The 72,089-nt window shown below is 41.7% G+C and overlaps 1 protein-coding gene across 1 annotated transcript; it reads right to left on the bottom strand.

Annotated features, from left to right (window-relative positions):
* Positions 1–1,903: 1,903 nt before the first annotated feature.
* On the bottom strand, positions 1,904–51,546 carry LOC126473614 (protein yellow-like). Its single transcript, XM_050100784.1, has 6 exons — positions 51,505–51,546; positions 34,599–34,912; positions 22,755–22,954; positions 9,595–9,774; positions 5,098–5,418; positions 1,904–2,346 (listed from the first exon to the last, which is right to left on the bottom strand). The coding sequence occupies exons 2-6, from the start codon at positions 34,894–34,896 to the stop codon at positions 2,026–2,028; spliced, it is 1,320 nt and encodes a 439-aa protein (XP_049956741.1). The 5' UTR covers positions 34,897–34,912; positions 51,505–51,546; the 3' UTR covers positions 1,904–2,025.
* Positions 51,547–72,089: the final 20,543 nt, after the last annotated feature.

Consider the following 72,089-nt stretch of genomic DNA (forward strand, 5'->3'; position numbering starts at 1 on the left):
GGCGCCTTGTATCATTTGGAAAGAGGCACGAAAACCATGACTTTTGGGAGCACACTACATGCCTCCAAACAGCTGGTGTCCAGTTTCTGTGTAGTCTTTGGTCCTTTGGCCCACTGAAGACGAGCAACATTATGTGCCGATCTGACCAATGGCCTTCTGCGAGAGATCATAACGTCCACTGCAAGCACTTCCCTTCAGTGTTCCCTCGAAAATTGGTTTAGGCAGGCCTGCAATGAGCCACAGCAGCAATTTCTGACGGGTTTCAAACCAGCTGTCACTGACATAACGTGACGACCTTCTCGGGACCTCTGTCAATTGCGATCTTGTAACGACCACCGTTCTCAGGTCGTATACTCATCCACGAGTTGTTCACCATTTCTTACACTCACATGGACAGTCTACGTTGGTAGATCAATGAAGTATATAATAAAGATGTCGTAAGGTGCCCGAATACTGTGGTTCCTTTCTGGCATACGCAACAAACTGGCGTCTACATGCCACATCACTGCCACGACTCATGTCGGTAACTGAGGACCGTAGGACCTTCTCGCTGTTGCTCCACACCGTCTACAACTTTCCAAAACGAGCCCTGAGTTTTTGTAAAGGAGTTACTAATACTGTGTACTGCTAGCTTATATTTCAATGACCTAACACTAAACGTACTTCAAACGAAGTTCGCATTATTTGTAAATGTCATGGTGTTATGAATATTCTTGTTCAAGAAACAGTAACAGAAGAAATTTTGGGTAATGATCTTGTAAGAATTGGTATTTCGGAAAAATGAGTTATCTCTTAGTTAAAAATCAAAACACTGTATTTATTTTCATACAACAACTAGCTGATCTCGCCCTCGCCTTGTTGTGGCTCGGTCTGTTTAAATGAAAAAATAAAGAAAAGAGAAAACACGCAGCTCTATAAGTATGGGAATTGGATGAACTTCCTAATCTCCTCCCCCCCCCCCTCCCATCTCTGCCCATTTCCTCTTCTCCCCTCTTTGACCACATCTCCTCCTCCTCTTCCTCTCTTCCCCATCACCTGGTCCTCCCTTTCTATTTTTTTCTTGTACGTCTCTCTCCATCTCCTCCTGCCCACCGTCTCTGTCTATCTTGTCCTTTCTGCTCCCACGCCTCAGTCCACGTCCTATTCACCGTCTTATTGACATTGAGCCTTGCTTATTCTAATTGCAAATTCAGATTTTGTAGAAGTATTTTAATCAGAAGCGCATAAGCCATAAACAAAACTTCACTGTTTGCTAACTGTATGTATATGGTGCTCCAGTAGAGACCTATGAAGACGCTCCGTATTCGCATGCAGTGTTGTGTCAAAATTTCAAAGAAATCGTTGAAGAACTTTCGGAGGTATGTGAATTTCAATAAACGTACTTTTCATTTATATAGATTATAATAACACACATCATTTGTTCAGAAGGACTAATTCAATAAATAATAGTATTCTTTATTGTGGGTACCCCCACTCAAGAAAATTTCATATGGAGGTAAAATACCATTGAGCACAATAAATAGATGAGTTCATCATTTCTCATGTCACACAGTTGCATATTTTGGTAGTAAATAAATCAGTATCTCGATATAGTTAGCGTATTTCCATATAGTGCGCAAGACAACCATCGGAAACGGTGAGCTTGTGTTCTGTCACTAACAATCTCATCGTCGACGGCACACTGAACTGCGACTTTACAGTTTTCCGTTGTACTGAATCAGAATTAAAAAAAGAGACACATGTATTATCGCTTTCATGTTGTATGTTTTTACATGTGTGATTGTAGCAGTTAATATTTAAATTGATAATTATGAAGAATTGTATTTTCATATTGTTTGTTGCAAAATATTTAAGTTTAATACCCATTACTGTGAGTTTCAAAAAGCTATAAATTAAGTGGAACTTCAGTTTCTGCAGATTATATATTTCATTTAGTTCAGTATTTCATACAGTGGAAATGACATTCGTTGGATCTTACCAAGACACAAAGGTCCTTCGAAGTCACAAAATCTGTAATTCGCCAAATTAACATTGTATATCCTTTATGTCAATGTACAAAATTCGATAGTTCTCTTCGGAATAGTTGGTAGTATTTGATAGATAGTAAGTGAATCGGTCGCTCACGACGTACAATCTTTGTGTTTCGGTCTCTATATTGAGGCTGCTGACGTACTCCAAGCGTTCACTGTCTTGAGCTATCATGCGGAAGTTCTTTGGGTCGTGAGGCTTGGTCGTGTTCCAGCAGTAGATGGCCACATCATCTAGCACGGGGAAGAATAGTAGTTGTCCATTGGGATGCACCACCATTTCTCCGCTCGTCCCAGATAACTCTCCAGGCAGGTTAAGCTGAAACAGATACAAGAGCCCCTATCAGAGAGACAAGAAGTTTTGAAAACATACTGGAACTTGACAGATCTTTGGTTTATACAAGAATAAATAGGCACAGCTTAAGTTAATTTCCATTAGTCTTACTAGTTGCGGCCAGTTTCATAAGCAACTGGAGGCAGATGATGGTCTTACCCAGTCAAAAAATTACGAAGGGGTTGTGGCTAGGTAATAGGTAAGTATTATAACAGCATCGCTCTAACTTTTGCACATAATTCCGAATTTCTTTAATGTTACCAAGGAATCTCTAGCGCAAGTAATGTGATATTTCTGGACACACCAATTATGTTTCTTTATATTTATTTCCTTACTGACATTTAAGTTTCTTTAAAGACAGTGAATATAATCGTGTTTTCTCTTAGGCCGTAACAGTGTCCACAAGTGCACAGTCGTAGCATGCGTAGCAATCTGGCCGTAAGACAGATCTACTCTCGGCTACATGATGGAGGGCCCTGTGGATGGAAAAAGTCTGCAAACTGTGAGGATACGTACATCTAACAAGGTAGAAAGTGTACTTCCTATTATACTGATGTTTCCTCGTATTCAGAAATCTACTAATGAGAACTTGCTCACAATTATCTGAATTCCTACCTTTATGGGTAGGCATAACAATTTGATTATCACATCGATAAAATAAAGCTTGGTACCGTTCTCGTCGAAGCAAAATCCCACTCCATCGTTCAGCCACTTTCTCATAGCCCTTCTCAGTAGCAGGAGTCCGACTCTGGAGTAACCTCCCGGATTATAAGCGGTCCAGTCACAGTTATGTTGCCACCGCGTATGGTCGACGTCAACGTGGAGAACGAGTGGAACACTTGTCCAATGTAACAGAGCGCCTGACAGCCCTAATTGGATCTTCTAAAATAAAATGAAATGGCCCAGCTCGTAAATAAAGTGGTATGCCGTCCTGTAATTAGTTTTCTACATTTCAAGGGGCACAATGCCGTAACAGTCTTCACTGCGACGGTGGAAGAGTGCAACACCAATGCACCATCATTGACTTTGTGTTATGTGTTACAGAAACTTTTAGTGTGCTCAGATATGTCTGAATGATGGAAAAGGAAAAGCCAAACTGACGTCTCTGCGAAGTACTAGAAATCGTCACAGGAGTGGGCCTCCTGGTGTTCAAACACCACCGTCTGGTAAAAGGGAAAATTAATCACGCGTAAGTTTTCAACACCTTGCATGACATTCTGAACACTACACTACTGGAGTGCGTGACTTTCCACACCCCTCTAATAAGCCAGCAGAATGTAAGTAACAGCAGTATTAGGTCAACCCAGATGACTACTATAGCTGCGTAGTCAGCATGAAGGAGACCGATGAAGAAAGCAAACAGTGGAAGCATATGGAGCCACCACTGCCAAAACAAGGCCAAGAACCAACCTCCGGGAAAGATGGTGCAGTCATGGTGTACTGTGCTGATTATGCTCCTAAGGGGCAAACCTACAGAGGAACAAGCAGCGAAAGCCGAGCATCGTGAGGACCTGCGCAAGGGAGCTCTCCCCAGGACCACATCCAAACCTGGTCTGCATTGGACACATCACAAATGGTCCTTCTTGGGCTATCAGACTTCGCCTCATCGACATACTCTCCTGTTACGTCGCGCACTGATTTATTCCTCTTTCTTGGATGAAGAAACCAATGTGTGGGAGCCATGTCCCTGAGTTGCCAAAATTCAAATGTATACACTCAAAACTTCCGACGAGCCTTCCGTAGTTGGGGAAGATGTTTGCATTTATAGATGACGACATGGAGAACAACTAGCAGAATCCTCATGTTTCATGGTAGTCGCTTGACATTATAGATTATATAATGAGAACTTCTAGCCTGGAGATAGACGAGTGGCACTGGTAATTGCACAACAGAGTAATTGCGAGGCTTTTCTCACTCAAGAATTTCAGTATCTGCTGAGGCTCAACGAAGTAACTTCCCTCTCGTTGTGTAACGCTTATAAGACAGTTATTTGTAATTCTGCCACTGATAACTTAGGACAGAATTAATTCTGCTTGGACGGTGTGGATTATAAGTAACTAGTAAACTTTCAAACCGTAAACTTCCATAAAACGTCCAGTTTTTCTTTTCCATCCTCGATGGTTTGATCTGTTCCGCAACGAATTACTCAATAGTAGTTGCAGCCTCCATCCTCAATTATTTGTCGGATGTATTCAATCTCTGTCTTCCTCAACCGTTTTTAGTCTCTGCTGTTCCCACCGTTACTACAGAAGCTATTCCCTGGAGTCTTGACACGTTTATCGTCCTCTTCTTCCAATTTGCTACTTTTTCAACATGTCATTCTTTCGTCGATTCGGCAGAGAACCTCCGTCTTCCTTACCAATCCCCCTTCAATGACAAACAGGAGTAAAATTATGTTTATTTCGGTTAATTAGATTTTTATGAATGGTACGGCAGTATGAAGGCCATTATCTGCAATATTCAATATCAAAAGCGCTAGTCTCTTTTGGGACAAATGGAAAGCAATGGGCTAGGAATGTTGTTCTGTGCAAGCTTAGTCTAGTACTGCAATGGGAGACAATGTAGGATTGCCACTCTGTTATACACAGCTGCGTAGTAATCCTTCAGGGTAAACAGAGGTTCACCGAAATTGACCAAAATAATATTCAAGATACCTGCCATTACAACAACAGAAAGTTTTCATCAGTATGAAACTCTTTCATATGTTGTGCGACAGCCCAACACATATACCATTACCTGCGTCTTGATGTCCAATACCTCACCGTCGGTTGCATCGTGAACCACATGCTTGTCCACAACGCCCTGGATGTTGCTGGCGAACGCTTGGAAGTAGAGTTTCCCGTCGCAACTCTCGCCCGCCGTTACACCACACATGCCGTACGGCATGTAGTAGGCTGGTCCTCCTGCCTTGGTGAAGAAGAAGCCTGGCTTGGGGTGGAAGTACTGGCTCTGCAGGTGTCTCGAAGCTCCAGTGGTGAGGTCGGTCACCGTCAATACAAAGGCTCTGGTGTCGGAGATGTAGGCCGTCAGATTACCAGTGTCGCACGAAGCGTCCACCTGAATACAAATACATGTCGCTGTGTGTCCTTTAACATGCCATCCCTGTTCTAACAGAAATACTGTTGAAGATTATGGAATAATAGCTTTTAACCTCTCTGAAGAAAAGAGAGGTTGTGACAAACAATATGATTGCAATAACTAAGCAATAAGTATTAAAATAGTTTTTTAAATAAAAATAAATTGATAATAAAACCCGTTTTTGTATCGGGCAAAAGTATAATTTCACCAAGTTCCTTACGGGTTCCTACCCCCACAGATCTGGTTCTCAAAATTTGTAAGATTTGTAACGGAACGCTTGGAATTGAAAATAGGAGTAACTGAGAGTTGAAGTTTTCATGCATCAATTACATATTTAGGCACCCCACGATTTTCTTCATAAATCTTATAAGTACTTTTGTAGGTATTAAAATGTCATGATGACAAATTTTCAGAACTATCTGAATTGGTTTACGAAGCTGTATGGGGCTAGGTGAAAGTACTTTACATTTTTAGTCCGATTTAAAAACATGTTACATTATAAATTTCTTTTTATGTAAATAATTAGTTTCTGCTATTTAGTCTTGAGTGTGAATTTTCTCAATGGATTGTACACATTTTGCTCAAGCTATAAGAGAAACATGTGCTAAATTGGAGGTGTATTTCAGTGTCATTTCGCCTGATTGTATCTGAAAGAGACTCGTACTATACCTACTTATTAACATGTGCATCATGTTAATAGGAAATCTATGGATGAATGATAGAGGACGGAACAGGTGACTGCCCCACCTAATCCTTGGAAGGATATGGTGATGATAACGATGATGATTTATGTAGAAAATGAAATAAATAAGCAAGCAAGATTAATTTTTGTGACTCTTTATATTTCACTACTGGAATTATACCCGTAGGTTTGCCCTGTATGCATATGTCATGTATGTTGCACATATCTTCTCTTTAACCCTCTCTCTGTCCATCTCATTCTCCTCCTCCTCACTATGCATCTCCTCCTCTTCCTACACTCGGCTCTGCCATGCCCGTCTACAGGTACACACCCAGAAACGCACTCCTATACCACCGGCAAATTATGCCGGTTCTGCAGGGCAGCCTAGGCGTCAAATATTACCAAGCTCCTTTACCCCACTTCCACTATACCGAAAAAGCCGACAGTGAAAATGAGTTTATACTGCACTGTCATCCAGTTCTGAGCTGTGTTTAAAATTTCATGTCTCTAACTCATCGGGAAATTGGTTTAAAATCAACTGTAAAATTTGTTTCTAACAGACAGACACGAAAGTAAGTGGCCTAATAAGAAATGAAATAACGAACTTGTGGATAAACCGTGAATCCTAATGGGAGGCAAAAACCAGGAAAATCAAATAAGGTGCTGAATATCACGTAGAAGACTTTATCGTTTTATATTGTAACTTGGAATTTCAGAGTTACGTCTTTGAATGAAAATATCAAGTAGTAAATTTTGTTCATAAGATGTCCTTCATCGATAAGGATCTGCAGCGTTCAGGGAACACGAATCCCAGATTGTGTAAAAAAAGTAATACAGAGCATCATGATCTCTTCCTCCCGCCCTTTCCCTCCGCCCTCCATCCGCCGCAACCCAATACACCCAGACAAATTTTTGGAGAATAAGAATGCTTACTGGACCTAAAATTTCATGCTTGTATGAACTCATTATTGTTCTCAGTACATATATTCCAGCCTTGAAACTTTTCCAGCTTGCTAGCAAACGGACGACAATATGCCTTCAGGAATTACTGTAACCTGTAATATGTCTATTAAAGTACTTTTACTCAAGGAAGTCAGAAACCACCAACATGAGAAAGCCCAATTGACGGAGGATAAAAGAAGAGAACAGCTTGCTTGCGAAAGCGATCTAAACACCAATACTCAGAATGCTTCTAGAATTGTTACGAATAAAGTTCATCTTTCAGCCTTTAGAGCTGCCAACAGCATCTGAGCTGATAAGTAACAGCAAAAACTTAAGGAACATCACAGAGAAGTAAAACGGAATTAAGGAGTCCAACGGCTCAACGGTCTGCAAGACATCCTGTACAACGCCAATCAGATGACGTTATGACTAAGGCATACAGATGGATCCCCAATTAGAACATTATTTTGATCTGAATTTCATTCAGAACAATATGATCAAAATTGCCCTCGTTGTTGTCACCCCCCCACCGAGCGAGGTGGCGCAGTGGTTAGCACACTGGACTCGCATTCGAGCATTCGAGAGGACGACGGTTCAATCCCGCGTCCGGCCATCCTGATTTAGGTTTTCCATGATTTCCCTAAATCGCTCCAGGCAAATGCCGGGATGGTTCCTCTCAAAGGGCACGGCCGACTTCCTTCCCTGTCCTTCCCTAATCCGATGAGACCGATGACCTCGCTGTTTGGTCTCTTTCCCCAAAACCAACCAAGCAAGCAACCAACCCCCCCCCCCTCCCCCCCCCCCCCCACCCGCCGTAGGGGTCAGTTACGAAAGAGAAAGAGTCGTACTTAGCTCTTACTATCGAGAAAAATACAGCAGTGTACCACATACTACGTGCTAAGCCGACAGGGCGAACAAATTAACTTTGCTAACATCATAGAGACCGAAAAGTCGGCTCGGCGTTAAGGTGCGCACGCAATGTTTTGTGGGGTTAAGGGCTAAATTTCACAGAATATGCCCCGATTCTAGGAAAAAACTAAAAAACATCTCGGATAATGTCGAAGAACGAACAGATACATCAAAAACAAAACACGGGAAGTGACACTATATAAAAATCTTTAACACAATTTCTGTCCTTACTGAATGGATGGTGGTCATGGATCAAATCTAAACAACAAGTGAGTAGAATTAAGATAGCAGAAATGAGCTGACTCAGAGCCGTAAAATGTAGACTAGTTTTATTTAAGGATAAAGACATTTAGAATAAATTAACATACGCAAAATACGTAATGGACTGAACACATTGATGGGATGAGCAGTTAAAGATTACCTGCGAAAATCGTAAGATACAATTACATAGTTTATGAAGTGAATGAAGATCATGGATATCACTTAAGAATATGCAGAACGCTTGAAGTATAGAATAAGAATGCTAGACAGATGACCTCAGTAGTTTCGTCCCTTAGGAATTCACACACACCCAATAATACAAATCAGCAAACTCTGTGGACCTTTCTCATATTTCTAATAATGTCTGAAGAAGTAGACAGTGGTGACGATCTTGCACCTCTACCAGCTTCATGAAATCTGTGGCTGCGGAATATTTCTGACATTAGCTGCATTAAGTATGAAGATATCTGTTGGCGACACATGAAAATTTGTGCAGGCCGGTTCTCAATCCGAATTTCCCGATTTTCGCAAGTTGTCGCCATAACCACTTTGGTTATTCATGTGCTCTTCCTGGACGAACTCAAACATTCATTTATATCATACTGTCTACGACTGCATCGCTCACAACTTTTTACATGCATTCTCGTAACAAGATTTCCAGAAGCTTAGAGTATTCGACGTTAGTATTATGACTGTCATTTTGCCCATCGAGGTGTTTTAATAGTCGTAAGTACTTCTAGCCTCGACAGGAAAAATTTCGATTGTAATACTAACGTTAAATACGTTCGTCTCTTTGAAAACCTGTGGCGGGAATCCAAGTAAGAAAGTTGCGAGCGATGGGATCGTAGACAGTACGACATAAGAAAGTTTGGGTTAGTCCTGGAAGTGCGTTCGGACTGCCGAAGCGGTTAAGGGGCCCCGTCGTGACAAGCGAGAAATCCGGGTTCGAGTCTTGCTCCGGTAAAAATGTTCATATCTCAACAACTGGTAATACCTTCATACATAACGCATCTAATATTAGAAAGATTTCGCTGTTGGGAAAAGATTTCATGAACTTTCTCATATTAGCATGTCACAAGAATATCAAAATTTGCAGGACGGGGTAGCCGCGAGGTCGGGGCGCCTTGCATGGTCCGTGCGGCTCGCCCCGTCGGAGGTTCGAGTCCTCCCTCGGGCATAGCGTAAGTTAGTTTAAGTTAGATTAAGTAGTGTATAAGCTTAGGGACCGATGACCTCAGCAGTTTGGTCCCATAAGACCTCACCGCAAATTTCCAGATTTCCAATCAGAATTTGGTAAGAAGTCAGTCGATAGAAAATGTAGTTGCTTTATTAATACATTGTCGTTTCATACAAATACTTACCCATAAAGAAGTGTACATAGAGTTGCAGGCTGCGTTCTGGATGACTATGGAGTTGATGACCTCATCGGTCCGCAGGTCGAAGGAGACAATTTTGGGTGGACACACATTTTTGGGGCTCGTCGTCATATCCAGAACACCATTGTCAATGGCATACAAAGTATCATCATCCGACCATGTTTTCTGAAACAAACGGTCAAAGATTGTATTCACATTAGACATTTATGATAACAGATGTCTGTCGAGAATCGCGGATTGCCCTGATCATTGCTGCACTCAGAAAATATTACTCGCCCCGTCTCTTAGAGCTCCTTGCCCTTAAAGGTATGTTCAAATGGTTGAAATGGCTCTGAGCACTATGGGACTTAACATCTGTGGTCATCAGTCCCCTAGAACGTAGAACTACTCAAACCTAACTAACCTAAGGACATCACACACATCCATGCCCGAGGCAGGATTCGAACCTGCGACCGTAGCAGTCGCGCGGTTCCCGACTGAGTGCCTAGAACCGACTTGGTATGTATCTACTGCTTTTGTACTTAACTGTCTGCCGTTTAAAGAATCGTAACAAAAGTGAGGGGACAAGCGGTGGTGGATAAAGAGTTGTCGTATGTTATAAGCTAGCTTTTAAATAATGAAATTCAGAATTCTAAAAGGAATACGACCCTTTAATTGCAGCGAGAAAGATTTCTATAGTCAAATATTCTTGTTAAGTTTAAAGAAAAGCAATAGGAATAGCGAATGTAAGTGGCAGGTGACAATGAATGTATTTCGGGAAGTAATAGTTTTCTATGGTGTGTCTGAGATTACGCACGATTGCCGAATGTTTTCAGTTTCTTTAATACTGTGACAAACACATTTTTCCTAATACAGCATTCCCCCTTAAATAAAGACATACTAACAAACTGAACGAGGTGGCGCTCTGGTTAGCACACTGGTCTCGCTTCCGGGAGGACGACGGTTCAATCCCGCGTACGGCCATCCTGATTTAGGTTTTCCGAGATTTCCCTAAATCGCTTCAGGCAAATGCCGGGATGATTCCTTTGAAAGTGCACGGCCGACGTCCTTCCCCGTCCTACTCTAATTCAATGAGACCGATGACCTCGCTGTTTGGTCTCTTCCACAAAATCAACCCAACCAACGTACAAACAAAAAGATATGGCAGTAGGACTGGAAACACTTCTTGAACGATAGCGTCTTTTACTCCATGAAAAACGAAGATAATAAAGAAAAGACTTAACGGATTAGTTTATGCAGAAAAAATCCTAGGATATGGAAGAGATGTGTTGTTAGATCGAGATGAAGTGAAAACATCTGGAAGAGTGTTGCCGATTGGATAAAGATGCTAGTTTCCTGCTGGAATGGAAGAAGAAGACAAATTAGTATACCAAGAGCATATGACATAATGAAAGTTTGTCTGCCTCCAAATTTCGAGTCGTTTTATGCATTAAATTACCATGAAGAAAGAAGTTTTTGGAATTTTACGTTGGGAACAGGGCACCATATGTGAATGAATGAGGATGGCATCGTATCAAATAAAGGAAATAACAAACGGAACAACAACTCGGAAGGTGCGCTACCGATGGACACTAGATCATCATAGAAAACTTAAAGGAAAATTTATTGTCAGGAATAATTTAATGTAGAAGTAGACGATAATCCTTACTAACAGTAGGAATATGTAGTTGCCACATTGCATAGGAAGTTCTCAGGTACCCAAGTGAACAACAGAAAGTGCAGCGGTAGCAAAAAATGAAAGTGAACAGCAACCAAGAATACTGGACTTGTTGAATGTATTTAACTCAAAACTCATTGGATATAGCTGATAGTTTGAAACTACTAAAGAAGTGTCTACCGATCTCTTTTGTCCTTGAAATATATGTGCCGTGTTGCTTATTACTTTCACTGTCTGCCCTTTCCGCATTACAGTGCCGGCCGCGGTGGTCTAGCGGTTCTAGGCGCTCAGTCCGGAACCGCGCGACTGCTACGGTCGCAGGTTCGAATCCTGCCTCGGGCACGGATGTGTGTGATGTCCTTAGGTTAGTTAGGTTTAAGTAGTTCTAAGTTCTAGGGGACTGATGACCACAGATGTTAAGTCCCATAGTGCTCAGAGCCAGCCCATTACAGTATTCATATATTTCTGTGTTATATTGTCTCACACTAACGTTAACTCTATTTTATCTTCCTCCATAGACAAGTCCTCCTCCAGTTAAATGGAAATCTTTGCAGAATGAATATATTTGTAACGATGGAAAATAACTCAGGTAGCCTCGAAGCATCGGAATAAGTCTCCTCTTTCTGTGGTGTTCTTATTGAATTCCATGGCAATGCCACTGTGTTACTGGCGCACAAAGCTGCTCGTTCTGCAGCTGTATCAGATTAGCTATAACAAGCGCACAGTCGATAATCAGATTGTACGGTGACCTCTACAAGACAACCCGATAGATGCATAAAACGATAAGCAAGGGACGATTAGTCCATTCGCTGGCAGCAGGTATCACTCTTTTCTGTTCGCATTCTCATCCCCATTCTATTGCCACTCCTCAGTTTATATCCTCCCCATCTTACTCATTCATATCATAGACATTTTGTAAGCAGCCGTGAAGCAAGTGCTGATACGTGGTTGCCCGGAAGTACAATGTGAAAACTCGGCTTATTCGCTAACGCAAAGACTGTGCATTCAAGGGATAACTTCAAGTATTCCAAGCGCAATGAGAGAGGTAAAATGTTAATAAAAAACTTAAACAGGTGAAGTAAGTGATGTTAGGTATCTCGTTGACGAACCTCTGCTGTAGACGGACTGTAGATGCAAGCGGAGGATGTGACATTCTTAAGACTGGGTCATATGGATGGAAGATGCCTTCAGTGAACGTTCCGAATGACAGTTTATAACTAAACGTTTTCTTCTTTTTCTTTCGTTTCTTCCGACTTTCGAGTACGTTAGAAGAATAACTTTTTAGAATTCTGTGCCTTACTACAGTCCAGTATCGTTTCATTCTTTGTGATCTTGCTTTGTTTTCTTCTTAAGAGATTTGGATCGTACATATAGTTTTGATATTGTCTTGGAACTTCTTTACTTTCTTACTTTTATCTGTGGGAAAGTTTTCAGTAATTTTCAGTTCTTTTAAATCCTTCTTAAACAGATTTGGCTTGGTTTTTTTTGTTGCTAGAGTAGCCAATTTTTTTCGTTAATATATTTTGATTCATTCTGAAAATGTGCGTATAAAAGTTAATTCTTTCCTTCATTTTGTCGGAGTGTCTTGCGGATGGTTGGTAAATGATTTCATTTCTGATGGGCATCAGGTACTTGTTACGGAAATTGGGGCCTCCTGTTTCTCTTAATACCTTCTTTACCTTGATATGCAGCATTTTACTTGGGCTGTGATTGTTGAGGGACAGTGTTTTGCGACGTGTAGAGCTTTTCGTTTGGTTACCTTTTACGGTGTATTATTTTTTGCAACCAACCAGAGAGACTTACTGTTATACGTAATTTTGGTGAGTTGGGTGCCCATTTCAGTTCTATTTCTTCTAGATTTCGTGGCCTTCCTGTCGAGGGCGCTCCATCTGATCCACCTGACCCATCCACTGACGATTCCTGATTTTTATTCTCCTACTCTAAAACGTTTATCATTGTTTTTGTCCTTTGAAAAGACGAAAAGAGATTTTTATTTTTCTTCTTGTTTTATAGGTTGAGCATTTGTTCTTTAGTTTCTTTTCAGTTCTCGACTAGTACGACCATATCACCTTCATATATATATATATATATATATATATATATATATATATATTTTTACTAGTCGGGTTCCACTGTAGGTCATCATGTCCCACTGACTACGTTTCCATTCTAGGTCAAACATTTAAAATTTGTTTTCAGATTCGCTTGTTTTCTTCGTTATGCATAGTTTCTCTTTAAAAGTCAGTGAAACTATTAGTTTAATAAAATTTAATCTTCCTCGTTTAGTAGTCTAACATCACAGTTTCATAATGAATCGAAAAATATTTAGTCATTGTTATTGTGTTGCTTCGAAATGAAGTTATCCATCGTACTCAGTTTGCGGAAAACACATGTTTTCGCCAGGTACTTCATATTCTGCTCGTTTAAAATCGTATGTTCAAGCGCATAAATTTTACATTCCATTCTGAAACTGGTTTCTACAGCTGGAATGAGTTTCCTATCTCCTTCTAGACGTCATCCTCGTGCATTACCTTGGCGTTACTAATGTGTTACGTTCATTTTCATACCGTGTACTATATTTCCGCTACCACTCGCTGACAGAGTGTAATTTATTATGCTAAGTGCAATACTTCTCGGGATTTTTTCGCTTAGTCAGTTGCCTAATGTTCACACACTTTTACCAGGTCTGCGACGTGGCAAGAGATACGAAATGATCGTATCCTATTATTAGCTGGGAGATCCCAGGCGCGGTTGTTCGCCCGCACAGTCAGAACTTCTTTATTCGACGTCACTTCGGTGACTTGAGCGTCGATGATGATGAAATGATGAAAACACACTACCCAGCTCCGAGCGGATAAAATCTCCGACCCGCCCCAGAATCTCACCCCCAGCCCCTGCCGATTGACATTCAATCTTGCTAGCTACTGAGAAATCTATGGTTACATTCGTTAGAAGCTGATTGCCCTTTGTTACTACTTCAATATTATTAAAATTTTCTGTATGGATTCTGAATGTTTTTATATTTCATATTTTATAAATGACTGGCCGTTACAGAATAAGAGATTGTGCTAACACAGTTTTACTCAGGTTTTGCTGTGAGGCTTTTAAATGATTAGCATTTGATATCTTTCGTTGTATATTATTTTCATTTGAGCCTACAGACACGAGGCTAAAAGTTCGTTTTATCGACGTGACCAAATTAAGTGCTACTGTTTATGACTTACTCATTCCTACAGTTCCGTTTTGATTTATTTTGCTCTTGTTAACTATTTGTTTGAAGGAGGTATGAAAAAGTTTGGCTAGAAGTTTATTAATAAGTAGAAGTATATTTTCAAACGGCATATCGAAGTTATATGGCTGACAAGAATCACTTACATGCTCGGGGAACCGCGCCCGGTATCCGGGCGGTCTCACGTGCCTTGCCACGCTTCGCACGGCTCACCCCGTCCGAGGTTCGAGTCCTACCTCGGGCAAGGTTGTGTGTGTTGTCCTTAGCGTAAGTTAGTTTAAGTAGTGTGTATGCTTAGGGATCCATGACTTCAGTAGAGTGGTCCCTTAGGAACTTATCACCACCATGCTAAGTGTGATGGAAATAGATACACAGCGTTCTAAAGGTAACTTCAGTGTTATCTGTTACTACTTGCACGTTATGCACTATGTAATACATGCGATGAGGTAGTTTGCATGAGATAGTTTACATGAGATGATTTGCTTCGGCAGGTACGACATACGTCGGTATGTTTGCATGCTTTACCTATACTTTATCTGAGATTATATCTGCAGCTTACGCTTCATTACAACAAATCATTAGCGTCAGGTAAAAAATAAAAGCAGTAGTTATTAGGGCCTAAAATAACCATTCAGTAAACGTGACTGTCATTAATTGTTGGCCGAAATTTTAATATATTGTGGTTAATGTACTGATTCTTTTATCACATCCGTCTTGAGAGCCAGGGAAATGCACCTCCTCTTTCATTTCACTTTACTTACTTGAAAATTAGGCTATTAATAAATGGTAGAATACAAATAAAAAGAAAAGAAAAACAAGTATACTCCAAGCAAGGAATTTCAACACGCGAGAATACTAGTGATTTAAAAAGAGTATTTTATATGCTTGTCGATGTTAGTACTGGCCGAAACTTAAATATCGCGTCTTAGAAACATGCGTCGGACAATAAAGACTTTTTGGTATAATGACATTTGTCCCTTATTACAGCCTTCTACCTATTTGCCCTGCACGCTTACCTTAAGGTTACAACCATTTATAAGTCGTCTATTAAAGAATCACCACCAACAAAAAATAGACTTGTCTGACCTCAGATTTGACCAAATTCCAGTAACCCCTATATTGCGTTTAACTCTGCATTGAGTACAGTCAACGAAAACTGAGAAGACGATCACGGGAAACCACAGAGAAACCAAGAGAGTCTAGCAGCTTATGTCTATCTGCGAATGCAGCGATACCGTGTGAACTCGAAATCCACCGACAAAATTCCCAAGTTAGTTCGGCATATTATTTTGAGTGTTTTGATGGATGGTTCTTATAGCAACCGCAGTCTAATACGACCCGGGGACGCTGGCGGTCCGGCCGGGGGCATATGCCGAGTCGCCGAAAACCACTAACGGTGGATGAACAATGCGGCAGCGCAACGGAACGGTAAGCCCGGTGTGTAAGACAGAATGAGAGCCGAGAGATAGCAGCATGTGAAACATAGCAACGCTGTGTACAAGGAACGATACGTAAGTGCCGTCGCTGTTACTCACGTAAGGCAGGACGTGGGCTCATATTTGGATCCTTACAACTACTTTGTTGGAGGGTATACTTCATTCAGTGTGGTTTGTAGCTGCATAGAGTGGTGGTGGGATATGTGTTATCTTGAATGCCTTTGGACTGTTCCTACCATCCGCAACTGCCGAGTTGTGCCGCCAAGTTGTCTTTTGTGTCCAACATTTTCTGTGCTTTCTCTCTGACATTTGTTGCAGGGACTTTTCCTGTACTGCGTCGTGAAATTTCGATACGTAGACAACTGTTTTGTATTAACTAAGGTATCTGAAATTCGTTGTACATGTTGTTCCTCAAGATGTCGGACCACACAGGAACGTAGGTTCCACTATTGCTTTGTAAAGCTGTATCTTCTTGTTGGTGTTCAGGTGAATGCTCTTGAAAAATGGTACCAATGGTTGAAGCATGCGTAGTCACGCTTCTTTCATATCTTCCAGGTGATGTGTGAAAAGACGCTTGTTATCTACATGGACCCCCAAGTATTTCACTAATGTGGATCATGGGATAAGCTGGCTTTTGATTGGGTCTGGGCCTGTAGGCTCGGCCGAAGGCGCTGATGGGCTAGCGCTGGCGACTAGCGCTGAGGGGGCGACGGCTGCTCTAGCAAATATTTGGAGCGCTGCATAGCGGCTATCGTCTGGATTCGTGCGTTCTGGAAGGCTTTCGAACCATTCATGCTGGGATACCAGAGGTTTCGTGCTCTACAATGGCCCGTTACAGAGTTGTTTTTTTTCCCACCCAGTTATCTTTGTTTCTGTTAAAATACAGCCGCGCTGTTAGAGGCTCAATGTCACTAACTGCGCGGCCACTCGCGTCAGAGGTTCGAGTCCTCCCTCGGGCATAGGTGTGTGTGTTGTTCGTAGCATAAGTTACACTACTGGCTATTAAAATTGCTACACCAAGAAGAAATGCAGATGATAAATGGGTATTCATTGGACAAATTTATTCTACTAGAACTGACATGTGATTACATTTTCACGCAATTTGGGTGCATAGATCCTGAGAAATCAGTACCCAGAACAACCGCCTCTAGCCGCAATAACGGCCTTGATACACCTGGGTATTGTGTCAAACAGAGCTTGGATGGCGTGTACAGGTACAGCTGCCCATGCAGCTTCGACACGATACCACAGTTCATCAGGAGTAGTGACTGGCGTATTGTGACGAGCCAGTTGCTCGGCACCATTGACCAGACGTTTACAATTGGTGACGGATCTGGAGAATGTTCTGGCCAGGGCAACAGTCGAATATATTCTGTAACCAGAAAGGCTCGCACAGGACCTGCAACATGCGGACGTGCATGATCCTGCTGAAATGTACGGTTTCACAGGGATCGAATGACGGGTAGAGCCACGGGTCGTAACACATCTGAAATGTAACGTCCATTGCTCAAAGTGCCGTCAATGCGAACAAGAAGTGACCGAGACGTGTAACCAATGGCACCCCATACCATCACGCCCGGTGATACACCAGTATGGCGATAACGAATACACGCTTCCAATGTGCGTTCACCGCGATGTCGCCAAATACGGATGCGACCATCATGATGCTGTAAACAGAACCTGGATTCATCCGAAAAAATGACGTTTTGCCGTTCGTGCACCCAGGTTCGTCGTTGAGTACACCATCGCAGACTCTCCTGTCTGTGATGCAGCGTCAAGCATAACTGCAGCCATGGTCTCCGAGCTGATAGTCCCTGCTGCTGCAAACGTCGTCGAACTGTTCGTGCAGATGGTTGTTGTCTTGCAAACGTCCTCATCTGCTGACTCAGGGATGGAGACGTGGCTGCACGATCCGTTACAGCCATGCAGATAAGATGCCTGTCATCTCGACTGCTAGTGATACGAGACCGCTGGGATCCAGCACGGCGTTCCGTGTTACCCTCCTGAACCCACCGATCCCATATTCTGCTAACATTCATTGGATCTTGACCAAAGCGCAGGGATGGAGACGTGGCTGCACGATCCGTTACAGCCATGCAGATAAGATGCCTGTCATCTCGACTGCTAGTGATACGAGACCGTTGGGATCCAGCACGGCGTTCCGTGTTACCCTCCTGAACCCACCGATCCCATATTCTGCTAACATTCATTGGATCTTGACCAAAGCGAGCAGCAATGTCGCGATACGATATACCGCAATCGCGATAGCCTACAATCCGACCTTTATCAAAGTCGGAAACGCGATGATACGCTTTTCTCCTCCTTACACGAGGCATCACAACAACGTTTCACCAGGCTACGTCGGTCCACTGCTGTTTGTGTATGAGAAATTAGTTGGAAACTTTCCTCATGTCAGCACGTTGCAGGTGTCGGCACCGGCGCCAACCTTGTGTGAATGCTCTGAAAAGCTACTCATTTGCATATCACAGCATCTTCTTCCTGTCGGTTAAATTTCGCGTCTGTAGCACGTCATCTTCGTGGTGTAGCAATTTTAATGGCCAGTAGTGCAGTTCAAGCAATGTGTAAGTCTAGGGACCGATGGCCTCCGCAGTTTGGTCCCTTAGAAATTCACACACATCAGAACATCTGTTAAAATACATTGAAGCGCCAAAGAAACTGGTACAGCTATGCGTATAAAATACAGAGATATGCAAACAGGCACGAAACCGCGCTGCAGTCGACAACGCCTATATAAGATAAAAAGTGTCTGGCGCAGTTGTAAGATCGGTTACTGCTGCTGGAATGGCAGGTTATCAAAATTATGAGTTTGAACGTGGTGTTATAATAGGGCACGAGCGATTGGACACAGCATCTCCGAGGCAGCGATGAAGTGGGGATTTTCCCATACGACCATTTCACTAGTGAACCGTGAATATCAGGAATCTGGTAAAACATCAAATCTCCGACATCGTTACGGCCGGGAAAAGATCCTGCAAGGACGGGACCAACGACGACTGAATAGAATCGTTCAGCGTGACAGGAGTGCAACCCTTCCGCAAATTGCTGAAGATTTCAATGCTGGGCTATCAACAAGTGTCGATGTGCGAACCGTTCAACGAAACGTCATCGATATGGGTTTCCAGAGCCAAAGGCGCACTCGTGTGCCCTTCATGAGTGAACGACACAAAGCTTTACGCCTTGCCTAGGCCCGTCAACACCGACACTGAACTCTTGTGAGAAGTGAGAACAGTGGGTGAGTGAGTGAGTGAGTGGAACAGGGTTGGTTCAGACAAGACACTCAGGGAATACCGTCGAAATTTACAATGTTGTGCAAATGTATTCATTGCCTTACAGATATGGAAGTTAAAAGTGGTAAGAAACAATGTAAAAATTACTCTGCACCAAGCCCCAGGTGACCGTGTGTCCCTTTCAACAAATTACTCTAAAAATATCTCTCAACAGCCTGTTAAATTTTGTCAGTGGACTTAGCAGTCACCTTGTGTAGCAGTTGAGCTAATTTATAGTGTCTAATACGAAATATATGCATAGAATTTCAGTCTCTCCTGTGCCTTGTAAGGATTCTGTAATATCACAGGTCGAGTTGTTTACTATCATTTCTAACAGGTGAGAGTCAGTTTATCGAATTGCTTAGTCGCAATGACTTTGTTGCAGGTACCTCCGTTTTCCCCGAGGTAGAATATTAAAGTAATTAATTCCCACTGACAGTGTTCGGAATAAAGTCCAGTTTCTGTTGCTGAGCGCCACTGGTCAGCGCGGAGAAAATCTCCGACCCGGCCAGGAATCGAACTCGAGCCTCTTCGCTTGGCAGTCGCAGCGCCGACCGCGCAGCTACTGAAGTGGAGCAGTTCTATTTTAATTATTTATTTATGTATTTCAGAATACCAACGAGCCCGTAGTGTTCTTTTAAAGTTGCTCATCTGTTTGGTAAACGAATATTCGCGCAGCGTTATTTCAGTTGAGAGTTTCACAATATAGAAATCGTTTAGTGGCACGCAGAATATTAATTATCTGTGACCGAGCGGGATGGCACAATGGTTAGTGCATTGGAGTCCCATTCGGGAGGACGACTTTTCAAACCCAGACATCCCTGATTTGGGCTTTCCGTGATTTCACTAAATCACTTCAGGCAAATTTAGAGATGGCCCTTTGAAATGGCACGGCCAATATCCTTCTCCATCCCTCTTTAATCCGAGGTTGTGCTGCATCCCTCAAATGACTTCGTTGTCGACGGGACGTACAACACTAATCATTTCTTCCTCCTCCTCATTTATTGTGAATGCGTAAAAGTTTTTGCCGTGTCGTCTTTCCAGTATGGACAACCGTCAGCTGAATAATGGAATAACAACAGTGAAAATTGGTGCCCGACCGGAGCAAAAACCCGGATTTCCCACTTATCGCCTTGCCGTCCTATCGGAGTTCGGTTCACGGCCAGACCAAAACTTCCATATGTCGTCAGCCCTGTGTCTACAACCTGTACTCGTACACCCATTATGAATATTACCGTACAGCGGAGACGTATTGATTGAAAGACGCATGCCCGGTGTTGGCGGATAAAAATGATATTTAAGTGCGAGTGTTGTTCAGAAATACTATGACATTTCTTCAGACATGCATGTATGACGGAAGGACCGTTTAATCGTATTTCTGAACAACTCTGGCACTGCATTAGTGGATAAAAAACTACCGTTCGTGACTTAATAATAGTAATTGTTCTTTATAGTACCCGTCATTATCTGCTTCCCCAAAGCATCAATCATTGGGTTATATCAGTCTATTTATGAACACAGTTGGCAGAGGCAGCAGAATAGACATAACTGCTGCATCACCGACGCCACCCCGTTATAACCTCTTTAATCCTGATACTGCTGTGTGGCTGAGTAATCAGGCTGGCAGCCTACATAGAAGTGACAAAGGGTATGAAATAACGATATGCACATAACGCAGGTGGCGGCTGTATCGCGTACACGAGGTATAAAAGGTCAGTACATTGGCAGAGGTGGAGGAGATTAGTGTTTAGCGTCCCATCGACAACGAGGTCATTAGAGACGGAGCGCAAGCTCGGGTTAGGGAAGGATGGGGAAGGAAATCGGCCGTGCCCTTTCAAAGGAACCATCTCGGCATTTGCCTGAAGCGATTTAGGGAAATCACGGAAAACCTAAATCAGGATGGCCGGAGACGGGATTGAACCGCCGTCCTCCCGAATGCGAGTCCAGTGTGCTAACCACTGCGCCACCTCGCTCGGTAGTACATTGGCAGAGCAGTCATTTGTACTCAGGTGATTCATGTGACAGGATTCCGACGTACTACGGAAATTAACAGACTTCGGACGCAGAATGGTGGTTAGAGCTAGACCCATGCGACATTCCATTTAGGAAATCGTTATGGAATTCAGTATTCCCAGATCCACAGTCTCAAGAGTTTTCATAGAATACAAAATTTCAGGCATTACGTCTCACCATGGACAACGCTCTGGCCAACGGCCTTCATGTAACGACCGAGAGCAGCGGCGTTTGCGTAGAGATGTCAGTGCTAACAGACAAGCAATACTTCGTGAAATAACCGCAGAAATCACTGTGGGACATACGACGGAAATGTATTCGTTAGGCCGGCCGAAGTGGCCGTGCGGTTAAAGGCGCTGCAGTGTGGAACCGCAAGACCGCAACGGCCGCAGGTTCGAATCCTGCCTCGGGCATGGATGTTTGTGATGTCCTTAGGTTAGTTAGGTTTAACTAGTTCTAAGTTCTAGGGGACTGATGACCTCAGAAGTTGGGTCCCATAGTGCTCAGAGCCATTTTGTATTCGTTAGGACGGTGCGGCGACATTTTACGTTAATGGGCTACGGCAGCAGAAGACCGAAGCGAGTGTCGCTAACAGCGCTACACCACCCACAGCGTCTCTCTTGGGCTCGTGGCCATATCGGTTGGACTCTGCACGACTGGAAAACCGTAGCCACGTCAGATGAGTCCATATTTCAGTGGATAATAGCTAATGGTAGGGTTGGAGTGTGCCACAGACCCCACGAAGCCATGGACCCAAGTTGCCAACAGGGCACTGTGCAAGATGATGGTGGCTCCATAATGGGGTGGTCCACGTTTACGTGGAATGGACTGGGTCCTCTGGTCCAAATGAACCTACTATTGACTAGATGTGGTTATGTTCGGCTACTTGGAGATCATTTCCAGCCATTCATTAATGGAACTTTTGTAGATGATAATGCGCCAGGTCACTGCGCCACAGTTGTTCACGATTGGCTCGAAGAACGTTCTGGACAATTCGAACGAATGATCTGGCCATCCAGATCGCCCGACATGAATCCCAGCGAACATTTGTGGGTTATAATCAAGATGTCAGATCGTGAACATAATCAAGCACTGGCAACATTTCGCAATTATTGACGGCTTTAGCGACAGGAGACTCCCAACTACTCGCTGAGTCTATTCCACGTCGAGTTGCTGCGCTACACCGAACAAAAGGTGGTCCCGCACGGAACTGGGATATATCCCACGGTTTTTTGCACCTCAATATATTTCAGCCTTGGTTTAGGATTGTATTTTCCACACATCAAGTGGATTTAACTAACGCTTCACACTTGTTCAAAATTGCCCCGTTGTTCACGAACGATTATAGAAAATTTGTCCTATAATCGAACGAGCAACAGCTTGGAATGCCGATGTGATTGAAATTTCCGCCGGATGGTAGGTGGCAGCTCTGCAGCCACTGCACGGAAACTGGGTATGGAGCCACACACTGCGACGGGGCTTGTAGAGCACAAAGGTAGATGTATGTGCCTCAAGAGACTCACCACAGTTGTGACGATGTCCACCAGCTGATTGTCGCAATCGGTGATGGTGTCCTCCGTGGTGCGCTGTATATCCAGGTTGGGATACGGCTTCTGCTTTGGATCCTCCTCGCCGTCGAACGGGATCGTGCTCAGCGTTACCGGAATGCCTCGCCGCACGAGGGGCGTCGTCAGGAATATGCGGTTCCGCTGGTAACTATCCACTGAAACCGAGTGAACGTAGGCAGTTAATTTTAGGTTTATTGTCTGGTATCTAACAACATAATTCACTGCGACAGCAACATGATTACATCGCATCAAACGATATTGAGTTCACCCACAGCAGCGTATTCAACCTATCCTAATGCTAAGTTGCCCCTCCGCTTTGTGTTCAGTTCCCCATTACGTCATGAACTTATATTACAGCCTGCTATATTTTGAAAACCACGTTTTGGTAGTAGTGTGTTTGTTTGCTGCTATTTGTACACAGATCTTCACGAACTAAATTGGAAATCCTTTGTTTCGAAACCATAGTGGCGTGTATCAGCAACATACAAGAATACGAAGATTTAATGTACGGACACTGTTATTAAACCATCGCCTCCATACCATCGTGGTTTTTAAGCAGTAACATATTTCACCATGATACTGTGGTGCATCTATTATTGTGTTACAAACAACTTTCTCGGTATGGCAACCACAGTTCAGAGACATTGTGAGTAACAATGAAAAGAAAACACTCAGATTCAATCACCAGCAAAATATCATAAAAATTATAAAAATTAAAAGTCAAGAATGATGAGGTGTTTCCAAAAGCCACGTTGCTGTATGAAGGTACTTTATTTGCAATGACCGGTTTCACGTCACTAAGGACACATCTTCAGCTTTATCTGCGAAATCACTTTGTCAGACTGTTTTGAAATGGTATAAATTCAAAATCATACGTACTGTAACTATTCAACAAAAAGCAATGACAAGTACTCACAATGCCTATATTTTCCTAATAGGTGGATGGTTACAGAGTCTCAACATTCGGGAAGTTATACACGTTAAGAGTCAAAACACACTGGAGGCTTGTCATAATAAAATTTAGTACATGCAACAGACGCTTATAAAAATGTACAGAGCATAACTGATCAATGAATCAGGCCTAGAGAAAAGCGGGAAAAACCAAATAATGAATGGAACGCTACTGTAACCGTCAATAAATCTCTAAAATTTAACCAACATCTACTGAAAGTACTATACGTATACATGATATATCATCCAAAAATAATACTGTAGTATGGAACCGAAACGTTGAGAATGGAAGAAACCGAGAAAATAGCTTACCTGATGACACCATGCAGGATATAAGATATGGTAGACACCATCTGTATGAAATCAATGTAAGGGCGTACTTCCGCCGTATTGCTAAAAGTTCGATGTGATGTGGGCAACACCTGTACGCTAGCAATACACTGGAAGGTGGAAGGCCATGGTGTCATGGAGGAATAGAAAGTAAACACACGAACAGCTGCAAGGCGTTCCTAGTTATGATTTCAACCTCTTAATTTGTAACATCTCTCCACGTCAGATCATTCCATATGCTATCGGTTTGGGTTTCTAAAATTATCACAAGAAGAAGCTTTGAATTTACGTTTTTCCAGTTTTGTCATCTACGGAAAAGAAGTCTCTTTGTATTTCTTTGCATTAATTTCTTCTTTTTCTTGTATACTAACAAAATATAGGGAAATAAAATATGTAACTCTGTTGTAGTAAAATAATGCAATGCTGGTAGTAAAGAAAAAAGGTCACGATACGTAAATAAGTGTAACCCTCGTAAGATGGGCTGCCAATTACCTTGAAACGTCACCATGGAAAAATAAACACCTTTAACAGCAGCTGGTTGCCGCTAAACGATAATAAATTACCTTGAGTTTCAGCTGTTACAGTGATCTAACACTACAGTGGACAAGAATTATTTACTAATTTTAATACGAGGAAGAACAGAAAAACAAAATACGGCAATCAGTATGGCAACCCCAGTCGACAAGCAATATTTTCGATTTTTGGCCACAGGCAGGTCACAGGAATTTTAGAAATTTAGGGTGTCAGTCACCACAAACACTGTTAGCAAATATTTTTAAGTATTTGTCCAACAGTACTTTTGATGACAGATCGGATAGGTGTGGGTAATTTTTGTGACACTAAATAAATTAAGCCGTCACTTCAATGTTCATTCTAAAAGTCTTAATCGGATCCATTATACAGAAACCAAAATACGAACAACAAAATGGGGAACATCCGAAACTACGTAAAGTGTGGAGTACAATGTCAGTGCCTCGCAGGCCGATTTGAAAACAATTGCTGGATCCATCCCTTGCGCGCCGTGCTGCCCACCCTGTTCCACGCTTTCAATCGACGGAGACTTCTTTGATATCAACAAATCCAATGAGGTTGTCTTTCGTTTTCCTCATTCTTTCATTCATTTGTATCCATATTCCCTGATTTGTCGTGAAATGAAAGTGATTTGTGTCCAGTAAAGTTTTTTGGTTAGCAACGTACAGTCTTGATACTGATTTACTCACACTTCGCCAGCAATGAATTATGTTTCTCTGCACATCTTGCGATAAGTTTAATGCACTGTAGTTTTGGATGCCCCTTCAAAATATTGTTTAGTTACTGTACCTGCCAGACATATTACAGTTTTGAATGGAACTCATGACCGTTGCTGATATCCTTGAACTCAATTTATTCCGGTGAATTAAATATGTATCTTACTTATTTATTTTAGAGTAATTTCCTCCTGTCTCTGTGGGATAGATCTCGTGAGTATACTAGCTCGGCTGTCTGGAGGCTTTACGTAGGGGAGTTATATAGCGGTGAGGCAGAGCTTCTTTCTTTCAGCGCTGAGCACGAAGGCGAACGAGTCTGTTGCTCGCGGTTTTGAGCGTATGCCCTTCTGTCAAAAAACGTCACTCTGTAGTCATTAAATGGAAACCTGCGATTATTAAAGGGAAAAATATTAAAATTTCGTAACATGCAACTACGAAACAAACGACATCAGATTGTGCATCTTGACGTCACAAGTCGAGTGCAGTACTGCATGATGCTGTACAAAATGTGTTTTTTGACAGTCACTGATATGTATAAACGATAACCGAACCAATACTTTACGTTATGCAGTTGTCAAACCAATGTTACCATACGCGTAAACAATTGTCAGTATATCTGAGCTGTACAGCACACGCATACTAACCTAGTTCATCTGAAACTTAATTCGATAAAGAATAATATAGAATCTGATCACCAATATTCTAATTGACTACAGCTCAATACAGCTAATGTCGGAGTGTTTTACCTGTACTTTTATCCTTCTACCAAGCGACTTTCCTTTTCGTAATCCAAATTAGACCATCATTTAAATAAGCCATAATTTGATTTGACGAGTGCCACGTAATAACCAAATGTCCCACGTAAATGAGCAAGAAATTGTGCTCTAACTTGGCATGACACACTTGTGCATATATAAGTTTTTGTTTGTAATTTTAAAAGTAATGAACGACAGCATCTTATTGTTTATTTACTAATATTCACCGAATATGCACATAGTTGGGTTGGAAACCGACTAGCGTAGGGAGGCGTTCACGTCAGTACGTTTAACTGCAAGGAGACAAATGTACTGGTATATTCAATTATGGTTATTTGAGCAACACTTTTGTGACAAGTCATGAACATGATTAGCGTTGTCTTGTTTCCGTTTTGTTTTAAACTGGCGGCGCCGACACCCCTCCCGGTCTTTTAAGATCGGTCGGCCTTCGGACGTTCGTCGTCGTCAGCCTTTCACATTTAGAGCTGATGAAGAGTCCGAGTAGTGTTCGGCCGGAAATTGAACTCGGCTGGAGGGCGGCATCGCAGTCGCGCTCGTCAACAATTAGAAATTTTGTCGGTGCCAGAGTTTGAGCAGCACTTGGGGGATGTTGACTCTTTACGGTACTTTTCAGTGACGTATGCTGTCACGGCTGCAAAACTAAAACATTACACATATTTTAGTTTACTCCATAACGAACTTGGTAGAGTGAATGTGCATCGCCACCAAACAATTTCAGTACGATATAACCGGCATTCGGGCTTTGGTTTTACAATCTAGTTAGCTGATTCCACTGGGGACTGTTGTAAATATGATTACTATTACGCAATCTACACTGCACTTAATTGTGATTTTAATTCGTTTACTTAAGGTGGAAACTGACATCTATTTAACAATTTTATGAATTTTTATTTTTTATTTATCTTTCTTTGTGTTTCTATTGCAAATGAACTTCGTCACTGTTATTACTACAGTACTTAGTAGTTAGGTTACACACTTTTACTCATTTTATTTAGCTCTTTTAGTGGTAATTTATTACTGCAGTGTGTGCAGGAGTTCGTTTGTGCTTGCCTACGCAATCCCACAATAGATACGGAGGTCTGTAACTGCAAAGGCACACTTTGTTGTCAGCGTCGTTTACTGGCCCTGACTTCAAGAATCCTAGTACTAATCAGGGAACGCAAATGCAAGTTGTCTCAACAAGGGGGAGTCGCCTTGCACTTTGGGACCTCTTGCGAACTTCCTAAGTTCTACTGTCGTTCATCGGCACTTCGGCTTTCACATACCAAACGTTAGCAACTTGAAAATCGTAGTTACACGGAATTATGTTTCATTCAGTTTGCCTGAAGTTATGTTTAATCTCACAACCGGAATGTGAATTTTGGTATTATGCATTGCGTCTTGCATCGTATTTTGCTTAGTTAAACTTAATTTTTATGAGCTTTAAACTGCTGGCTGTGGCCTTATTATTTAAATCCAATAATTATATATAGTTATTAATGGAGAGCAATTATTGTGTTATCAGTATCTTTTTTAGTTCTTGAGTTTGCTCTTGCAGCAGTAATCTACGCATACTTTCTCAGTTTCTTCTTCCACATCTCTTGCTCGTCAGAAATGGTACAGAGAATTTCCACTTCGTCTTATCATTTTTTACTGTATCAATTTCTCACTTCATAGTTTGTTTCCTTGCTATACTCTTTAAGAATGCTGTGCAATTATTAATCATAAATTTTTGCGTTCAAGGTTCCGCTGTTGTACGTTTATACGTTTATATCCAGCTACCGCAAGTACACAGTGAAATGCATTGCGGAGAGTTCTTCCTGTTGTAGTGCGTTCTCGGTCCATTCACAAATGAAGAGAAGGAAGAACAACTTTTAAATGCCTCTATTTATGAGTATACTGTTCTTAGTTTAATCTGGTGCAAGCTGAGCGATACTACTTCTGGGGCTGTGGTATATAACTAGATAACTCTCTTAATACTGCTTCTCGAAATATCGTAAGTATTTTACAGTGGGATACTTGGCCTGTAGCTTCAGCAATCTGCCAGTTCTGGTTTTCACCATTTTCCTGACACTCCCCCGTGCTTCAGTCCGGAACCGCGTGACTGCTACGGTCGCAGGTTCGAATCCTGCCTCGGGCATGGATGTGTGTGAGTCCTTAGGTTAATTAGGATTAAGCAGTTCTACGTTCTAGGGGACTGATGACCTCAGATGTTAAGTCTCATAGTGCTAAGAGCCATTTGAACCATTTGAACCACTCCTCCGCGAACCAAACAAACCAGCGACCATTCCCGCTGCATCACATGTATAAGTTCATTATAACTTCTTTGTTATCTCTGCTATGAGTACTACAAAGATGAGTAATATTCTATGATTGTATTTTATATTTATTGCAGTTACAGACCATGTAATTAATTTAGGTCTGTGATAACCGCCTTCAGATCTGAGTACAAACAATTCTACATCAACATCGAGCCAACATGTGTTTGAAGATTTTCATCGTTTACAAAACTTAATTATCTGGCATAAAATATTAATGTATAATACGGATTTTCTAACTATGTCGCAACTTCTGATATTATGGTGGTTTACATGAAAGTCTAGACTAGCTGCATTTTTACAGTATCCTCTATATGAACTGTAGTCTCACATCAGCTCTACCTACGACTGAGCCCATTTGATCATTTAATTTTATATCCCCAGTGCTTTCCATCTTTAACTGTGACTTACCGATATCATCAGAGCATATGTCATATTTACGCCTCCTACAAAGGGTATCCAGCACAGCATACCTCGCGCAATCTACCCAGCAGATAATCCAGTGGTGCCAGCTAACATAGAAATTACCTGTACTACAGCAACTCGATGGGTCTGCAATTGCTCATTTGGACTGTTATAACTTCCCCAAACCTATTTTGCCGGATTTCTAAGTTTGTCACTCTCTTATCTGTTTCCTCTTATTCCCTTCTCTGTTTTATTTTATTACAGGGTGAGTCACCTGGTGGGAAGTTCAAATTTTTGTGGGAAAGTAGGTCAATTGTGCTGTTCCACTAACATAACTCTCCCACACCTCCCGTCCCTTCCCCTTCTGTAAATTGTCAGGAAAAGGTCTCAGTCTGTGCTGGGCTGCCTGATACATTTCTTACGTAAACAATTTGAGCTGTCATAGGCAGTAGTTCCATCCAGTATGATCACAAAGAGTTCCAGAGTTCAACTGACGTAGTTCGCAACAACGCCACTAGGGGGCGCTGTCGGCCCTCCCTCTCCCCTCCCATTACGTAATCCAAAATGGCGGTCTGGGGAAAATGGCAGGAAAAGGACTCAGTCTGTGTGCAGCTGCTGGACTGGGAGGACACACTTTTTTTTTTTTTTTTATCAGTCTACTGACTGGTTTGATGCGGCCCGCCACGAATTCCTTTCCTGTGCTAACATCTTTATCTCAGAGTAGCACTTGCAACCTACGTCCTCAATCATTTGCTTGACGTATTCCAATCTCTGTCTTCCTCTACAGTTTTTGCCCTCTACAGCTCCCTCTAGTACCATGGAAGTCATTCCCTCATGTCTTAGCAGATGTCCTATCGTCCTGTCCCATCTCCTTATCAGTGTTTTCCACATATTACTTTCCTCTCCGATTCTGCGTTGAACCTACTCATTCCTTATCTTATCAGTCCATCTAATTTTCAACATTCGTCTATAGCACCATATCTCAAATGCTTCGATTCTCTTCTGTGCCGGTTTTCCCACAGTCCATGTTTCACTACCGTACAATGCTGTACTCCAGGCGTACATCCTGAGAAATTTCTTCCTCAAATTAGGCCGGTATTTGATGTTAGTAGACTTCTCTTGGCCAGAAATGCCTTTTTGCCATAGCGAGTCTGCTTTTGATGTCCTCCTTGCTCCGTCCGTCATTGGTTATTTTACTGCCTAGGTAGCAGAATTCCTTAACTTCATTGACTTCGTGACCATCAATCCTGATGTTAAGTTTCTCGCTGTTCTCATTTCTGCTACTTCTCATTACCTTCGTCTTTCTTCGATTTACTCTCAAACCATACTGTGTACTCATTAGACTGTTCATTCCGTTCAGCAAGTCATTTAATTCTTCTTCACTTTCACTCACGATAGGAATGTGATCAGCGAATCGTATCATTGATATCCTTTCACCTTGTATTTTAATTCCACTCCTGAACCTTTCTTTTATTTCCATCATTGCTTCCTGGATGTACAGATTGAAGAGTAGGGGCGAAAGGCTACAGCCTTGTCTTACACCCTTCTTAATACGAGCACTTCGTTCATGATCGTCCACTCTTATTATTCCCTCTTGGTTGTTGTACATATTGTATATGACCCGTCTCTCCCTATAGCTTACACATATTTTTTTCAGAATCTCGAACAGCTTGCACCATTTTATATTGTCGAACGCTTTTTCCAGGTCGACAAATCCTCTGAAAGTGTCTTGATTTTTCTTTAGCCTTGCTTCCATTATTAGCTGTAACGTCAGAATTGCCTCTCTCGTCCCTTTACTTTTCCTAAATCCAAACTGATCGTTACCTAGCGCATTCTCAATTTTCTTTTCCATTCTTCTGCATATTATTCTTGTTAGCAGCTTCGATGCATGAGCTGTTAAACTGATTGTGCGATAATTCTCGCACTTGTCAGCTCTTGCCGTCTACGGAATTGTGTGGATGATGCTTTTCCGAAAGTCACATGGAATATCGCCAGACTCATATATTCTACACACCAACGTGAATAATCGTTTTGTTGCCACTTCCCCCAATGATTTTAGAAATTCTGATGGAATGTTATTTATCCCTTCTGCCTTATTTGACCGTAAGTCCTCCAAAGCTCTTTTAAATTCCGATTCTAATACTGGACCCCCTATCTCTTCTAAATCGACTCCTGTTTCTTCTTCTATCACATCAGACAAATCTTCAACCTCATAGATGCTTTCAATGTATTCTTTCCACCTATCTGCTCTCTCCTCTGCATTTAACAGTGGAATTCCCGTTGCACTCTTAATGTTACCACCGTTGCTTTTAATGTCACCAAAGGTTGTTTTGTCTTTCCTGTATGCTGAGTCTGTCCTTCCGACAATCACATCTTTTTCGATGTCTTCACATTTTTCCTGCAGCCATTTCGTCTTAGCTTCCCTGCACTTCCTATTTATTTCATTCCTCACCGCCTTGTAGTTCTGTATTCTTGATTTTCCCGGAACATGTTTGTACTTCCTCCTTTCATCAATCAACTGAAGTATTTCTTCTATTACCCATGGTTTCTTCGCAGACACCTTCTTTGTACCTATGTTTTCCTTCCCAACTTCTGTGATGGCCCTTTTTAGAGATGTCCATTCCTCTTCAACTGTACTGCCTACTGCGCTATTCCTTATTGCTGTATCTATAGCGTTAGATAACTTCAAACGTATCTCGTCATTCCTTAGTGCTTCCGTATCCCACTTCATTGCGTATTGATTCTTCCTAACTAATGTCTTGAACTTCAGCCTACTCTTCATCTTTACTATATTGTGATCTGACTCTATATCTGCTCCTGGGTACGCCTTACAGTCCAGTATCTGATTTCGGAATATCTGTCTGACCATGATGTAATCTAATTGAAATCTTCCCGTATCTCCCGGCCTTTTCCAAGTATACCTCCTCCTCTTGTCCTCTTGTGATTCTTGAACAGGGTATTCGCTATTACTAGCTGAAACTTGTTACAGAACTCAATTAGTCTTTCTCCTCTTTCATTCCTTGTCCCAAGCTCATATTCTCCTGTAACCTTTTCTTCTACTCCTTCCCCTACAACTGCATTCCAGTCGCCCATGACTATTAGATTTTCGTCCCCCTTTACATACTGCATTACCTTTTCAATATCCTCATACACTTTCTGTATCTGTTCATCTTCAGCTTGCGACGTCGGCATGTATACCTGAACTATCGTTGTTGGTCTGCTGTCGATTCTAACAACCCGGTCACTGAACTGTTCACAGTAACACACCCTCTGCCCTACCTTCCTATTCATAACGAATCCTACACCTGTTATACCATTTTCTGCTGCTGTTGATATTACCCGATACTCATCTGACCAGAAACCCTTGTCTTCCTTCCACTTCACTTCACTGACCCCTACTATATCTAGATTGAGCCTTTGCATTTCCCTTTTCAGATTTTCTAGTTTTCCTACCACGTTCAAGCTTCTGACATTCCACGCCCCGACTCGTAGAACGTTATCCTTTCGTAAATTATTCCATCTTTTTCTCATGGTAACCTCCCCCTTGGCAGTCCCCTCCCGGAGATCCGAATGAGGGACTGTTCCGGAATCTTTTACCAATGGAGAGATCATCATGACACTTCTTCAATTACAGACCACATGTCCTATGGATACACGTTACGTGTCTTTAATGCAGTGGTTTCCATTGCCTTCTGCATCCTCATGTCGTTGATCATTGCTGATTCTTCCGCCTTTAGGGGCAATTTCCCACCCCTAGGACAAGAGAGTGCCCTGAACCTCTATCCGCACCTCCGCCCTCTTTGACAAGGCCGTTGGCAGAACGAGGCTGACTTACCACTGGATATATTTCGTAAACCACATCAAATACTGACGAACCGACTCCATAGACCGAACGTGAGGAGAGGGGCTAGTGTAATTGTTTAATACAAACCATACAAATATGCACGGAAGTATGTTTTTTAACACAAACCTACGTTTTTTTAAATGGAATCCCGTTAGTTTTGTTAGTTGTATTTGATGTGGTTTACGAAATTTATCCAGCGGTAATGTTAGGTGACTCACCCTGTATAAGGGTGCTAAGTTCGAAAAAATGCGCCTCTTAACGTAATCTAATTTCAATAGAAATAATTATAGAACTGTGAACGATATCAAGCTGCAGCACGTGGTTCTCACTTCGTGTGACGTAATAGCAGGAAGCGCTGGAGACTGCCGTCATCGAATGAAACTCTCGTTTCACTTGCCATGATTTTTCACGAGGTCGTTAGTACTGAATGGAACTGAGTCCCATTTTATACCGTTCGCTATGTACTGAATCATCAGTTTTGCAAGATAGAATACCAGTAGATCCTACCCATTTTTATTCGTTAACGAAGACGGTATGCTCATCGTGTTGGATGGAGATTCATCTGACCTTAACCGAATTCTCAGATCTTTCCCATCCTCACTTGTTTGTTTCGTGAGCAGACAGAACACTCGTTTTTGAGTTATACTAAAACCGCGCATGTCTCTTAAATGTCATACACCTGCACAGTCCAAGTTGGGTCGTGTCTACACTGTAAGTCATCTGGGGAGGCCTGGCGAGAAAAGAATTGTGTCAAAAGCTTAGTATATTCGCTGTTTATTATAAAAGGCTGATATTGACGATAATACGATGCCAAGCTTGACCTGTGTGACTACATTTCTAAGGACTGCATTATTTGACACCGATTTTCATAATAATCGTGTGATATTGGATTATCTTCAGGAGTGTATCGGCCAGAATGGCTATCCATTTCCTCTGATCCGGTCCCTCAGGTAATAGTCAGTTTCGTTTGGTGGCTTAATTTCTGTGTTTCACACAGTGGTGACGCATGGTCGTCTTTAATATGTAGCAGATGCGTGTGTACGAAACCTGTAACTGTCTGTTATTTTACATCATAAGCTGACTGCAAAGTTCATAGCTAAATGTCACCAAACTTTAGAACTACTTGTGGTGTCACCGCCAGACGCCACACTTGCTAGGTGGTAGCTTTAAATCGGCCGCGATCCATTAGTACATGTCGGACCCGCGTGTCGCCACTGTCAGTTATAGCAGACCGAGCGCCACCACACGGCAGGTCTCGAGAGACTTACTAGCACTCGCCCCAGTTGTACAGCCGACGTAGCTAGCAACAGACACTGACGAAGAATCTCTCATTTGCTGAGACGATAGTTAGCATAGCCTTCAGCTAAGTCAATGGCTACGACCTAGCAAGGCGCCATTAGCATTATATTGCATGTATCTAAAGAGTCTAACTTGTATCGTCAAGAGCGATATACGAATGATGGATTAAAGTTAAGTATTCCAGAAGCTACGTACTTTTCATTATAGCATTCATTACGTATCCTGTTTCAGACCTCACGCCATCCTGCGTAAGCTTATAGCGTGCATTTCGGCATCCTCAGACAACACGGTGTTGGCACTTCTGCCGACACTTCACTACTTATGCATCTCCATTATCAGGATTAACTACGCCCCAAGGGAGACCCTTTGTTATAACCTTCCATCGTTTTTGAGTTATTTTATTTCTACATTAGGGGGCTCTTTGTGTGAATCGTTCACTACCGAAAGTGATTCAAATGAAAGGTTTATCCTTCCCAAAATTTCCTATTGCCACTCTGCACTCTCTCTCCTCCTGAAATATTATTAGTTCTACAGTAAACGTTCAGATTGAAGAGGCTGGTATTTTTTATGTTAATTAAATATGCATTGTGCGATAATAAATACGTATTTATAAAGAATGCAAGAGGTATGTTTCTAATTGGAGTACTTACTCGTCACATCATATACCAGAACCATTTTGGGGTCGTAGCGTCCGGTTGCCTCCATTTCCTTTTCCAACGTCCCATCGTCTCCGAAGTCGAATTTGATCTCTTTGGTTGCCTTGATGGTCTCCAGCTTCAGCTCCTCGGAAGCGCCCTTGCTCCTCGCCACTGGGGACGCCTTGCCGATACCGTGAGCCGCTCTGACATGACCGCCGTGCCTCCTGGCGTGGCTTGACTTGCGGTGAGCGTCACCAGCCGCCACCAGCACCAGCACCAACAGGGCAAAGGTGCACACGTGAGATCCCATTGGATACGGCTCGCACCTATTTGTAAATATTTTGTATATAAGATTCAGTACTGTAACAAGTTACAGTATAGCAAACGAGAAATTAACATCTCTATAGTTGTGACTATTTTAATGGTAAAATGAAATGAAGTAATTCATATATCCACACGGAGAATTAGAACTTTTACATATAAATTGCTGAGTCAATAACAGCCAGCTACAGCAAGAATGCTCCTTGAAAGTACCCTGCCGGTGGGGCTTAAATGCTAGGTAATGGTGTAGCCTGTTTATCAGTTATCTTAAATACGGGATGGCTTGCACACGGCTAATGCTACGCAACACAGAGACGTGGATCGGAACATTTAATGACCGTGTGCCTAACAGAGTGTTCCTGTTTCGCCTTGAAGCTTACCATTTCAGTGCTGCAACTTCAAACAAAAATTTAATCCTGAAATTGTTTATGTAACTAACTGCAAGTTGAGGGTGCATGCAAAATATGAGAACCGCAAATATTAGGTACAGATACACATAGAGTCTACCAGTAAAACATATTAATTTGGGCTGCACGTTTCAGACTATTACGGTCGCACAACAGACGTAAACTGTGATTAGTATTTCACGCGCAGTGGCCCACTTTCTGTACATTGGAGCCTAACGTCGTGCTGTCCAATCACACAGTTCGCTTAACAACACCTCAGTCACTCAGAAATAGCTGTTCTAATTATTACACTACTGGCCATTATGATTGCTACACCGCGAAGATGACGTGCTACAGACGCGAAATTTAACCGACAGGAAGAAGATGCTGTGATATGCAGATAAGTAGCTTCTCAGAGCATTCGCACAAGGTTAGCGCCGGTGGCGACACCTACAACGTGCTGACATGAGAAAAGTTTCCAACCGATTTCTCATACATAAACAGCATTTGACCGGCGTTGCCTGGTTATACGTTGTAGTGATGCCTCGTGTAAGGAGGAGAAATGCGTACCATCACGTTTCCGACTTTGATAAATGTCAGATTGTAGCCTATCGCGTTTGCGGTTTATCGTATTGCGACATTGCTGCTCGCGTTGGTCGATATCTAATGACTGTTAGCAGAATGTGGAATCGGTGGGTTCGAGAGGGTATTATGGAACGCCGTGCTGTATCCCAACGGCCTCGTATCACTAGCAGTCGAGATGAATGGCATCTTATCCGCATGGCTGTAACGGATCGTGCAGCCTCGTCTCGATCCCTGAGTCAAGAGGAGGGGACGTTTGCAAGACAACAATCATCTGCACGAACAGTTCGACGACGTTTGCAGCAGCATGGACTATCAGCTCGGAGCCCATGGCTGCGGTTACCCTTGACGCTGCATCACAGACAGGAGCGCCACCGATGGTGTACTCAACGACGAACCTGGGTGCACGAATGGCAAAACGTCATTTTTTCGGATGAATCCAGGTTCTGTTTACAGCTTCATGATGGTCGCATCCGTGTTTGGCGACATTATGGTATGAGGCATTATGGTATGAGGTGCCATCGGTTACACGTCTTGGTCAACTCTTGTTCGCATTGACGGCACTTTGAACAGTGGGCGTTGCATTTCAGATGTGTTACGACCCATGGCTCTACCCTTCATTCGATCCCTGCGAAACCCTACATTTCAGCAGGATACTGCACGACCGCATGTTTCAGGTCCTGTACGGGCCTTTCTGGTTGCAGAAAATGTTCGACTGCTGCCGTGGCCAGCACATTCTCCAGATCTCACGCCAATTGAAAACGTCTGGTCTATGGTGGCCGAGCAACTGGCTCGTCGCAATACGCCAGTCACTACTCTTGATGAACTGTGGTATCCTGTTGAAGCTGCATGGGCAGCTGTACCTGTACACTCCATCCAAGCTCTGTTTGACTCAATGCCCAGGCGTATCTAGGCCGTTGTTACGACCAGAGGCGGTTGTTCTGGGTACTGATTTCTCAGAATCTATGCACCCAATTTGCGTGAAAATTTAATCACATGTCAGTTCTAGTGTAGTATATTTGTCCAATGAATACCCGTTTATCATCTGCATTTCATCTTGGTCTATCAATTTTAATAGCCAGTAGTGTAGTTTCTTGTAATTACCGTTAGTTCGTCCTGACGCTGCAACCAGCCACTCTACGAGCGTATCTCCTATATATTTTGATTGCACTCGGTTCGTAAGTCCTTCTTCATTTATAATGTTCACTGAATTATGGTCGAGTCCACAATTGAGGCTAAAAATTACGTCGACGAACACACGAATGCAGAGAGTATACTTCCCACAAAAATTTAGTGTTAAATTTGCTCATGAAGTCTGATGTTCCCTGTATACCTTCTATGATGAAGGTTTTAACTCCATATGGGCAACACAACAGGTGGCATTTTCAAGGCGGCGGGTCCGGTTATGTTAGAGGCGTCCACAACAAAATCTCACGCACAATTCCTTAACTATCACACTCTGCGCTCTCGAGAGAGGCAAATGCCGGTTCAAAGGCGGACAAAGACACTGCAGTGCGCTTACATCTTTAGTATTGATTCGAGCGTCGTAATGGACTGGTAAACATTTTGGACTTTTCAAGAGGACTTTGACGAATTTCGTTCTCGAAAACTAGTCATGTTTTCTGGAGATTTTAATGGAGCCCTCTGGGAAGGTTGATTCTTTTGGCACGACATATCCGCTATATTTGCGTTGCTGAGGTGGTGCATAAAAGAGCAGATGCCTGATTTCAGGTAGTGACTTAGCTTCAAAGTTGATAATCACGAAGTAGATTAATTTAAGGAATTCTGCTATCTAGACATCAAAGTAAACTGTGACGGACGGAGCAAAGAGGACATACAAAGCGAAGTAGCCTAGCGCTAGAAAAATGGAATTCCTGGCGAAGAGAAATCTGATAGTACCAGCCATAGCAAGAAATTTCTGAGAATACACAATTGGAGCACAGCAGTGTGTGGTAGTGAAAACCGTAATAGAAGAGAATCGAATCATTTGAGATATTGTCCTACGGATATCGAAAACTAGGTGAACAAATAAGGTATGAAAAAGGAGGTTCTCCACAGAATCGATAAGGATGGGAATACATGTAAAACAAAGACAAGAAGAAAGGATATGATGATGGGTGATCTGTTAAGACATTAGGGTATAACTTCCATTGTACTAGAGGAAGCTGTAGAGGGTAAAATTTTAGAGGAAGACAGAGACTAGAAAACCAGCAGCATACAATTGACGAGGTAGGTTGTGCAAGTGCTGTTCTGAGATGAAAGGTTTGACAAAGGAGAGGAATTCGTGGCGGGCGGCATCAAACCGGTCACAAGGTTTATGACACAAAAAGAAAAAAAAGGAAGTGACCCGCACATAAGAAGGCGGGATGGCACGACGATGCACGGTAGCGAGGGGGAGTGAACCACCTTAAGCTTCAGTCAACAGCGCTATTTCATCTCCTCTAGCTTTCGCGTGCACTTCGAGATGTGCGTAAAATATTTAGGATTAATTATCGTGTTCATATGCAAGGTGAGGAAGCTTAGCTGTTGTCGCGGTAGTAATAACTTGAATAAAGTAAACACAACAAATGTTGTGTTAACTAGCGACAGCGTTAGTTTTCGCAGCATGCAAATTTGTGTAGAGAGAGTCATAAGCAGAGAAAGAGCCAGTGCCGTGGCTACTCTAGAACTGAAAGTTATCAGGCTAGGATATAAGCGGAGCACGTGGTCTTGGACAGACAGAGGGCACAATGGTAACACCACAAAATATGTTCCGTCCTCCCTGTGCGGAACGCATCACACAGTTGCGTTCTTACCCCGGCAGTCCAAAAGGTTTCGGGAATGGATTACCAATAAATGGAGAAAAGTTAATACGGTACTTCTAATGTTTCAGGTGCTCTACCTAGTCGCTCCCACGCTTAAATAGAATGTACAAAACGTTCATACAACTATGCGAAACTGCTAAAAGTGTGCTTATTTGGAATGTTTATTCAACTCGCTGGTCACATCCGCACCTGCTTCGGTCGTGAGGGAAGGATCAGAGACCCATTCTGCACTTTGTCGTTCTGTGGTAGATTCCTATAGATAGCAGCCAAGTCTTCTCATCCGTGATGATATTTTGCATAAAAAAATTGCCCGCGGTTTTTTTTTCAATTGTTCGGAAGTCAAGATGTGCTGACAAACCGCTCACACTTTCCTCTCTTTCAAAACGTTCGGGAGAATGTCTTGAGCAACTTATTCAGAGATGATGAGGTCGTTGTTCCACTGCTATCTGCGACACAACAGTGTTGCCACACTACGGTCGTAGTACACTACTAAGCTCTGCCTGCCCGCAACTGACTGGTGGAATGCAAATCTGTTATGTACAATCGTTACGTCAATTTCCCACAGTAGTTAATGTATTGAAGTCACTTTTACGTCAGGAAAAAATAAGTCCCCGAACTTTCCAGACGGACAATGTGGTCGCACACCATGCTACACAGAAGCGCCAAAGAAACTGGTATAGGCATGCTTATTCTAACGCAGAGATAAGTAAACAGGCAGAATACGGCACTGCGGTCGGCAACGCCTACGTAAGACAACAAGCCTATGGCGCATTTGTTAGATCGGTTACTGCTGCTACAATGACAGGTTACCAAGATGTAAGTGAGCTTGAATGTGGTGGTGTAGTCGGCACACGAGCCATGAGAAACAGCATATCCGAGCTGTGGATGAACTGGGGGTTTCCCGATCGACCATTTCAAGAGTGTGCCGTGAAAATCAGGAATCCGGTAAAACATCAAATCTCCAACATCGCTGTGGGTGGAAATAGATCCTGCAAGAACGGGACCAACGACGACTGAAGAGAATCGTTCAACGTGACAGAAGTACTATCCGCAAATCTTTCGCAAATTTCTGCAGATTTCAGCGCTGGGCCATCAACAAGTGTCAGCGTGCAAACCATTCAACGATACATAATCGATATAGGTTTTCGGAGCAGAAGGCCCATTCGTCAACCCTTGATGACTGCACGACACAAAGCTTTACGTCTCGCCTAGGCCTGTCAACACCGACATCGGACTGGTGATGAGAAGACACATGTGGCCTGATCGGCCGAGTCTCGTTTCAAATTGTATCGAGCGGATGGACGTGTAGGAGTATGGAGACAAGCTCATGAATCCATGGACCCTGCATGAATCCATAAATTTTTCAAGCCGGTGGAGGCTCTGTAAGGGTGCTGGGTGTATGCAGTTGGAGCGATATGCCACCCCCGATTCGTCTAGATACGACTGTGACAGTTGACACGTACGTAAACGTCCTGTCTGACCATCTGTCCATTGTGCATTCCGATGGACTTGGAAAACTCCAGCAGGACAATGCGACACCCCACACGTCCAGAATTGCTGCAGAGTGGCTCCAAGAACACTCTTCTGAGTTTCAACACTTCCGCTAGCCACCAATCTCCCCAGACATTATTGAGCATATCTGGGTTGCCTTGAAACGTGCTGTTCAGAAGAGATCTCCACCCTTCGTACTCTTAAGGATTTATGAACATCCCGGCAGGACTCATGGTGTTCCCTGCAGTACTGCTTCAGACAGACGAATCCATGCCACTTTGTGTTGCGGCACTTCTGCGTGATCGCAGGGGCCCTACACGATATGAGGCAGGTGCATCATTTTCTTTGACTTTTCAGTGTAGTTCGGTGCGGTGGCAGTACATACACTGTTGCCTGGACTGCCGTAACTGGTGAGCACCGCTTGCAAATTCTCGAGCAAGTGCCATACAAACAGAGTTGTAGTAGCCGGAGGGTCATTTAGCATCATTAGAATCTATTTCCTGAAAAGTAGATTTTTACGAGACTCGCCTCTTGTTAGACTAACTTTAACATCTTACCACTGTGCAACTCATCACAGGGTGAACGACGTTAAGCAGCTTTTAGTAGTAACAGGGTGTCCTGCATCGTCTTTTGCGAAGATTATATGTGAATAATGCAGCAGAACACGACAGTGACATACAGAGCAATCTCTTTTCCTCCTGGTGTAAGAATCATTTCCTACATCGCCCTTGTGGCCGTACATCTCTAACGTTTATTGAGGTAGCATTCAGCCGTGCAGAACAGACTTTCGCCATTCCTACAAAGCAAAGTTTGGTTTTTCAACCAAATACTACAATACCTTAATATTATTACTCAATTAATACCGTTCGTACCTTGATGATACTGTTATAAAATTCGTTCAAAATTTGTTTCAAACTGGACTTCTCAGGATGGTCTCATGCGGTCGGCCGCATTTTTCAATCCCATGACATATTCAGCTCAAATTAATGACCACCGCCATGTTCGACGTCAGCGTACAATTATCACTCACAGACGGCAAGTTGTAGCACTAGCAGAGGCGGGTATTATAAAGCGTGTCGAGGGAACGCGCAAACAGTCGCTGTCCTAGTGTGGAAATTGAGCGATTATTCTGACGTCCAAAGCAAATTGATTATTGTCTTCCGGGGCGATGGTGAAAGCATTTATGTAATGGCTAAGTTTCTAAACTCTTCGCATGCCGCCTTCGTTACACAGTATCCAAAACCGAAGTAGAGGCAACTGTCGTGCACGATGCGTAATACACTACTGGCCATTAAAATTGCTACACCACGAAGATGACGTGCTACAGACGCGAAATTTAACCGACAGGAAGAAGATGCTGTGATATGCAAATGATTAGCTTTTCAGAGCATTCACACAAGGTGTGACACCTACAACGTGCTGACATGAGGAAAGTTTCCAACCGATTTCTCATACACAAACAGCAGTTGGCCGGCGTTGCCTGGTGAAGCATTCTTGTGATGTCTCGTGTAAGGAGGAGAAATGCGTACCATCACGTTTCCGACTTTGATAAAGGTCGGATTGTAGCCTATCGCGATTGCGGTTTATCGTATTGCGGCACTGCTGCTCACGTTGGTCGAGATCCAATGACTGTTAGCAGAATATAGAATCGGTGGGTTCAGGAGGGTAATACGGAACGCCATGCTGGATCCCAACGGCGTCGTATCACTAACAGTCGAGATGACAGGCATCTTATCCGCATGGCTGTAACGGATCGTGCAGCCACGTCTCGATCCCTCAGTCAACAGATGGGGACGTTTGAAAGACAACAACCATCTGCACGAACAGTTCGACGACGTTTGCAGCAGCATGGACTATCAGCTTGGAGACCATGGCTGCGGTTACCCTTGACGCTGCATCACAGACAGGAACGCCTGCGATGGTGTACTCGACGACGAACCTGGGTGCACAAATGGCAAAAAGTAATTTTTTAGGATGAATCCAGGTTCTGTTTACAGCATCATGATGGTCGCAACCGTGTTTTGCGACATCGCGGTGAACGCACATTGGAAGCGTGTATTCATCATCGCCATAGTGGCGTATAACCCGGCGTGATGGTATGGGGTGCCATCGGTTACACGTCTCGGTCACCTCTTGTTCGCGTGGACGGCACTTTGAACAGTGGACGTTACATTTCAGATTTGTTACGACCTGCGGCTCTACCCCTCATTCGATCCCTGCGAAACCCTACATTTCAGCAGGATAATGCACGACTGATTGTTGCAGGTCCTGTACGGGCCTTTCTCGGTAAAGGAAATGTTCGACTGCTGCCCTGGCCAGCACATTCTCCAGATCTCTCACCAACTGAAAACGTCTGGTCAATGGTGGTCGAGCAACTGGCTCGTCACAATACGCCAGTCACTACTCTAGATGAACTGTGCTATCGTGTTGAAGCTGCATGGGCAGCTGTACCTGTACACGGCATCCAAGCTCTGTTTGACACAATGCCCAGGCGTATCAAGGCCGTTATTGCGGCTAGAGGCAGTTGTTTTGGGTACTGATTTCTCAGGATCTATGCACCCAAATTGCGTGAAAATGTAGTCACATGTCAGCTCCAGTATGATAAATTTGTCCAATGAATACCCGTTTACCATCTGCATTTCTTCTTGGTGTAGCAGTTTTCATCGCCAGTAGTGTAGATGTGTGCGGGCGAACAGACGTACATGTGTTGAGCAACTGCCCGGATAAACCATAGGTGTCCCTTCATCGAACGTTGCTGCGTACGGGTCTTGGCAGCAGGTGCCTGATTCATGCGACGAAGGCTGAAATTTGCACGCCAGTACCGCAATTGATTGTCCACTGAACGGCGATAGGTAGCGTTTCCGGATGAATTGCGTCATATGCTCCATCGGGCACATCATTCTGGAAAGAACAATGGAGCTACAGAATTATGCTTCTATCCTTGGGGATCACATCCGTCTCTAAATGCAGTTTCTTTCCCCTCGGCACAGTAGTGTCCGCCAAGAGGACACGGAAACGTATCTCACAACTCACTGTGTACATGCTTGGTTCGAAGAGTACCAGGATGAGTTCTCAGTACAGCCCTGGCTACAAAGCTCCTCGGATTTCAAGACAAACTATAATCTGTGGGACCACCTCAGTCGGGCTGTTCGCGCCATGGATCCTCAGCTGGAAGAGCTAGCGCGGTTGACTATGGCCGTGGATTGGGAGTCTCCACATTCTTGTTGGTACCTTCCAGAAAATCAGTCTCTTCCGACTGTGATTCATCGCGGTTAATGCATTAGCTGCACATCTCTCTTCCACCGTTGTTTATACTTAGTGGCGTATTTTACCCTTTAAACTTCGAATACCTTGAACGTGGTTTCAGACTGCTTGGACAGACTGATAGTTAGGGCCTGACAAATAATAAAATAGGATACCTTTCAGCATACTACCGCACAGCTACTCTAACGGTTTAGCAGTAGTCACTACATACGCCAACCATGTCGCCATTTTTGACTATCGTGTATATTGCGAAAATCTGAATAGCATCACGACTTGCGTAATCGCTACAATAGCCGAGCACAGTCTGATGGGCTTCCATCAGACAGAAAGACACAGGAGTCGTAATTGACTTAGGTGTTTAGCTACATTTAGTACAGTTCGGCAGTCGTTGGTAGCTTTTCGTTTCCTGGCAGCGAATCAGTGGCTTGTGGAGTTGTGATCTGTTTGCCATTTGATCAAGTTCCACAGGTGGTATGTTGTTCGAATCTTCTCGGAATAGCACTTTCAGTATCACAGGGAAAAATATAAAGGACATTCAAATCAAAACCGAACACCCGCCAATATTGGACCATGGACTGGTTGCATTCACCATACGCCTTAAAACATTTATCACACTAGAAGACGAGACGATCAGCTCCCGTTTCGTAGAAAGCGACTGGCTTGCACTTCCTCGTCCGACTGAAACTGACGTCGATGCATGTTTTTCTTTATGTTCCTCGACGTTTAGACTTGATGGTGCGTCTGTGAAGTGACTTCATTGCGCTAGTTATTGACTGTGGCTCTACATGCACGAAACTCGACGATCAGAGGGCCCATGCAGTCGAAGAGGTAGGTCATAAGACCTCACTGGAACTTGTGTGAATAGCTTTGGATGTCTTTGGCGGAGAAGATGTGGGATATTTCCGGTTTGGGTTTTCCTTTTATCCTCGGGCTGTGCGAACGCTGTCGGACGGAACCATCCTGTTACACGACAGTACCCCCTACTTCCTCCGTGAAGCCGGGAACTTTCACCCTGTGATTCTTATATCTTTGGCAACCGGAAGGAAAACATGAGTGGACGTCGGTTTCCGCCAACGAGGAAGTATAATACTGTGTGTGGTTGTGGATCGGTCAGCGGCCGATCGCGTTCTACGAAACAGGTATTGATCGTTCTTGCTTCCCAGGGGAGTAAATGTCTTAACGCGCTGTGGCGGGAACTCGAGTTTCATTTGACTACCCGTCGTATATAGATCCAATGATAAACCGTGTTAAGTACCACCGAAAAACGAAGAGCTCATTTGTCATTTTCGGTTAGATTAAACACAGAATTGAAGATAAGCTTATTTTTTAGTGTTAAATACGGTGTAGTTATAACAGTGGCAGTGCTCTTACAGGAATCATAATTTTGGAATTTAAAGTGCGGTATGGTTACAACAATGGGAAATGTTCATATAGAAGGTCATGTCTTCGCAGGTTATCCAAAATAAGTTTGCTCCTTATAGTTTGATACTGGGTCCTACCTCCGAGTGTCACTCATATCCTATGGTAAAACACATGCCGAATTGCTGGTTTCACTAGATCAAGACTGGAACGCAGGTTCTATCAGTTAAAACACGTGTTAATCACTGATGCGTCTCAGCTCACACAGAGTCGTTTCCTAGATCTCGTCCTGTCAGTCACAATTACCTTCCCCGCAAATAATTTCAAGAAAATTCCAGGATTGTTCAGAGAACTACATTGCACTCGGTAGTTTCAGTTTTACAACAAATGTGATAGTAGTGACTCCCCCTTACCTATGTCTCACGCTGTACTGAAAATTCCAGTGCCGCAATTGTGCCAGCTTTAACGTCTAAAACCGTATGAATTAGGCACATAGCGAGACAACTACTACAGATTTAGTAGTATGCAGCAATCCTCGTGGATCGTTAGAACATACCTCCACCTCTCCTTACATCTGTTAATCTCTTAGTTGGTATTTGGTTTCCATGTAAAATTGTGCAAACCAACTCCATCGTAGTACTCAGTAACTACACTTTCAGGGTGATTACTCTCTCTTCCAACATCACTCCCAGTCTCAACTGACCAAACCCAACTGAGTGAAATCTGATAGGGTGTATGCTTTGCGTATGCTGTGAATATGTGTTAATAGACTATGTTAAACATGGACGCACGTAACTGAGCATCAGTTTCATCAGCAGAGTCACCTCCTACTCAGTGCTTAGAAATGATGTCCATATCCACATTTTGTTTACTTTTTGTTTGAAAATTTTATTTTGCCTGTAGATAAGCCCATTCCCTCGCATAGGCCTGACTACCCAATAGCGTCTAAATAAGCCATAATCTTCTCTTTCTATTCACGCAGAACTGCCATCACATCACTGAATGAAGTTTCAACTTCCCTGTAGATTCTCCCAATCAACTGAAGATTTACTTGCTTTAAATACTGACTACAATTACATCTGATACTTTCTTTCTTTCGCTTGTGCCTTTTCCTGCAGTTAGGCAGGGTCGGCATGGTTAATGGGATTTGGCAATTTTAGTGGAAGGCGTGGCCGGATGCCCTTCCTGCCGCCACCCCATACCCCCCCCTCCCCCCCCCCCCCCCGGGATGGAATTAGTGTACCCAAACTGTCTGCGACTAGTGTAATCCATGGAATAGTACGAAATGTTCAAATGTCTGTGAGCCGTGTAACTGAGACGGGATGTGGGGACGAGCCCGGTATTCACCTATGGGGATGTGGAAAACCGCCTAAAAACCAAATCCAGGCTGGCCAGCACACCGACCGTCGTTAATCCGCCGGGCGGATTCGATCCGGGGCCGGCGCTCCTACCCAAGTCCAGGAAGCAGCGCATTAGCGCTTTCGGCTAACCTGGAGGGTTAAAATTACATCAGATAAGAAGGGTACATATTTTAGTAAGTATTGGGGATAAATCGATATTGCTAGGTGAGAGGTAGTCGTGTCTTTGGAAAATATCCCAAGGTATTGTTTAGGAATAGTAGCAAAAATTCAGCAACGTACAGTAGATATTCAAAATCGCAAAGAGACTGAGAATGAACAATACATTGATATGTCATTTTGTATACAAACGTCGAAGAGAACTCAATACATGAAATTATTAGTAAAGTTGCAGCCAACGTTCGCAGTACGGAAATAAGTCCTAGATTATGAGAGATCATGATAAAAAAAGAAAATCGCATTTGAGATTTGGGGATTCAGAAGGATTCAGAACGATGTTGAAACTTCGGTTGACTGATAAGACAAGGAATGACGAGGTTCTCCGCAGAATAGAGGAAGAAATGAATATTTGAAAAACATTCACAATAAGAAGGTTCGGGTAGCAGGACAAGTTTTTAGAAGCAGGAAATAATTTGTATGTGAATGGAGGAGTTTATTTTGAAATTGAAACAATTGAGCCCACGGTCACAATTATTTTAATTCTTATTGACCAGGTTTCGACACTTATAAGAGTGCCTTCATTAGAATTAAACAATTAAAATGGCCTATAACATTATCACAAATTTATAGGAAAAGACATATTTATATGACAAAAGTGTAAGTACTGGTGAGCAATTAAATACAGGGGCAGTGCTTACATGTCACATGGCTCAAATGGTTCAAATGGCTCTGGGCACTATGCGACTTAACTTCTGAGGTCATCAGTCGCCTAGAACTTAGAACTAATTAAACCTAACTAACCTAAGGACATCACACACATCCATGCCCGAGGCAGGATTCGAACCTGCGACCGTAGCGGTCGCTCGGCTTCAGACTGTAGCGCCCAGAACCGCACGGCCACTCCGGCCGGCTTACATGTCACATATAAAATAATTAACAGGCCAGAAGGGATTAGTCACAAAATATATACAAAGGAAAGTGTGAAAGCGAGCCACTGTGGGCTGCTCGTACCTGTACAGCCACAGGTTTATTTTGAGTCATCAATCTTCTGACTAGTTCCAAGCGCCCGCTACTAATTCCTCTCTCGTGCCAGACTCTTCGTTTCGAAGTAGCACCTAACATCCTTAGTTATTTAGTGGCCAATCTTCGTCTTCCACTACGGGTTTTCCCTTCTACAGCTCTGTCTAGTACCATGGAAGCTATTCCCTGACGTTTTAACACATGTCCTGTCATCCTGCCCCTTCTTTTTGGGAATGTTTCCCACACAGATCTTTCCTCGCCGATTCTGCGGAAAAGCACCTCATTTCTTGTCAGCATGGTTGTACAGTACCACATCTCAAACCCTTTTATGCTCTTTTTTCTGCCTCAGTTTCTCTGGGGCCGTTAATGTTATCAGCAAATCTGATGATTGATATATTTTCAGTCTGAATTTTAATCCAATACCTGAACCTTTCCTTTACTGCTGTGACTGCTTCTTCGAACAGTTGATTGAACACAGTGAGTGAAAGACTGCATCCGTGTGCTACATCCTTTTTGATTTGAACACGTCCTTCTTCGTCTTCCGTTCTTATTGTTCATTCACCATAAATACCTGTTTTTCCTTATGGCTCACACAAATTTTTCTGAGAATATCGGGTGTCTTGCATAGTTTGATCACCCTGTATATTATTTAAAAGAAATAAGTAAATTGGAAAATCTTGGATTAATAAATTAAAAAGAGGAAGCAAAAAGGAAACAGATGCGAGAAATGACGAAACCAGAAGAAGGAATTTTGAAATGTTGAAACTAGGATAGAACAAAGCAGTATTATACAACTTTGAAGGCATCAAGAAGCCAGATCGTAGGAGGCTAAAATAGTTTGATGCGTTTAATAAACACTGAATGATTTAAATATTCAGTTAGAATGCATAAAATGTGTCTGAAACATTATGTTCTACGCAAAGCATTTTGTGAGGGTAAAGTGCGCATAGTGCTAAACTTGGAATATGTGAAGCAGGAAATCTGATCAAAATTAAATGAAGGAGCATAGTACGAAGTGAAGTAATTAAAAAAATAGTGGATGACTAAATATACTGCTGAAAAAATGGAGATAAGTGTAGAATGTCTGTAGAAGTTGTGGTTACGAAGATGTCACACAGGAGAGTGAAATAAAGGAATCGATCGCAGGAGTGAAAACAAAGAACAAGAAAACGATGCTTTTTTTAATAGCTGATCGTGTAGAGCATTCTCCCTGAGAAGGTTTTTGAGTATCGTTTTTGAAACAACTAGGGATCATGGAGGTAGCGGCAATAATGTACTTCACTACTCTAGCAACTTGTACAAAGATTGTCGCTATCGAGAACTTAATCGCCAAAGGAGACGATATCCTCAGTAGTGCATTGCAAGAGCAGTAAACCCAGATAAAGGTTCAGTCTTGAAGAAAAGGTTGCTTCGATGGCAGTCCTACGACGCTTTAACAGTCAGAAGCCGCTAACGCATCGGGAATGCATCCGGGTGACGTCTTCGCCAACCTCGTGTCTCGACAGGTGCACACACTGCGACGTGCCGACAAAATGCAAGTACACGATTTGGACTGCCGCAACAAATCGCGAGGTGGCCCTGCGTATGTCTTGACCACAGACTGTATTTTAAAGGCCTGCTTTAAATTTCAGTCATCTGTGTAATGTTATTGAGAGAAGTTGTGTCACACTGGTCATGATAATCCGACCACCGGGCGTGGGCTGTAAGCTTGGCTACTCGGCTATGCCCCCGTTGCCATTCGAGTGAAGTCGATTTAGTGTCAGCACTATACCCCGTACGCACTAATCTTAGCAATACATTTCAAACGACAACTGTGCAGCTCTCATCTACTTTGAAGGACTAAGCCAAAGCCGCTGGAGGAAAAAGACTTTACTCATTTATCGATTGAAGAACAAAACGGCACCCGCTACTCAGCAGCTCTTTCTATTTCTTTGTTTTTGCCTTCCTTCCTTACTTCTTTTTGTGTCACTTCCGTACCTCCAGACACTCATTCTTATTCTTTGATTTAATACCTGTTTAGGAAGCAGGATTGCATATTGGGTACAATTTTAATTGTGCCTACTTTGAGCTATGAATTCAGAAAGTAACAACCTAAGAACACAAATGGAGAAACAACATGACCAACTGCATTATTATGTAAATGTCATAGAATAGAAAAACAACTGCAGCGTTATCAGTCCTGACGGCATATATTCACGGTGTGGTAAACCCTAAATCAGCTCACTGTAATGTATCTGATTCGTATATGGAAATGCCATGTATATTTTGCTATCTTAATGCACTGTGCGCTGTCGTGATAATGAAATGTTATATACACTTCGCTACCTTAGCGCACTGTGGGTTATTCCGATAATCTCTGCTGTGCATATAGAGCGCTCATGGGAGGTATATGTTGACCTTTTTACTAACTATTTTACCATTGCTCAAATTGTACGAGATATATTATCACGACTGATACGAAATGAATCACTTCCGTTCTGCTCTTGAATCTGAAAGGGACGATCTAATCTTATAATAAATTGCATATTTGATACTTGCGGCTTTCATTCGAGAGGGCAATAGAAACCTCCTTGAAGTTGAAATACCGGGTGATCAAAAAGTCAGTATACATTTGAAAACGTAATAAACCACAGAATAATATAGATAGAGAGGTAAAATTTGACAGACATGCTTGGAATGACATGGGGATTTATTCGAACCAAAATGCAGGATGGCGCTCCACTCCATATTGCTAGACGCGTGAAAGATCTCTTGCGCGCGTCATTTGGTGACGATCGCGTGCTCAGCCGCCACTTTCGTCATGCTTGGCCTCCCAGGTCCCTAGACCTCAGTCCGTGCGATTATTGGCTTTGGGGTTACCTGAAGTCGCAGTGTATCGTGATCGACAGACATCTCTATGGATGCTGAAAGACAACATCCGACGCCAATGCCTCACAATAACTCCGGACATGCTTTACAGTGCTGTTCACAACATTATTCCTCGACTACAGCTATTGAACGGGAATGATGGTGGACATATTGAGCATTTCCTGTAAAGAACATCATCTTTGCTTTCTCTTACTATGTTATGCTAATTATGGCTATTCTGATCAAATGAAGCGCCATCTGTCGGATATTTCTTGAACTTTTGAATTTTTTGGTTCTAATAAAACCCCATGTCATTCCAAGCATGTGTGTCAATTTGTACCTGTCTATCTACATTATTCCGTGGTTTATTCAGTTTTCAAATTTATACTGACTTTTTGATCACCTAGTATTTAATTTGTTATTTTTGTAATACCTCAGTTCTTCGACAGTTCATCGAAATTTTTAAGGAAAGTTTCTCTGTAGTACGTAGTATTAGAATAGTTCCTAATTATGCTCTTGTCAGGTGCGTACTCTTTGGTAATGAACTGTTCGTTCAAATGGCTCTGAGCACTACGGGACTTAACTGCTGCGATCATCAGTCCCCTAGAACTTAGAACTACTTAAACCTAACTAATCTAAGGACATCACACACATCCATGCCCGAGGCAGGATTCGAACCTGCGACCGTAGCAGTCGCGCGGTTCCAGACTGTAGCGCCTAGAACCGCTCGGCCACTCCGGCTGGCCGAACTGTTCGTTTTGGATTAATTATTAGTGACAGAACCTACACTTCCTTTGTACAGTTCCGGTAGCCATTGTTATTTGTATTTGAATGTACAGGTTCACAGTAAATTGCTTCACCACACGAGACGAGACGGATGGAATATTGCACTAAACGCTCCGTTCGCGAAATAAGTTGCGGTTCACAAAAGGGACAAAATTCAAATGTCTCCGAGCACTATGCGACTCAACTTCTGAGGTCATCAGTCGCCTAGAACATAGAACTAATTAAACCTAACTAACCTAAGGACATCACACACATTCATGCCCGAGGCAGGATTTGAACCTGCGACCGTAGTGGTCGCTCGGTTCCAGACTTTAGCTCCTAGAATCGCACGGCCACTCCGGCCGGCCACAAAAGGGACAGCTTAAATTCAAGTGTTAAGATTTCGTACACATTCTGTCTCTAGGATGAAATGGGACAGTAATCTGAAATAAATATATTTCTCACACATTTCCGAACGGTACTATCAAGTAAGGTATTTATATAGTATTCGTTTCATTTGAATCCACCACATGTTGCTAATAACCAATACGCTTCGACTTACCTTACGATGATCACCAAAGGCGTATAATGCGGCGTCTCCTGAAAGTACTTACGCTCACTGAACTTTTATAGGTGCATTTTGCAACCGGTTTGCAAATTATCAACTTGCGGAAGGTCATAAATATTATTCTCACTGTCTTGTAATTATCAACTACAAGTTTCTGCAGCATTGCATCAAGGAAAACAAAGGAAGCAGATATGAACTATGTCGCTAACCTGCAATTACCCATTTATCATAGTTTAATTTATGCACTGGGGAAATACCGCTCAACGCTTCCATAGTGTTCTCTAAGTGTCAGGTAACGCCGGGATCTCACCAAATGGTGAGCACCTCGCGAAGCTCAGTTTTCGTCGGCTCAGTACAGGTTTGACGAATCCCGGGTTCCTGAGCTGGGATCTGCAGATCTCCGCCTGACGTCTCTAAGCTCTGGGCATGCATCAGCGACAACCGTGCGGCAAGACAATCGAAAGTATTCTCTTACAGGAAGCTTTTCCTAATTCTCTGATCACGGGTATGGTACAAACCCCGAAGATAAGAAACTCAACTAAAATCCTTAGGCTATCAGGACAGAGCGGATACGTTTACATTTGTGGAAAGAGGACAGAATAAGTTACTGTCAGTTGCACTCAATATATAAACTTTATTTCTTAAAACACACACTCACACAAGCAAGAATCAAACACTCTCAAGTTTTTAACGAAAGACCTCCTTAGATTTAATTTAGATCGGCTGAAGGCCACATCGACAATCCAAGGCACAAGGCGTAAGCAATGAATTGAGGTGCAGAAGTTCTTCTGGAGGTTTCACTTTTTTAGAAATTTTTTTTATCTTCAATATAAATAGGCTGGAAGCCTTAGCTTAAATTTTTCCCTTATAACTCGGATGAAGGCCTCACATTAATCAAGAATAGTGTTACGGATTAAGGCCGAGACAAAGATTTTCAATATTTTATCTAAATAGGGTGAAAACTCAGCTGAAGGCCGCATATCAACAAAACAATTTAACGGCTTAAGGCCTAGGAAGGAGAGCTTTTAATTTGAAAAAGCTGAAGGCCTTACCTTAAAATATTTCATGTAAAACTAAGCTGAAGGCCTCATAATAAAGAATATCAATCTTATGACTTAAGACCAAGGCAAGGATTTCGAATATTTAATTTAAGCTGGGAAACTCGGCTGAAGGCCGCAGACAGACTATAAAACATTTCCTACGCCTTAAGGCCTAGACAAATTTTTTCAACTTTTGATTTGAAAGGGCTGAAAATTCGACTGAACGCCACATACCAACTTGATACAAATTTACGTCTAAAGGCCTTGGCACAAGGAATTTTCAATCTTAATTTTGAAAAGCTGAAACTCGGCTAAAGGCCACACAGAATATCCACACAGAATACTTAAGGCTAAAAAGGAAAACACTATGTAAAACACAAGGAGCAGTGCTCAGAAGGTTCCAAGGATCGGCCTGGGAAGGTAACACTAACGCACGTTTAGGTGAGACAGGCAGCCAGACTAACAACCTCTTAATCGGAAGGCAACCAAACCACAAGCCAGCCGATGAACGAACCAAGAAGATCAGTTCTGCTCCACCCGACCAGCAAAACGACAACAAGACGTCAATAGCACAACCTTCTGGATACTGGTGCCCAATCCAGCCAAGTCAGAATAAACGCCCAAAACTACCAACAGCACCTCACCTGTCGAACTACACGCTGTGCTGGACAGTAGCAACACGACGAGGAAAATACACTGCCAAAAACTACGTCAACCACCAGGGCTGGCCACCGGAACGTCAACGGCCATAAGGCAGATAATGATGGAATGAATTAAATTAAGTTGAACACGACACAGGAAGACGGCCGCAATTCTAACCGACTTCAATGCACACACGTTGTTGCTCGTGAGATTTTCCCAGATAGTGACAACTAGGATCAAACGAAGAGATGTGCTAGCAGTTGAGGCTTGATAGTAGGTTAAGTGAGCACTCAACTTTAGTGTCCAGGACCGGTAGGCGACGAACTTCGTATTCCTCGCAAGAAGCGTCCCACAACTCGAACCGCTATAATGTAATAAAACAATGGAATATATGATATAAAATGTTGAAATGCATGACTTTTTAAAATGTATTGAATTAATGAGATTAATTTTTCGGCATGAATTACAAGCACAATAAGCTGAGCTATACCAGGAAATAAGTTCGTATTAGTTCATATTATTTGGCAGGGGGAAGTAGTTTCTTTCTCCGCTGTAGATTTGTGCTTACCCTTCTTTATAATGCTACGATTGGTCGCCGTGTTCACCTTCGATGTCTTGACCGTGTTCCCACTCAGCTTATCGGATCTTCGTTCAAAATGGTTCAAATGGTTCTGAGCACAATGGAACTTAACTTCTGAGGTCATCAGTCCCCTAGAACGTAAAACTGCTTAAACCTAACTAACCTAAGGACATCACACACATCCATTCCCGATGCAGGTTTCGAACCTGCGGCCGTAGCGGTCTCGCGGGTCCAGACTGAAGCGCCTACAACCGCTCGGCCACTGCGGCCGGCCATCTTATCTTCGTAATTTTCCAAAGTACACAGGTGGGCTTCAGATCTTGTAATTATCGTACTGTTTGAAATAACAACTCACAGACCTTTCTGTTAATAAAACAATGCTGTATTTTTCAAAACGGTGCAAATATGAAAAACATACTCCTCACTTATTCATGGCGACCCCAAAAATGCGGTCTACAATTACTCGCTTAAAATGGCGTGGTTCTCACTCGTTCACTAGCTGAGCGCGAATCCCTCCTTCCTCCTACTGGTACAAGAAAAACTCCTCTCTTTTTTAACAACTGAAAATCAAAAATACCTGACGGTAGGCATAGGCTCTATGATGGGCTAACGCTTCATCTTTTCTCTTTGCCTTTAAAGCAGAGCCGCTCGGGATTAGCCGTGCGGTCTAAGGCGCTGCAGTCATGGACTGTGCGGCTGGTCCCGGTGGAGGTTCGAGTCCTCCCTCGGGCATGGGTGTGTGTGTTTGTCCTTAGGGTAATTTAGGTTACGTAGTGTGTAAACTTGAAACGTCCCCTTAGAAAAATTTATGACTTACTGTGCTGATAAACCTCTTACATTATTTGGTTTTCAAACAGCTGAACTGAACGTACTCAGACATTTCGCTCTTTACCTGCTCTGATCAACACTGAACTGACACACAATATTTTTAGCGCAAGGCAATCTGACTTTCAATAATCCCTACAAAAGAATGGCCCTGTAACATTAACCTATACCTTTCACAAATCACTTGCCTCACAAAAATCTTCGCTACTCGAACTACTGCCATACAGCGAGCGCCACTACTGCCAGCTAAATAAAAGATTCAAATTACTGAAGGCACTAACTACTGATAGGCATAGTCAGCAAATGAAATATTTTGATAGAGAACAAACAATGTTTTTACCTTAATAGTGTTCAAACGTCATAAAATATATAGCAGTTCATGACATCCAGTCTTACAAATTTACTGTCTCTGATGGACACACGTCCAGATCATCCTCTCTCAAAACTCCGCCATTTCTCTCCCCACATCCACCACTGCTGGCGGCTCACCTCCAACTGCGCAACGCTACGCGCTGTTGACAGCCAACTGCCCAACACTACAATAGCATATACTCCAACAGTGAAAACCAACCACAGCCTTCACAAAGCAGTCAGTGATTTTCATATAGAGCACTATGTGGCGTTACCAACATAAAAACCTTAACAGCCAACTTACATAGCCCCCATGCTCCCCACAAAAAATTTTAATAATTGTTTTGGGCAGTGGCCAATATGGGTTTGAAAAAAATTTTCATAATTATAATAACAAAGAAATCAAATGCACACACTTATTGATATAATGTTGGTCAAAAGCTGAAATTTTTTCACAGTCCATAAAGACAGTCATAACCATTCATCACAGTAAAATTGCAGTGGTTTTTTTTTCGAAGTCTGAGCAGGAACAGAAAATGCACACAGAAGTAGTGGATTTTCATGCAGTCTTGAAGGAGTAGTGTTGTCCTTCCAACGGAAAGACAGTGCTGACTCTCGACATGCACACAGATAATGGGCCACAACAGAGCAAACCCACAATCAGTCGAGTCAGTCGAAGTTTTCAAGAATAATGGTAGGTAGGTCATCACAGAGCAGACCCACTGTAGTCCTGGTAGAGATTATGGTATTGGTGGGCCACCAGAGGTGCAGATCCACTGCAGTTCTTGTAGAAATTATGGCATTGGTGGGCCATCAAAGGTGGAGACCCACTTCAGTCCTTGTAGAGACGGCCAGCAGCCATCTGTTGCAACTGTGCAGGTGCATAATCACCATCGAAGAGTCTTGCAGACAATATAGCAAGTCCATAAACCACCACTTATGCACCCACAAAGTTTTTGGAGTTGACCTTAGAACCAGCAATGCTGTTAACCAGTCCCTTGCTGAATTATTAACACACGTGCAAACACTAACAGTCTCTCTTTTTTTACATATTGTGCATATACTATGACCAACAGAAATGTGGGCACTGAAATGAAACTTAATTTGAAGAACTGGTGTCTATACAATTATTAATTTACAACATAAGAATACAATTACAAAGGTACAAAATACATCATTAAAGAACATAATATTACAGATAACATTTGTAGTAATACAGACTTTACAAAAGAATAGAAATAATCATGTGCATCAGTGTTACAGGAATTATGACATAAGTAAATAAATAAAATAATGAGAATAGTTTTCAAAAGATTAATTTCACACATGAGCATTGAAACAGAACAGAATTAATAATGTCTTACATCTTTCCAAAGTAAATAACATATTATTAATGCAAATTATATTTGAGGATAACAGTATTCCTCATCATAGTTAATGTAGCTGAGTATTAGAAAAATTCTACAACATATGTCTTATCAGATAAACATATAAAGACAGGAAGAACACAAATACACAAGGGTACACTAACACATAGCGGAATAATACAAAAGGAAAGGACAGGGTTTGTTTTACTGCAGTATTTTGCAAACAAAACTTTCTTTTACTTCTTGGAGATCTCCGTTCATTCATCATTATTCCTAAAAAGTCCTATCTATACCTGCTTTCTGTATTCTATTCATATTTCTTTCAAAATAATTATTTCTCAGTGTACAGTACTTATTTTGGCTCAGATCTTTTTCATATAACTTCTCAATGCATTCTTTCCCTATTCTCCATAGTTAGTTTCTTATATAGTCTACCCCCTCTTAAGCTAACTTAAATCTACTGAGCTCGGATATATTAAGGCATGAGGCAGTGCAGCAGTAAAAAATCATTAACACAAGCAAAATGACAAAAAAATGCAAATTGGGAAAGCAAGCAGCAGTATATCTTTAGCAGTATATCTAAATTAGCAGAGCAAATGCAACATTACAACGAATGTGAGCCAATGTGCAGCAACAAGAAAATAAATCAATAGTAAAACTGGCTTAACAGAGTAATACAAAGTCAAATTCAGTAACACTATGCCTGGCAAACAGCAGCAGCAAATGCTATAACTTATACCTAAATGTGGCAAAGCTCAAACAGAAAAATATTACACTAAAGACAACAATGCAGATAAGGGAAATGTCTATTCACATCTTAATGTCTATGAATGAAAGTGGTGCACCACAACTTATTCTGCAAAAGAAATTACCAAGTACTTGAAAATAAAATTATGTATGCAATTCCTGTGAAGAGAAATGTCTTTTTCTGCTCCTTCGTTTTTTTAAGTAGATCATAAAATATCTATATTAGTACATCTATAAAATTTCATTTTAACCAATGCTGCAGTGCAGCTAGAAAGTAGATATTAAACGAAATGAGCAAATATATATATACAAAAACGTCATTCAGTAAGCAAATGGCGTCTCCAACGGCAGTAAAAAAATCTTTCAACTAGAAAGACAATGAGTGTAAAATGTTTCTCATCATTTCATTTGGCATTTTAGGAAATATCATAAATTAAGTGCTCCACAGTGTAATCATGTGTTTTCAAGATTGAGCATGTCATATTTGCGATGCTTTCTACAAAGGAATGTCAATAGCAGGGTTAATGGCCTCTCCTTTTTTTCGTTGTGCCTCTGAAAGGCACAGCTTTTTTTTTTCCAGGCGACTGTCGCATAGTTTGGCACCTACAGCGAAATATGGTAACATCACTTAGCTTTCTTAAAGGAATATTTACGACAGCAGTTTGCACTACAGTGACAGTCTCATAAAAAGTTTCACAGATCGAAAAATCAGCAGAAATGTGTAGAAACGAAGTCTCATGAGTAGCAGTGTTGTGATACATACACACATGGACACACAAGTCACAACTCTTAAAGTACGATTCTTGGTTTCCAACATCTATTTTCACAAATCAGAGTCCCTAAATTTTATTCATTATTCATATACATATAAATAAGTAATCACATTCCTCATATATGGTAGCATCAGCTTATCGATCATAAACATGCCTCAATGGCATAATACACATCGTCATCATAATAATAACATCATAACAGATCAATCACATCTCAAAATCATCGTAGCTTCCTCCAATAATTTCAAAACCTAAAAAAATTCTCTGCTCATTTCAATAGTGTCATCTACCTCAAACGTACTTAAAAATCATGATCCAATACCAAATACATCATTCAAAGCTCTCATAGTATCACAATGATTCTGAAAAAAATATGAACAGCTCACAAAGTACAGAGAAAATACAATTTCGTGAGTGTGAAGTTATCCGACTGTGTAATTGTGTAAACATCTGTCACTGATGTAGCAAAAAAAATATTTGTCTCTCTCAGTTAAATGATCAGATAGCTGTGTAATTTATGTGTTAGAGAAATATGGTACCGATGTATAAAGTTTTATAAGCAAATGCCATATTAGCTATGGCTCCTCGTGCTTGCCAAACACATGGTAAACAAAGAAATCTTGTACCCTCCTGAGGATTAATATAATTTTACCGTCAGGTGTTACAGATTACAGCAACGAAATGAAATGTGTCATGGAAAACATTTGTATCTTTGTCATTCAAAAATCCTTAAAAATAAAATTAATTACTCAAATACGTGTCCTTTAGCACTAAACTGTGTGTCTTGTTGTAAGATAATCTCTGTCATTACTTAATGGTAAATATGTTCCAAATGTCGTAATTATCGTCGCCCATAAGCGAAGTTCTGTAGAAGTCAATGTACTTACCTCATAATAAACAAAAGTGAAATGCTATGCGTATAGATACTTTAGTTATTACGCTTATTGCCATGATGAAGTAAGTACTATACTGTAAGGTGTTGTTGTACTACTGAAAAGGCTGTCTCATTGTAACTATACCACAAAGTTACTACTAAAACATGTTTTCCTTTCCAGAAGAATTCAGAAAAACTGTGCAGAGATAAAACAGATACACCGCAAAAGCAACAATGTAAACTGTGTCACACATTAGTTGCGTCGTGATATAATCGTGTCGCTGTCAAATAAACTAACCACTGTGTCATCTGGTATCTCTCAGAAAGTATTTTAAATCCTGAATATATTTTCAAGTAAATCAAAATGTTGCATTACAATGTCATTAGCAATACTGGTATATGTTCGAAGTATGTGAGCCTTATAGTCATTACATAATCGTGCAACTAACAAGCAAGAATGTACACACACAATAACACTGTGTCGTCTGTTCACTATAGCAATGCATTCTTAATTACTGTCTAAATAAGTTCTCTTGGTTCTTGACTGGATATTTAACTTCAAACATTGTTGCATGTTAACAGTTTCTGAGTGTGACAAAGCGTACTGGTAGCGTGAAGTGAAAAATTTTATAGCAAAGACTAAGTTAAAAATCAGATTATTTCTCTATAAACGGTTTTACAACTGAAATGTGGTGCAATCCTTTACTCTTCATAGTACTCAGAGTTTCAGCTTGAACGCAATTATCACGTGGTATACGGCAGTAAAGAATACTGGAATTTTTCTCAAGGCTAGCGTCTATGTTATTTTTCTCTGAGCCAGCTTGCGCACGTGGCTGCCTGCGGTGCCAGTCATTGTCTGCTATCTCTTTGTTGGCGTGCATCGTTATTGGGATTAGGAGACCTAACTTCTACAAATTCACCTTGCCGAGTGGGCCCAACCCTGTTTGAATCCCGCCAGTTCTGATGAAATTCAGGTCTCTCGTTATGATTATATCGTCTGCTGTCATCTCCTGTAATTTCTTTCTTGTCGGTTATGTGGTGGAGAATTTCTCCCTGAATTATCACTGCACGGTGGACTGTTGCGTCTGAAGTTATTCTGTCTCCCGTGATAATAATAGTTCTGGTTGCCATATTGTCTGCTTCTATGATTGTCTCTGTCATATTCATTACTACGAAAATGCGATCTTTATCTGTAACTATTACTCTGCCAGTGGTTGTCACATGGGTGGTGTCTGTTTTGTTCACGATTTGCGTTGTAAGAATAGCCTTGTCATGTCCAGTTATTATTTCTTTCATTGCAGAATTGTGACGGATGTGATCTGTAATTGTTGTGTTCCTGTTTTCGTGTCCCGCGTTTGTCAGTGTCAAGCTCCAATTCTTGTAACAATCCTTGAAAAGCTTCATTGTCGTCGTTGCAACGTCCTGCCAAAATAAAATGTCGTAAATGTTCAGGCAATTTGATTAAGCAAATGCAGATGAGTTCTGAGGGGCTGTATGGGTCTGACAGGTACTGATTCTTGTGCAACATGTCTTCAAAATATTTCACAAGACTGGAAAATTCGGATTGTTCGAAATGTTTCATCATTATGATGCTATGTTTTACTCGGTCTTGTGTAGCTTGAGACCAATATGCTGAGAGGAAGGCATGATAAAATTCTCCTTCACTGTGACAATCATGAATGACTGATCGCATTCTTACAGCTAGTTCATTCTCTAAATAGCCACACATAAATTCTAATCTGTGCTCTAATGACCAGTTGGGAGGAAAACAATGAGAGAATTGATGAAGCCACGCTTGTGGATGAATGTCGTTGCCGGAATTCTTAAACGTTTTGAATTTACGTGTAGTAATAAACAGCTTATAGTCAAAATCATCATGTCGGCGAGTCGCATGTCGGTCATTGTTACTTCGTTTCGGCGGTTCCATCTCAAAATTCAGTGTACCTCGCCAATTTCTTTCATAAGTTCTGAAGTGCCCTGTGTTATTATTTTGTGGCTGTTCCGTATTTCTATGTCCCTCTTCCCATAGTGGAGCGCGAGTGTCCTCTGAAATATGTAATTCTCCTATTATTTGTGTCAACTGATCTTGTACTTCCCGGATTTCTCTTTGGTGTTGCGTATTAATTTGATTCTGATTTTGTTTGAATTTCTTAATTTGTTGGTACTCTTCTGTGTCATTAAAGACTACTGGTTTTGTGTCATTCAGATTATCATCTACCTTCGTAGATAAATTATTTAGCTGATCCGAAAGTTCGACTACTTTCTGTGATAGTGAACTTATTTCCTCAGTGTGTTTTTCTGAACCAAGTTTCAGAGTGTCCATTTGTTTGAAATCGTATCTACTGTGTCCTTTAAGTTTTCCTGAGTTTTAGCAAGTTGCGTAACCGAATTGGTAGATACAACTGAGTCAATTTTTAGCTTGCAAGGTGTCGTGATTTCCATGAACAATAGTTTGCAGTTATTTTGTGGCTGTGATGTTCAAAGCTTTCCCGGCGTACTGATTGTTCCATAAAAACACGGATGAACTGCCGGATATCAGTAACTTCCTGCCACGATATTTCGGTGCGGAGTCTTCTGGCCATCTTCAGGTGAATGCCACTGTAGTAGTACTGGCGAGTACTCGCTGAGCTCCGCTATTTTGCTTTTATGGCTGCTTCGTGATTCTGTAATGTATTTTCATGGGTCGAAAATGTTCACAAAGTTGTGTTTTTATGTCATTACAGACTTTTTGACATTTGGATTCGATTTTAAGTAACTCAGCAGTTAAACCTTCACTTGTTTGTTCAAGCGTGGTGCCTAACTTTTGAAGCTGTTGCTGTGTTTGTCTCCGATTTTGTTCCATTGTGTCTAACATTTGAAGCTTTTGTCCAATTTGTTGTATTAATTGTAATAACAATGCACTGGTGTCTGAAACATGTTCCACAGTACTTTTCGGCAGTGCATTTTCAGCGGCAACTTTCACATTATGACAAGCAGAAAATGTGTCTTGACTTATTAGAGAAAACGGTGAGGACCCAAGACCTGAATCTACAGTAATTGCGAAATTGTGTCCTGTCATTTCGGTTTCCTGAAACGAGTTGTTGCTGTCTGATCGATCGATAATGCTTCCCTGTTCACTAATTGCTTCACTGTCTACACCATTATTTGCAGCCCGCTCCATTTTCCTATGCGCAATTACCAAATTACTACTTTGAACATTAGTTAATTCATTACTCGGTGGCGCAAACACACTGTTTTAGTCTTCACTGTCATTTCTCAGTTTACTTTGGAGCCTAGCATCGCGTTTTTCACATGCCATTATTGTCACAATACTTCATGCGATAACACAGAAAAGGACAATTTGAAGAGCAAAATAAGAAAACACATTAACATAGCACTGAAAATAATATTTCATTAATTGCAAGCGCAGCTGCGAAATACTTGGTGCAAATCTACATGCATGCCACAACTGTTTTACTGTACAACAATGAAAAACTACAAGTATAAAGTAAATTCTCTCTACAATTATGCACTAGCAATAAACAGTAGGTACACTAATTACAGAAGCTACAAGAAAAAATCAGAAGATTCCAGTGAGGTATCCTGGCAGGGTCGCCATATGAAATGTCCCCTTAGAAAAATTTATGAGTTACTGTGCTGATAAACCTCTTACATCATTTGATTTTCAAATAGCTGAGCAGAACTGAACATACTCAGACATTTCGCTCTTTACCTATTCTGATCAAAACTAAACTGACAATTAATATTTTTAGCGCAATGCAATCTGACTTTCAATAATCCCTACAAAAGAATGGCCCTGTTTAACATTAACCTATACCTTTCACAAATCACTTACCTCACAAAAATCTTCGTTAGTCGAACTACTGCAATTCAGCGAGCGCCACTACTGCCAACTAAATAAAAGATTCTAACTACTGAAGGCACTAACTACTGATAGACATAGTTAGCAAATGAAAGATTTTGATAGAGAACAAACAATGTATTTACCTTAATAGTGTTCAAACGTCATAATATATATAGCAGTTCATGGCATCCAGTCTTACAAATTTACTGTCTCTGATGGACACACGTCCAGATCATCCGCTCTCAAAACTCCGGCATTTCTCTCCCCACATCCACCACTGCTGGCAGCTCACCTCCAACTGCGCAACGCTACGTACTGTTAATAGCCAACTGCCCAACACTACAATAGCATATACTCCAACAATAAAAACCAACCACAGCCTTCACACAACACAGTCAGTGATTTTCATATAGAGCGTGGCGTTACCAACATAAAAACCTAAATATCCTACTTACAAGCTTAGGGACTGATGATCTTAGCAGTTAAGTCCCATAAGACTTCACACACATTTGAACATTTTTCTTTGAAGCACACGTAAACATAAAAGAAATTCAAAAGTTTATCACAAATGCCCCCCCCCCTTTACTGTACACTGTCGGAAATAAGTCTCTCTATTTAGGGAGACAGTATACAGTAGCCTTATTTACCTTGTGGCTCGTAGTTTTGTCACTTGGTGCACGTCAACAGACTTTTAATACCCTTATGCTACTACAAGTATATCTACAAAGCTCATTTCCTTGTCCATTACAAATTCATACATATAAATACATTCACATATACTTATATCACGAAACTACATGCACATATATTCATATTACATAATCGCACGTCGATGTTGTGTTAACGTCTTAGTCTCTTATTTCTCCTTTCATTTGTTAAGCAGTATAAACAGGGGGAAAATGTGACATTTCTTAAATTGTCCTTTCACTATATTTAAAATATCGTTTTTCTCACTGGCTTTTGGTTCATTATCCATTCTGAGAAACTGTTCTTTCTGCACACGCTATCTCATTGTTCGCTGCATTTATGGCCAGCAGTAGCTCATTGTTTAACGCGCCCGACTCAGTGACGCAAGCGCCACGTGAGCAGCAGCACTGCCCGCGCACACACTGTAATGTCGCTCCAGGCTCATGAAGTCGGTGTCGTATATGCCCTCCAGTCCGGAGACTGAATACGACGGATTCAGCTCCGACGCTCGACCCGAAGAACACCAATACATCACCTCGCGCCTGGGCGAGGTTTTCGGCCAGTGACATTGAAGGTAAGAGCCGCACTGCAGGATTCTGCATTATCTTCCGTCCTGCATTATAATTCAGCGGTCTTCACACCTCAACTCGTGGTTATACGGATTTCCTCTGATATCTCCGTCACACACGCATCACACTCTGCATTCAGTTCGCTAGACTGTAGCGTTTACTGTTGTCACGACTCAGCCGCTATTTTCAATGTTATTAGACCTTACTATTTATGTATCACTTCACACGTGCGAATATTTTACTCGTACGTCGCGTTGCACTTCAGATACATACTTAAATGGTTCTTCTTCAAGAATAAAATTTCATATGAAATTGATAATAGTGCATACATAGACATAAACATTGACAATAATAAAGTTGACATATAAATTTCCAATTCACATTCACATTTCATATATGGACTCCATGACATGCACCCTCTTACAGACTAATATGTAAATCAGAAAGAATCTTTCATTTATTCTGAATAATGGCATTTTCTGTTCTTGTCTTGCAGGATCGGCCTCCTGTGCATTTTTACGTCCACAACTACACATAGAAAAGAGTTTACACATACATTTCACATAGACATCGACATTAACTACAATATAGTAGGCAAATAAATGTCCAATTCACATACACATTTCGTATATGGACCCTATGTTAAGCAGCACCTGACACACCAATAAGTATATTAGAAGGAATCTTGTATTTGTTCTGAATGTTTGCTCTTTCTTGTTATTGCCTTGCAGGACCGACCTCCAGCGCGTTTTACATCCACAAGTACAATGGAAAATGCTACATACATTTTTTCATAGACATCGACATTGGCAATAACAAAGTTGACACATAAATGTACAAGTCACATTCACATTTCCTATTCCTAATTAGAAGGAATCTCTCATTTGTTCTGAATTTTTGCATTTCTTTTCTCTTGACTTGCAGGTCCGACCTCCTGCGCGTTTTTTGCTTCACGAATACACATAGAAAATACGTTTGAGCACTACTCACTACATGGAAAACAGAGGATTTGCTAAGGTCTGCTTCAGAGATCAAGCTACTTCTAGGATTGCTATTTGTAGTGCATCGTTGGTGTACTTACTCTATCCTAGGCATTTAATAAATCTTCATACTATGTATAATATTTACAAGTGCTCGTTTGTGAGCGAGTGTGGGGGATGTTTTATCCCTTGACAATCCTGACTTCATCACTGCTTGTTAATCGTCGTAATATTACACATTCGTGTACACATATTTTTGCCTCATTGATACGACGATAAGTACATGTTTATCTTTGTAACATGTGTCCCATAATTTTACCGTATTTTTGTCGTGTGCAGTTCCACTCCTAATTAATTACCGCTAAATAAGAATGCGCATATGGTAAAGTAATACTTTCTCTCCTGCGTGTGTCAAGAACTCAGTGTAGAAAATATTGCTTCACTGCATTTCGTGTTCATTCCACATACGAATCATATATAATATTTTCATTTATATCCACCTTATAGTTGCTCAAGCTATAACTTAGTCGCTAAGGAAATGTTTTTCATACTAAGTTGTTTTACATTTTGATGTCTGTGTAGCAAATCATTGTACTGTGGTTTGTTGTAAATGTATCATGTATCTTTGTTAGTTTCGACTTCACTGTTTCTTCTATACTCTTCACTGTTTTTTTGAGACGTTCGTTTTCATAATTACTTACTGTACATGAATCATCATACATTACTTTCCACACTCATACAACCATTCATTCTAAGACTTAAAACTATATACTGTATTCTTTCTTACGTCGGCTTCGTGGCCCTTTCCTAGGTATCCCTGTAATATTAATCTTCATATACATCGGCGTGTACCCATATAACTATTCATTGAAAATCTTGCACATAAATCGCCATTTATACCTATGTACTACCTACAAGGTTCTCACACTAGAACCACCGCCCTATTTATTTCTTCCCACAAATATAAATAAACTCATATTACTCTAATACACTTTCATTCTCTTCCTAGATTCACTCCATGCATGGTATGTCACCACAAACGTTGAAATTCGCGAGCTCTATCTTCTTATCTCGTGTTTTCTACTGAAAGTCTCCTGCTTGTACTCTTGTTAACTTTACTATTACAGAGATCGCCTAAACTCTATTTTATTTTATTGGTCCTGTGCGCAACAAATAACTTACTTGGTCTTTCTGCTGCCACTGCTTGATCTGCTGCATTCCATTATTTAACAAAAACATAAAAAAACGTTTTATTCATGCTGAGTGCAATGCATGTTCTGTATGGCGGCTCCTGCTGTTGCTGCGGCTGCTTCTGCTTACTACAACTACATATAATCTAAACGAAAGGGTTTGGTCAAATCTAAATTCGATAAATGATAACCCAAACACATAAATCTTTTTTTTTTTCCAAAACCATATTCTGAAAGTGATTCTTTCTCATTCAATTCAAAACGCTAGAATTCTTTGAACAATCGCTTCGTATGTAAATCTGCCTTCAGTGGCCTTTATAGCAAGATTAAACTCTTGAGACAGACTGAAATACTTCTCAATTAAATACACAGTGAAACAATTCCCTGACAATTACAAAAGAAATCAATGATAAAAATCAGTACTTAATCTAACAATCGTTCCTTAAGAATTCAGCTCCTATCATTATCAAAATTACCGTCTACCTTTAAATTAATAAGCGCGCTGCAAATTATAAAAAAATATCAACTAAATACCAAATCCTGTGTCGCTGCTGGCGGACACGGCAGTACGGCAGTACGGCAGTTCGGCGACGACCCCTCGCCCAACACACCTGCGCACCACAGCAGGCGGGCTCCTACACTGGCCTCCAAACTGCCACTAATTAATCCGTGCGCTGCGAGGCGCGACAAAGTCTTAGATTCCAGAGCTTGTGTACGCGCGCTGTAGCCAACCTTTACGTCCTAAGAGAGTATTGCCAACTCTCAACGTATATTAACTAATTGAAACCTTCAATCGAATCTAAAACCTTTCACACTCTCTCTACTTCCAAGTATTATCCAGCAGTGAAATTTCATTTATTTCTCCATATCGCTTTTTAAACATTCGTTACTTACCTCAGTTTTTTTGTTTTAGGTTCATGTAATTACGTTGTGTGCGTATTGGTTGGTTTTTGTACTTACTTAGCTTATCTCCCGCGTGTTGCTCAATTCACGTCCACATCTTTATTTTATTGCTTATACTATAAGGTATCGTGTAATTAACAGCAAATTTATAGCAAATTTGTGGGTATCTATTCTCCCTGTACATTAAGCTCACTACTTCTAATGCTGTCTGTAAAGAAGTGTAGTTCTGTAAGTGCATAACTGCTCCTCTCGCTAAATCTTGTACAATATGTTATTTTATAGTTTACGTCTCAGTCACACGCATTTTTCTATGTGTATATCTCATTCTACCTTTCACATCGTCGCACACTTATGTCTTGTATGTAAGTCACTTAGTTCTTAAATTATGTGCTAATCGCTTTCTTTTAAGTGTACATGTTGCTACTTCTCTTTTCAACTTGTCTTCATCCTGTTGTATATAGTCGGATAGGTGATTTCCTGCGTTTATTCTCTTCTACTTTGAATACTTAGAAATAAGTATAACTATGTACGTTCAATGGACTGTGTTAAGTTCACAAGTTTAGCGTATTCTGCGCCCCTTATGTTTTATTTGCGTCAATGAGCTCATTTTCTTAAAGTTACATATGCTTAACATAATGATATACTCTTAAAATTAGTGCTCTTTACAGTACAGACGCCGACTTAGGAATAAATGTCCGTATTCGTTTCATTTGTGTAGCTGATCTACGCCAGAGTAACCAGCTAATAGGTACCCAATTTCGTGTCGCTTCTGTTTTTTCCAGTTGGCTGCGCGGTGTGGATGCCGATTCGCTTAAATTCTAGAATGGTTTCCGTCGCGGTGCGCAGTGTGTTTTTGCGCATCTTACAGAGGACACTGAACTCAACCTTGCTTTTTGCCTACTTGGCCCCTACGATCAGCTGTTGGCCGCTTCGTATATAATTGTTAAAGTACGCTCCGCTTTAAGCGCGGCTACACGGCTCAGTACACTTTGTCGCTCATGCCTCTCGCTTAAAGCTCGCGCGCAGTGAATTCCTTTCCTTTCCATCGCTATTGTTAATTTTTTTTTCTCCTGATGTAGTGTAAATACGTCATCTAATGGTTTTCACTCCTACATTATTATGTATATTTGTTTTAGTTCTTATTGGATATTCCGTGTTTCTTGAAGGAACTTTAAAAGATTTTCCTTGCAGCTATAGATATTTAAGTCTTTAGAAAGTACAATATCAAAATACAAGGAAAATTTCTTTTCACTAGCCTGTATCTCACTGTCTGCATGTCAGATAGTAGAAGAAGTGAAACATTCCATATTGGCCAAACAGGATAGTAGAAGAGGGAGAGGACACCGGAAATGTAAATATTGTACCCCCTAGCTGGAGAGGAACCGAGTGTCAGTCGGTTTATTCGTCAAAGAGCGACAAACCTCCTACCTTCTTGCGTTTTATTGATGCTACAGATAAAGAAAGAATGACACTCGAATTTTCATTTAATAATCTTTCGCAAAGCTTTATCTGGATAAATGCCTTTTATTTTACCATTTTGTATATTTCCTATCAAGTAGCACCCTGGATGTGGCTTGTCAACAATGATATATGGACCAACATATAACAATTGCCCCTTTTTATTCAATGCCTTTAATTTTGATGATTTCGGATGCGTTCTTATTAGTACCTCCTGTCCAATCTGGAATTCTGTTACGTTTTTCAATTTCCTGTCGTAAATTTCCTTCCTTATTTGAGCCTGCTCTTCCAATGTTATTAGCGCTCGCCGTACTTTCCCATGTAAGGCTACGGCTTTGTGCCGCAATTTTGGTATCGGTTTTGCCCATTCATCTAGTTCCACCTTCTCAAACATAAGTTCGGCTGGTGTGTACCATGTTCATGTGTGTGGTAGGTGATTTACTATGTGCTGAAACGGATCCAGGTCTTCTATCCATTTCCTTTCTTTCTGTGATATACAGGGTGAGTCACCTAACGTTACCGCTGGACATATTTCGTGAACCACAACAAATACTGACGAATCGATTCCACAGACCGATCGTGAGGAGAGGGGCTAGTGTAACTGGTTAATACAAACCATATACAAATGCACGGAAGTATGTTTTTTAACACAAACCTACGTTTTTTAAATGGAACCCCGTTAGTTTTGTTAGCACATCTGAACATATAAACAAATATGTAATCAGTGCCGTTTGTTGCATGGTAAAATGTTAATTACATCCGGAGATATTGTAACTTAAAGTTGACGCTTGAGTAACACTCCTCCGCTGCTCGATCGTGTGTAACGGAGAGCACCGAATTACGTAGGGATCCAAAGGGAACGGTGATGGTCCTTAGGTACGGAAGAGACTGGAACAGCACATTACGTCCACATGCTAACACATTTTTATTGGTCTTTTTCACTGACGCACATGTACATTACCATGAGGGGTGAGGTACACGTACACACGTGGTTTCCGTTTTCAATTACGGAGTGGAATACAGTGTGTCCCGACATGTCAGGCCATTAGATGTTCAGTGTGGTGGCCATCATTTCCTGCACACAATTGCAATCTCTGGCGTAATGAATGTCGCTGACGCCGCAGTACATCTGGTGTAATGTCACCGCAAGCTGCCACAATACGTTGTTTCGTATCCTCTGGGGTTGTAGGCACATCAAGGTACACATTCTCCTTTAACGTACCCCACAGAAAGAAGTCCAGAGGTGTAAGATCAGGAGAACAGGCTGGCCAATTTATGCGTCCTCCACGTCCTATGAAACGCCCGTCGAACGTGTACCTCACCCCTCATGGTAATGTACATGTGCGTCAGTGAAAAAGACCAATAAAAAGGTGTTAGCATGTGGACGTAATGTGCTGCTCCAGTCTCTTCTGTACCTAAGACCCATCACCGTTCCCTTTGAATCCCTACGTAATTCGGTGCTCTCCGATACACACGATCGAACAGCGGAGGGGTGGTACTCAAGCGTCAACTTTAGGTTACAATATCTAAGGATGTAATTAACATTTTACAATGCAACAAACGGCACTGATTACATATTTGTTTATATGTTCAGACGTGCTAACAAAACTAACGGGGTTCCATTTAAAAAAACGTAGGTTTGTGTTAAAAAACATACTTCCGTGCATTTTTATGTGGTTTGTATTAACCAATTACACTAGCCCCTCTCCTCACGTTCGGTCTGTGGAATCGATTCGTCAGTATTTGTTGTGGTTCACGAAATATATCCAGCGGTAATGTTAGGTGACTCACCCTGTTTATGTCCGGATAAACCTATTAAATTCACGGAAGCACCGTTCGACGGGACTTGCTTCCGGGTGGAACATGGATACTAAGATATGACGTATGTTTTGTTATTTTAAAAATGATTTCCATTGGTCGCATATAAAATCTGATGCGTTATCAGTTAAGAAGACCCGTTACTGAAGCTGGTAGGTTAGAAAATTTAAAAAGAGAAATGGATAGGTTAAAGTCAGATATAGTAGCAAAAAGCGAAGTTCAGTGGCAGGAGGAACCAGACTTTTCGTCAGGCGAATACAGGGTTATAAATACAAAATAAAATAGGGGTAATGCAGGAGTCGGTTTAATAATGAATAAAAAAAATAGGTGTGCGGGTAAGCTACTACAAACAGCATAGTGAAAGCATTATTGTGGCCCAAATAGATATGAAGCCCACGCTTACCACAGTAGTACAAGTTTATATGCCAACTAGCTCTGCAGATGACGAAGAAATTGAAGAAATGTATGATGAAATAATAGAAATTATTCGGATAGTGAAGGAAGACGAAAATTTACTAGTCATGGGTGACTGGAATTCGGTAGTAGGAAAAGGAAGAGAAGGAAACGTAGTAGGTGAATATGGATTGGGGCTAAGAAAAACAAGAGGAAGACGCCTGGTAGAGTTTTGCACAGAGCACAACTTAACTTGGTTCAAGAATCATAAGAGAAGGTTGTATACATGGAAGAAGCCTGGAGATACTGACAGGTTTAAGATAGATGGTAAGACAGAGATTTAGGAACCAGGTTTTAAATTGTAAGACATTTCCAGGGACAGATGTGGACTCGGACCACAATCTAGTGGTTATGAACTGTAGATTAAAACTTAAGAAACTGAAAAAGGTGGGATTTTAAGGAGATGGGACCTGGATAAACTGAAAGAACCAGAGGTTGTACAGAGTTTCAGGGAGAGCATAAGGGAACAATTGACAGGAATTGGGGGAAGAAATACAGTAGAAGAAGAGTGGGTATCTTTGAGAGATAAAGTAGTGAAACCAGCAGAGGATCAAGTAGGTAAGAAGACTAGGGCTAGCAGAAATCCTTCGGTAACAGAAGAGATATTGAATATAATTGATGAAAGTAGAAAATATTAAAGTGTAGTAAATGAAGCAGGCAAAAAGGAATACAAACGTTTCAAAAATTAGGTCGACAGGAAGTGCAAAATGGCTAAGCAGGGATGGCTAGAGGACGAAGGATGTAGAGGCTTATCTCACTAAGGATAAGATAGATACTGCCAACAGGAAAATTAAAGGGACCTTTGGAGAAAATAGAACCACTTGTATGGATATCAAGAGCTCAGATGGAAACCCAGTTCTAAGCAAAGATGGGAAAGCAGAAAGGTGGAAGGAGTATATAGAGGGTCTATACAAGAGCGATTTACTCGAGGACAATATTTTGGAAATGGAAGAGGATGTAGATGAAGACGAAATGGGAGATACGATACTGCGTGAAGAGTTTGACAGAGCACTGAAAGACCTGAGTCGAAACAAGGCCCCGGGGGTAGATAACATTCCATTAGAACTACTGACGGCCTTGGGAGAGACAGATCTAACAAAACTCTACCATCTGGTGAGCAAGATGTATGAGACAGGCGAAATACCCTCAGACTTCAAGAAGAATATAATAATTCCAATCCCAAAGAAAGCAGGTGCTGACAGATGCGAAAATTACCGAACAATAAGTTTAATAAGTCACGGATGCAAAATACTAACGCGAATTCTTTACAGATTAATGGAAAAACTTGTAGAAGTCGACCTCGGGGAAGGTCGGTTTGGATTCCGTAAAAATATTGAAACACGTGAGGCAATACTGACCCTACGACTTCACTTAGAAGCTAGAATAAGGAAAGGCGAACCTACGTTTGTAGTATTTGTAAACCTAGAGAAAGCTTTTGACATTGTTGACTGGAATACTCTCTTTCAAATTCTGAAGGT

This window comes from Schistocerca serialis, chromosome 4, assembly GCF_023864345.2.
Source record: "Schistocerca serialis cubense isolate TAMUIC-IGC-003099 chromosome 4, iqSchSeri2.2, whole genome shotgun sequence".
Taxonomy (NCBI): Eukaryota; Metazoa; Arthropoda; class Insecta; order Orthoptera; family Acrididae; genus Schistocerca; species Schistocerca serialis.

Bases quoted from the DNA above. Each gene is read 5' to 3' on its own strand.
- LOC126473614 (XM_050100784.1), bottom strand. From the start codon at position 34,896: ATGGGATCTCACGTGTGCACCTTTGCCCTGTTGGTGCTGGTGCTGGTG. The intron at 9,775-22,754 runs GTGAGTCTCTTG...CGTTTGTTTCAG, and splicing joins TGGACATCGTCACAACTGTG to AAAACATGGTCGGATGATGA. The intron at 2,347-5,097 runs GTAATGGTATAT...TATCTGTTTCAG, and splicing joins TATTGGACATCAAGACGCAG to CTTAACCTGCCTGGAGAGTT.